At 36.7% G+C, this 72,089-nt stretch overlaps 3 protein-coding genes and 1 pseudogene across 3 annotated transcripts; 1 reads left to right on the top strand and 3 right to left on the bottom strand.

Moving 5' to 3' along the window:
* Nucleotides 1-5,001: 5,001 nt before the first annotated feature.
* On the bottom strand, nt 5,002-5,943 carry LOC136157902 (olfactory receptor 2T27). Its single transcript, XM_065919670.1, has one exon. The coding sequence runs from the start codon at nt 5,941-5,943 to the stop codon at nt 5,002-5,004; it is 942 nt and encodes a 313-aa protein (XP_065775742.1).
* A 19,041-nt stretch (nt 5,944-24,984) lies between these two features.
* On the top strand, nt 24,985-25,934 carry LOC136167517 (acidic leucine-rich nuclear phosphoprotein 32 family member B pseudogene; annotated as a pseudogene).
* Nucleotides 25,935-34,936: 9,002 nt separating this feature from the next.
* OR2T1 (olfactory receptor family 2 subfamily T member 1) lies at nt 34,937-35,893 on the bottom strand. Its single transcript, XM_065935056.1, has one exon. It carries the CDS (start codon nt 35,891-35,893, stop codon nt 34,937-34,939), a length of 957 nt encoding a protein of 318 aa, XP_065791128.1.
* A 22,745-nt stretch (nt 35,894-58,638) lies between these two features.
* On the bottom strand, nt 58,639-59,586 carry LOC136157893 (olfactory receptor 2T6). The gene has a single exon (XM_065919657.1). The coding sequence runs from the start codon at nt 59,584-59,586 to the stop codon at nt 58,639-58,641; it is 948 nt and encodes a 315-aa protein (XP_065775729.1).
* Between the last annotated feature and the right edge of the window lie 12,503 nt (nt 59,587-72,089).

The raw sequence follows: 72,089 nt of genomic DNA, 5'->3' as shown, positions 1-72,089 counted from the left end.
ACTAGAACAAATAATTTCACAATTTGTATGGAAACACAAAAAACCTTGAATAGCCAAAGCAATCTTGAGAAAGAAGAATGGAACTGGAGGAATCAACCTGCCTGACTTCAGGCTCTACTACAAAGCCACAGTCATCAAGACAGTATGGTACTGTCACAAAGACAGAAATATAGATCAATGGAACAAAATAGAAAGCCCAGAGATAAATCCACGCACCTATGGACACCTTATCTTTGACAAAGGAGGCAAGAATACACAATGGAGAAAAGACAACCTCTTTAACAAGTGGTGCTGGGAAACCTTGTCAACCAGTTGTAAAAAAATGAAACTAGAACGCTTTCTAACACCATACACGAAAATAAACTCAAAATGGATTAAAGATCTAAATGTAAGACCAGAAACTATAAAACTCCTAGAAGAAAACATAGGCAAAACACTCTCTGACATAAACCACAGCAGGATCCTCTATGGCCCACCTCCCAGAATATTGGAAATAAAAGCAAAAATATGGGGCCTAATTAAAATTAAAAGCATTTGCATAACAAAGGAAACTATAAGCAGGTGAAAAGACAGCCTTCAGAATGGGAGAAAATAATAGCAAATGAAGCAACAGACAAAGAATCAATCTCAAAAATATACAAGCAACGCCTGGGGCTCAATTCCAGGAAAATAAACCACCCAATCAAAAAGTGGGCCAAAGAACTAAACAGGCATTTCTCCAAAGAAGACATACAGATGGCTAACAAACACATGAAAAAATGCTCTACATCACTCATTATCAGAGAAATGCAAGTCAAAACCACAAAGAGGTACCATTTCATGCCAGTCAGAAAGGCTGCTATCAAAAAGTCTACTAGCAATAAATTATGGAGAAGGTGTTGAGAAAAGGAACCTTAATACACTGTTGGTGGGAATGCAAACTAGTACAGCCACTATGGAGAACATTGTGGAGATTCCTTAAAAAACTGAAAACAGAACTGCCTTATGACCCAGCAATCCCACTGCTGGGCATACACACCGAGGAAACCAGAATTGAAAGAGACACGTGTACCCCAATGTTCATCACAGCACTGTTTATAATAGCCAGGACATGGGAGCAACCTAGATGTCCATCAGCAGACAAATGGATAAGAAATCTGTGGTACATATACACAGTGGAATATTACTCAGCCATTAAAAAGAATACACTTGAATCAGTTCTAATAAGGTGATGGATGGAACTGGAGCCTATTATACAGAGTGAAGTAAGCCAGGGGGAAAAAACACCAATACAGTGTACTAATGCATATATATAGAATTTAGAAAGATGGTAACGATAACCCTGTATTCAAGACAGCAAAAGAGACACAGATGTATAGGACAGTATTTTGGACTCTGTGGGAGAGGGTGAGGGCGGGATGATTTGGGAGAATGACATTGAAACATGTAAATTATCATATGTGAAACAAATCGCAAGTTCTGGGGCTGGTGCACTGGGATGACCCAGAGGGCTGGGATGGGGAGGGAGGTGGGAGGGGGGTTGAGGAAGGGGAACACATGTACACCCATGGTGGATTCATGTCAATGTATGGCAAAACCAATACAATATTATAAAGTAAAAAAAAAAAAAAAATTAAAAGTGAAAAAAAAAAAAAAAAAGAAAGGAAAATACACCCTCAAGAAGTGAGGGCATGCTGACCCAAAGATGTGAAGAGAAGAGAGGGCCCCGACCCTTTGGCTCCTCTTTTTATATGTTTTTTCCAACCTCTGGGCCTGTCCTATGTAAATTGGGCTAGCCAGGAGTGATGTTTGTTCTACTTGAGGCCCTCACTCCGGTCCTCGGACCTTCCTTTGTTCTATTTTTGCAGGTTTTTCCCTTCCTTGTCTTTTAGCCCCACCATTCTGGACTCCTATTTCCTATTCTAACTACCTAACAAGAGAAAAGTAAATATTCTCTGGCCTCTTTTAATTCACTATGTGAAAAAAGAGAGGGATCAACCCCTACACAGGTGGCTATATAGTTCCCTTCCACGAACCTTTCTTCACATAGGGTGTTCTTGCTTGTTTTCTTCAGGTTCTGAAGTCAGGTAGAATTTAGTGTGAAGTGAGGTTAGGATATCTGTCCTCTCATGATACACTAGAGGCAATGACCATTGTTTTTGAGAGACTTAATTTAGTTGATTGATAAGGAGTCAGAGGCTCTCAAGGAGGAAGGGGTCCAGGGCCCTCCAGGAGGAGAAAGGGGCCTGGGGCTCTCAAAGAGGAGAAAAGGACAAATGGTTTTTTCCTAAATTCTTTCCTGTTAGTCACATAAAAGGCTTTTTCTTTAAATGGCAACCCACTCCAGTACTCTTGCCTGGAAAATGCCAAGGACGGAGGAGCCTGGTAGGCTACAGTCCATGGGGTCGCAAAGAGTCGGACACGACTGAGTGACTTCACTAATGGCTCAAGAGTATGTTTTTCCTTAAACTCTGTAGTGAAGGATTATATAACAATGCATCTTACTCAAGGACAAGTTTCTCGTTTTTAACACGAACCTTCTGACTAATCTTGTTATCTTAAGACATTTATTTCAAGCGTGGGTCTGTTAAGATCTTTCTATTACTAGTTCTAATCTTGTTAATTTAAGGTGTCTGTTGTGGGAGTCAGTCTGGTAAAAGAATATAAGGCCTTGATGAGACTAGCAAGGGGGGCACTCTCCATCCCCCTTCTAATGTGTATGTCAGAAGTTTTCTCTGTCCTTTTTCACTTTAATAAAACTCTGCTACACAAAAGCTCTGAGTGATCAAGCCTGGTCCCTGAACCCAAAGCTAAATCTTCTTCAGAGATCACAAATCTGAGATCATTCACTGTAAACTATCACTTTATTTCAAGTATGTGCTGTGGACAGACTAACATCAGTCATTGAAAACGTTTCTGAATGTTTTAATAAAGGTCTTATGTTAGAGTTAGAGGACATTAATCACCTCTGTAACCTCATCTCTGCAAGAGGAGATTCTATGTTAAGTGCAATGTCAAGAGACAAGATCACTTCTGGTATAGAAATAGGTGAAGAAAGCAGGTTTCACTGCCTCTTCTCTATAGTGATGTGTCAGTTATAATAATACCTCATGGCATATAGCACCTTCCAAAGCTAAAGTTGCTTTGCACCAGTTATATCAAGTTCTTTTAAAATTATTCCTCTGTGATAAGAATTAAATTAGAAAGTTCTAATTTAATACCTTGAAAAAGAGGGTTTCAAGAAATTAAATTAATTTGTTCAACTGGACATAGAGAGGTTGAAAAAATTAATTTCATATCTGTAATTAAAGTTTAATAAGGGTTATAATACCACGGTATCTTTTTAAATGTGAGTGCAATTTTTCTAATCTATTTCTTTTCTATCCAGAAGCTATTTGTAAAGCATATTCACTATTCTTATATCATAAAAAGCCAAAATTTCCAATCTTGGCATGAATCATGCTCTCCATGACACAAGTGTTAGAAAATAAATTCCAAGGACTAAGTTAAAGGTTTCTAGGAAATTTGGACAAAATGGTGGAGTCTTTAAAAGTTGACTCCAACTTTTGGTTATAATACAGGTGTTATTGAGAGAAAATAGGACAGATTTTTACATTTAGGAATACTAAAAAATATTATTTTTCACTCATATGGAAATGCAACATAGAAAAGTGAGCATTAGAAGGTTCTCTAATGATATGTTCCTCCTTTTTTTCCCAAGATGTAGAAGCATTGGATTTTCTGAAACATATATCAATTCCCATCTGACTTATACATCTTCAGATCACTCTGATATTAATAAAATTTTAAATGAGCTTACACATAATTACATTGCCACTTTTGTAATGCAAAATGTTTTCTTTTTAGAAAATTAAGTCTAATATAAGCAAACTTGAAGATATAAAGGTAGAAAGACTGAGGGTTGAAAACAGGAGTTTGGTCAAGTAGGGAAAAGCATAGAAAAGAAAAAAATGATGAAAAATAAATTTCTCTACTTCAGAAGAATATTGGTTAACTACAATTATTCAAATAATTAAATTATTAAATAAAATAATTATAACTAAATTAAAATATTATAAAATAGAAAATAAGGAGTAGCATATATTAATTTTTAAAAGAATAAATCAACATTTAATTCTCAAAGGAGTTCCATTCTTTTGCATGAAAATCTTTCAAAATGAAATATATTAGGTCATCAGGCAATTTAAATACAGTGAAAAAGATATGATTTCAAACTGCCCTGGATGTCCATATTAAATTATATCATTAGGAAGGGTAGAAAATGTAGAAGCCATCCATGTTTACCAGTCTCGAAACCACATTGGTCCATTATTCTGAGATGATTTTAGCAAAATTTCATGGGATAAAAAGTAAAGGTGTTGGTCTCCTCCAGAAATTGATGTCTACTATTGTGTCCACTAGCCATATTAATGGAATTCAGTTGAAAAATTAATTACATAAAGTCAAACCAATTTTTAAAATAATGATACTGCCAATACTGACTTGATTGAATTAAATGTCTTGGGAGGCCAAAACCATCATTTGTAAAAAATTCAATTAGTTATTAAATAGCATTTGAATACAATCAAAATAATATTAGACATATTGATGTCTTTGAAGTAGTCAATTTGTATGATGTCTAAAAAGAAACTGTGATGAGAAGCTAGAGGAATAACAGATTAGCATTTCTTTTGCCATGACTGACCATGGCAAGAAACAAACATCTGTTCAGTGGGATGCAAAATTTGTTGAAAGTAGATGGGTGAAACCATCTACTGAAACCCCTATTTTATTCCAATTTCACTCAACACTATTTTGTAGAATCCTCTTATCTTTCAAAAGATGATGAAATCTTCAAAATGCTACTGTAGACTTTCTAAATCCCAGGATGCCTCACAGTTGCTGGCATGTGGATGACCTGCTATTTCCAGGCAGACAATGTTTAAATTCAAAGATGACAATTAAGTCCTATATCCTCTTCTTCAAACCTCTAGCAGCAAATGCAGTTTCTTTGGAAGGTAGTTACCTTCCTGAGGATAAGCACCTTCCCAGAGCTTTCTGTAGGGCCCCTGTGACGTCTTTGTTCCTGAGGCTGTAAATAAGTGGGTTGAGCAGGGGAGTAAGGATAGTGTAGAAGGCAGACACAGCCTTGTCCTGCTCAGGAGTATGGTAAGAGTGAGGTAGCACATAGGTGTACATGGCAGCCCCATAAAAGAGACTGACAACTACCATGTGTGAGGAGCAAGTGGCCACTGCCTTTTGCCTCCCTTCTGCCTCTTTCATTCTGTAAACAGTAATGAGAATCCTTGTGTAAGAGGCTGAGATGACAGAGAAAGGAATGAGGAGCATCATGATGCAGCAGACATACATGGCTGTCTCATAGGCTGATGTATCCATACAGGAGAGCTTCAGAAGAGCAGGTACCTCACAGAAGAAGTGATTTATTTCCCGAGAAGCACAGAAAGGGAACTGCATGGTGACTGGTGTAAGTAAGAAGCCATCAATGGACCCTCCCAGCCAGGCTGCCACCACAATCAACAAGCAGACTTTGCGGTTCATAAGGACAGGATAGCGCAGAGGATGGCAGATGGCAACATAGCGGTCATAGGACATGAGTCCTAGAAGGAAGAACTCAGCTCCTGCCAAGGTCAAATAGAGAAAGTGCTGGGCAGTGCATCCTGCAAAGGAAATGGCCCTTTGGTCTACCATTTGGTCAACCAGCATCTTGGGCACAATGGTGGAAATGTACAAGATATCCATGATCGAAAGCTGGCTGAGCAGGAAGTACATGGGAGTGTGGAGGCGGGAGTCCAGGTGGATGAGAATGATCATCATGGTGTTGCTGGCTACTGAGATGACAAATACCAGGACGATAAAAGCAAAGAGAAGCCAGGGGAAACGTGTGTTGCTGAACAAGCCCAAGAGGACAAAGTCGGCATACATGGAATAATTGCTCCACTCCATAACTCTGTGGGATACACAAATGAGAGATGGATATAATAGGTAAAGTTGGACACACAAGGTAAACGTTGGGTTGCTTAAGCCTCATGTGGCCACATAAAAATCAAGACAAATTCATCAAATCTCTTTGTGTTATAGCCCAATATTTCCAATAATTCCTGAGGCTGATTCCAATTATAGATTGCCTTGAGAAATTAGCTTTTACCTTTGGGACCTAGGTAGACCCACCTTCATTCAAGAAGTTGAAAACTTTCAATCTCTTGGAAGACCAGCCACAGAAAGCTTATGTCACACTATACCATCATTCATTCAAGGATGATGTTCTTAATTTACTATTACTTTTTGACTCTGAGGTCACAAGAAAACCATTTTATGTCTATTGGCTCAAGAATATTTATTTATTTACTTGTGCTCAAGCACAAACTTGCATTGAGATGGATATAAATAAAACAGATAAAAATGAGATTTCTGACAGTATAGTTCCTCCCATGGACACAGCAAATCTACAGTCACATGTGGAATAAGTCCCCAGGAAAGGAACCTAAAAATTAAAGGAACAATCACCAGAGCAAAGGGTAAAAATATAGCATCAAGATGGATAGTAGACACAGACACATGATCATACCAAAGGAAGAAACCATCGCCCAGCAGTGGCAGTCAACAATTGAGAAGAATAACAAAGGTGTGTTTATAGGACCCTATATAGGACAGAAAAGCCCCCAAAACACTTGATTTTAAAATAACAATGGGGAATACATCAAAGAAAGCTGTAAAATTACAGCAAATGGAAAATCTCTTAAAGGGCTTGCATGAAGACTTGACCTAAAAGCAGTGCAAAAACACCAGATTGAAATGTGCATAAACTTTATTACTAATCTCAAAGCATGTACTAGAGAGACAGGAACTATTTGGGATTCTACTGGGGAACTAAAACATCAGTAGGAGTCTTTTTTGTGATCTCAGACTACCTTGCTAATACTGCTTTTGGCAAGCATTATTTTAGACATTTCCATCTAACCTGCTGTTGGTAATACACCTACCATACTGAGAGCCCCACCTACCTGTGACTCCCATTTGGACCTCACAGCCAACTGAGCAATAGACAAAACTTCAGTAAAAGACCTAATAAAACAGAGATAAGAAGTCTGTGGTGAAGAATTAAAAGTATTGGTGATAAAAAAGTTCACCAAACTGAGGAGAAGAATGGATGAACAGAAAGCAGATTTCAACAAAGAGAAAGAGAATACTAAGTATAAGTTATAACAGAATTAAAAAAAATTAGATTAGTCTAACAGGAGTTGGACTGTGTATAAGAACAAATCAGGAAGATGGAAGACAAAGTTATGGGATTCACCTAGAAGAAGCAGCAAAACTGAAAAATAAATAAAAAGTGAAGATACCTTAAGAGAACTTTGGGACAACATCAAACAGAATGATATTTGCATATAAAACCTCTAAAAGATAAGAGAAAGAACCAGAAAAAAATATTTGAAGAAGTAATGGCTGAAAATTTCCCTCATATGGGAAGGAAACAGACATTAAGGTCCAGGGAGACCAGAGACCTTGAAATAAATAAATCCAAAAAGACACACATCAAAACATACTAGAATTAAAATAGTAGACTTAAGGATAAAGAGAAAATCCTAAAAGCAGCAAGAGAAAAACAGCTTATTATGTACAAGCGAAAACTCATAAAGCTATCAGCAGATTTTTCAGCAGAAATATTACATGTCAGAAGGGAGTGGATGACATATTCAAAGTGCTGAAAATAAAAACACTTCAAACCAAAAATTATTTTTCAGCAAGTTCATCCTTTAGAACTGAAGGAGATATTAAGAGTTTCCCAGAGAAGCAAAGGGCTTCCCTAGTGGCTTAGACAATAAAGAATCTGCTTGCAATGTGGAAGACCTGGGTTCAGTCCCTGGGTTGGGAAGATCCCCTGGAGAAGGAAGTGGAATCCACTCAGCAGTTTTGCCTGGAGAATCCCCATGGACAAAGAAGCCTGAAAGGCTACAGTCTATGGGGTTGCAAAGAGTTGGACACAACTGAGTGCCTAAGCATACCACAGAGAAGCAAAAGCTGTAATTCACCACCACTAAAATGGCCTCACAAGAAATGTTGAAAGGGACTTATTGAAACTGAAAGAATGGCACTCATTAATAATATGAAAACACATAAAGTAAAATTTTTACTGAAAATGTAAATATACAGTAAAGATAGTGGACCAAATGTATAAGGCAAGCTTAAAAGCAAAAAAAAAAAAAAAAAAAACACAAAAACCCCAAAAAACCAAAAGTAGTAAAACATAGAGGGGATAGATAGAAAGCTTTGGAATGTATTTAAAGTTAAGTTGCTACCAACTTAAAACACTCTGCTGTTTACTTAGGATCTTATATTAATATATAAAACTAAAGACAAATGCAAGGAATATACTTATAGACAATACACAAAAGGGACTGAGAAAAGGATCAAAACATAACACTAAAGAAAACCACCAAATGTAAAAGAAGAGAGGAAGAGAAGAAAAGATAGGAACCACAAACATGGCCAGAAAATAGTTAGCAAAATGGAAATAAGTACATCTTATAAAAAAAGAAAGAAAGAAAGGTCATTTGTATGCTGCCTTGAAGAGGCTGACTCCAGAAATAAGGACACACATAGACTGAAGGTTAAATGATGGAAAAATACAGTTTATGCAAATGGAAATTACATGAAGGTTGGCCTACTTATACTCATATTACAAAACAGATTTTAAAACAAAGACTATTAGAAGATGAGTAAAGGCATTACATAATGGCAATGGGATAAATCCAGTAAGAAAATATATTTACAAACATATATTCACAGAACATGGGGCACCAAGATATATAAAGCAAATATTAATGGACTTAAAAGGGAAGATTAAAAGCAATACAATAAAAAATAGTAGATTTTAACATCTCACTTACATCAGTGCAAAAATCGAGACCAAAAAAGATCAATAAGGAAACAGTGAACTTAAAATACACATTAGTCCATATAGACTTGACAGATACATAGAACATTTCATCCATAAGCATCAAAATACATGTCATTCTCAAGTATACTTGGAGTATTCTCCAGGATAGATCACATGTAAAGTCACAAAACAAGTCTCAGTAAATGTTAAAAGACTGAAATCATATCACATATCAATATTCATTTATAATAAAAAGTTTCATCAAAATAAGTATAGAGGAAACATGCTTCAACATGATAAAGACCATATATGAGGAACTCAAAGCTAATATGATATTCAATGGTGAAAAGCTGAAAACTTTTCCCCTAAGATTGAGAGGACAAGGATGCTGTCTCTCACCACTTTTATTCAACGTAGTATTGGAAGGACTAGCCACAACAACTAAGCAAGAAAAATAAAAAAAATGCATCCAAGTTGGAAAGGAAGAGAAAAACTGTCACTATTTAAAGATTATGTGATGCCATGAATGAAAAACTCTAAAGATTCCACCAAAAGTTTGTTAGGACTAATAAATAAATTTAATAAAGTCTCAGTATACACTAATAATACATTACCAAACCAATCTCACTTGTGATCAAAATAAAATCAATAAAATACATAGGAATAAGTTTAACCTAAGCAGTAAAAATCTTATGTATTAGAAATGATAAGACACTGATAATAGAAACTGAAAAAGAAAAAAAAAGATATTGTGCAATCTGAATTGGAAAAATTAATACTGTCAAATTGTTGATACTACTCAAAGCAATCTATAGACTTAATGTAATTCCTATCAAAATGCCAAGTCATATTTCATATAATAGAACAATATAATTCTAAAAATTGTCTGAAAGTAAAAAAGACCTCCCAAATAGCTAAAATAATCTTGAGGAAGAAGGACCAAGCTGGGGGAATCACACTCCCTGATTTCAGAGTATACTACAAAGTAACTAAAATAGTATGATCCTGCTGCAGAAACAGACATATTCATATGAATGAATGTAACAGAATGGAAACCCCAGAAGAAAAAAAAAATCACACATACACACAGACATACTTAGACAATTAATCTATGACAAAGTAGCAAAGAACATGCAATAGAGAAATCAGAGCCTTTTCAATAACCAGGGCTAAGAAAACTGTACAGTTACATGCAAACAAATGAGACTAGACCACTATCTTATACCATATACAGAAATTAACTCAAAATGGATTAAAAACTTTAATGCAAAATCTGAAATCATAAAATTACTAGAAGAAAACAAGCAATAATGTTACTGACTCTACTTTTAGCACTATTTTGTGGAAAATAAACAAATGGGACTACATTAAGCGAAAAAGTTTCTGCACATTGAAGAAAATCATCTTCAGAATGAAAAGGAAACCCACTGAATGGGAGAATACATTTTCAAATCAAGATTCCATTAAGGGGCTAATATTCACAGTATATAAAGAGCTCATATGACTCAACACAAACAACAACAACAACAAAAAATAACAATTTAATAAGAAACAAAAGATCTGAATAGACATTTTTCCAAAGAAGACATACAGATGGTCAACAAACATCAACAGTTGCTCAACACCACTAATTATTAGGGAAACGAAAAACAAAATCAAAATGAAGTATTATCTCATACTTTTTAGAATGAATATTGTGGAAAAGACAAGGAGTAACAAATATTGGAGACATTGTTGAAAAAGAGGAATCTTTCTAGTTCCTTGTTAGTAGGACTGTAAATTGATGCATGCACTATAGAAAAGATTATGGAGATTTTGCAAACAATAAGAACAGAACTACTATATGACCTATCTATTACAGTTCTGGGTATTTATCAAAGAACACAAAAACACTAATTTGTAAAAATACATGCACTCTTATGTTCACTGCAGCATTGTTTGCATTTGCCTGGATATAGAAACAACCTAATAATCCATTGATAAATGAATGAAAAAAGATGTGTGTGTGTGTGTAGAAACAGGGAATCTTCCCAACTCTGGATTGAGCCCAAGTCTCCCACATTGCAGGCATATTCATTACCATCTGAGCCATCAGGGAAGCCTAATCAAGCACTACTCAATCATAAAAATAATGAATCTTGACATTTGTGACAAGGATGGAATTTGAGGTAATTATGCAAAGTGAAATAAGTCACACAGGAAGAAAATACTGTATAATTTCACTCATATATGAAATCTAAAACACACACACACAGTGAATAAACAAAGCAGAAATAAACTCATAGATAAAGCAGATAGATTATTGTTTACTACAGGGGAGGGAGACTGGGGAGAGTGAAATGAGTGAAGGATCTCATCTGTATGATGATGGATTATAACTAGATTTATGGCAATGATTACTCTGCAGTGTATACAGCTACTTAACTATAATGCTGTACTCCTGAAACTTACATAATGATTTAAAACAAAACAAACAAACAAACAAAAAACAGAAATGAAAGCTGTATAACTAAATATGTAGTGCTATGTAAGTAGTGGAAAATCCCCATCATATACTTCTCCTGTATACTAGACTCTAGTTCTCACAATTAGAATGCAGTTTGAAAACCATTGATCAAGAATATACACTTTGACTATGCAAGGATAATAACTGTAACTGATTTTACCTAACTTAACCCTATTCTTGACATTTTTCTATGTTGCAAACTTGAGTATTTAGTTTATATTTGTTAGGTCTTGGATATCTGAAAATAATGACTCCATTTTGAAGGAAAAAAGCACAAGAGCTCTGAAACAATTATAAACCATTAGAAGAAAGGCAATCAGGCAGAAATATTTAGAGTCAAGTTGTGTTAAGTTTTCTTTTTTCAGCAGAAATTAATAATTAATAGCATAAACAGCTTATATAGCAATTAAATGAAATTAATAACTAATACACAAATTTTAATAGAAAAAAGTGAAAAAAAAAGATTTAAATGTACTAGAGGGTATGATCTTTCAAAAGAGGGGTTTTTCTGTTTAAGCCTAATGTTTAGTTATGCATGTATAGCTATTTTACTTAAATAATATTTATTTAATAAATATTAAATAAATGAGGCTGTTGAAGACCTGAAACATAGCTTTTCTGAACTAAGTTGTGCTGAAAGTACAAATAACATTAAGAATCAAACATTAAGTAAGACAACAGATATGCAACATATCACATTCAATTTTTTATATTGACTAAATGCTGAAATGACAATTTTTTGCATATACTTGGTTAAATAACATAGATTAAATTTGTTTAGCTTGTTTATTTTTATGTTTTTAATGTTGCTACTAGAAAATTTAAAATCACCTCTGTGACTCCCAACAGATTTCTAATGGAAAGCAATGTTCTAGAAGCTTCCTTTTCCCAAAATATGATTTTTCCAAATAACTCTGTCCAAGCAAGTTTGTCAGAATTGATTAAAATCCATATTAGACAGAACTGAGCACAAACTTAGGTTTAATAGCAAATTAGAAAGTAGTCAGAGCACATTGATAACAGAGTGCTTAGTGCTTTTTAGTTATTCATAAATTTTAATTTGCTTTCCTCAACAACCCAATGAAACACTGCTTTATCTATTCTACATATTTTTTTTCCATTTATTTTTATTAGTTGGAGGTTAATTACTTTACAATATTGTAGTGGTTTTTGTCATACATTGACATGAACCAGCCATGGGCTTACATGTATTTCCCATCCCGATCACCCCTCCCATATTCTACATTTTTTTTTTTTTTTTAAATTATGTTTCAGAATATATTTTCTTTTCTTTTTTTTTTTTTTAATTTTTCAGTGGGTTTTGTCATACATTGGTATTTCTCAGAGGCATAAGATCAGTGGAAGTATAGTAGCTTTCTGCTATTTTCCAGTAATCCAAAATAGATATCATTTCATTCTTTTCATAAATATTTCCTGAGGCACACTGTGTGAGTCATGGTTTACACTGTGAAAAGACCTAAAAGAATATATAAGACATGGTTCCTGCCTTTCACGAGTGTTGAATTGAGACAAATAAAAATTCCTAAAATAAACGTGGCCACAGGGGCACTTTAAGAATGGTTTTGATTATAACCTTTGTGGTTTTGACTGCTCCCCAACTTGTGTGTAAATGTAGAACATGAAAAGGGCAGAACCTTGTGATAAGAATTTGATGGAAGTGGTGGAAGTTGAATTCCAGGGACAGCTTCATGAGGAAACTCATACCACGGACCCTCTGCCCTTTTCACCAAAACTAAGTTATGACAGATTAGATCTGTTAACTATGGAAAGCACGTTTTCAGCTAGGTTCTTATTTGTTTGGCCCACATTATATTCTTACAGATTTTCAGCTTTTCATTCTTTAAATGTTATAAGCTTTACATCAGGACCTTCATACACTGTTTTTCTGACATGTGTGCTTCTGGTTCACTCTTCCCCTCACTCCTCACTGTGTTAAACCACTAGGGAAATTAAAAGCAAGCACTCCACAATTCACATGATGAAGAGAGTTGGAAATGCCCACTCAGAGCCCTTTAGAAACTTAATAAGAACAAGCTCCTTAGAGGACGTGGCTCCTTATTTCACTATAAATTCAGAGGATGGTAGATGGTTAGTAGAGATCAAGTACAGTGCTTGTTATTGGTCCATGGAAAATGTTAAAGCTCAAGAGAGACAAATGGGCCTCCAACTCTCTCTTTACAGGCAAAGAGGTCCCTAGCCCTGACCACGATGATTTCTAGCCCTGCAACTCAATGATGAGTCCCTAGAAATCTCAGCATTCTTCAAAAAGGGAAAGGGATTTCAGCATCTCCACAATTCTTCCAATTTTAAAAACATGTTTGTCATACTCTATTAGTGGTAAATCACGTCCAGCATTTAGAGAATTACAAAGCATGTATTAAAGATGTGAAAATAAGAAAATAGTAAGGAATCAACTGGAACTCTTGATGCCCCATATAATAGCTATTTCTATGCTTATGTATAGTTTCTTTTATCTTAGTATATTTTCTATTTGATTATATGTATATATTTAATATCAATATATTAATACTATTAAAATAGTATATTAATATCAGTATATATACTATATACTATATATATATATATTTTATACTGTTAAGTATACCTTTCTATGTAGAAGTGTAGTTCTTACACAGTATATCATCATGGTGAATAAAGTAATATGCAACTACCTGTTTCTTAATTGGTTGACATTCACTGTTCATAAGTTTGATTACAATGTACAACATTGTGGGATTAATTTTATGAAAATAGGCCATGAAGAATGTATTATTAGACTCTTGAAGTCTATCACCAAATTGTTATACAAAGCCAATGACTAGTGATGCTAAAAGAACAATGGAGCACACAAATAGTATGATACTGCAACATTTATTACTAGTACCTAAACTTACTTTAGTGTGACTTTCTTTGATAATAAAAAATGAACATATTATTGTATGTATATTTTGTCTTTCTATTATTTATTTTGGGGTTTCATTGTTCATGACCCTTGCCCTTTTTATATTGGTGATTTCTTAAAAAATTAGCATTTGTATATACTTCAAAGCTATATAAGTAAATATACTTTTTTGACAATAGGAACATTCTTGAAACCTTACATCAAAACAAATCTGTATAGTATTTTCCAAAGCAGAGGAATTACCTACATCCTAATGTATACAAGAAAGAATTGAGAGAAAAGCTGGGAGAAGAAATCAGATGAAAAGATATAAAATTTATATGAGTGGTACTGATTCATGAGTACCTATAATTAGGACATTGAGGTATATTAACCTCAAGATTCCCTAGTATGCCCTTAGTTTAAAACAGCTTCCCAATAAGTCCAGAATAGGATACTATTTCAAATACCACATAATTAATTGAAAAAAAGTCCTCAGAGTTACTTACCTCACACAGTAGCTCCCCCCAATTCTGATGGTCTGAAATGAAGATCAAGTACCTACTGTACAGAGAAAAATCTTACAGAACTAAAGGAGTAACATGGAATTGCCCAGCAATTTTTAAGTAACTTTGGGTAACTTGGAGGCATGAATAGGCTTTTCAAACTGAGAGCTGGTATTCTAGGTGAAGGTAAAGCAAAGAGAAGAAAAGCAAAGAGAAGGGAGTATATTAAGGTGGAGTGACCATGGATTCAAATAATAAAATGGTACATTGTCTTGAGCATAGAATTATTAACACATCTTGTTGGCTTAAGGGTCGGCCCCAACCAAAGTGAGATACTTCCAAATAGGCAAGTATAGGCAAATAGATTGAGAACCTATAGATGGACAGGCTGAGTCCTTAAATGCCTAATAAATATGGTGCAAGGATAACTGGCACCAGCTACATTATGTAAGCTGGTACAAACAAAGAGAGCAAGCAATTTAAATAAGAGAGCCTGAATTATCAGAGTAGAACAGTACCCTCATTTAGAAGAATAATTGACATCAGCACATCAGTCCCTGGGGCATTTTGTCCCTAACCTACAATTACACAGTTTATATAGGTGCAATTTGTTCATTCGCCTTTTTTAAAAAATAAATTCATAAATATGTATGATTTTTAAAAAAATCATAAAGCTGTCAATTTTCAAAGAATTGTAATAATTAAGCTGCCTTCAAATAAATTAGGCTGTGGGATTCTATACTCAAACTACTTTTTTTAGAAAAGAATTTTTCATTGCATTATTTTGAATCACTCTTTCTTTTTTACATTTCTAACCGTTATGCATTCCTCTTCTCAAGGGTTAAAAAGGAAAATCCTATCCTCCTAATAAAGTATTGTCTGCTAAAGACACTACATTTTAAGCCTATCCTGTCACTAAAGCATTCACTTGGTATGTAACTACCTTATATCTTTTATAACTTTTTACTAGTTATAAGTAAAAATTTCAGCATTGAAAAGCATTTAGAATATATAGAAAAACATCGAAAATATATAAGAAAATAAAATCTTTGAGTTACTTAAAGAATAAGGTTGCCTTTCCTCTCATTTCTAATATTCTCACAAGTGCCAATCCTCTACTCTTGGGGAAAAGACAAAATATAAACAACAAAAACAACCAAAGAAACAATCCTTTGACCAGGGCCTTTGCTATGTTGTTATCTCACTCTGTATCCTCTGTTGAACTCTTTATCATGCAATTCACATTTAATTATGCCTTCCACGTATGTAAATGAAGACAGGATTTCAGGTGTTTTGAGCTTAAACTTTAAGTAATACAGGAAGTCTTACTCAAGATTGCATAGCTATGTACAAACATATTGTCTTTGGATGAGGAAAGAAATCCTTTCAAATTACAAACTGAAAAACTTAATAAATGCTAAGAAAAATTTATAAAAAAAAGAAACCTAACATAATATGGTTGTCATTTAACTGCTTGACACTTAAATTGTGTTTCCAGCAATTTGGGGCTGCATATTCTGTGACTGCACTTCATAAGACAGTCACATTTTTCTACAAAGAGAAAGATAATTTTAATCTAGTGTGGTTGACTGAGAATTTTTTTCTTTCATTTTCATAACTTTAGAAAAGCTCATTTCTGTGTCTTCTGCATTTTTAAGATTGTGATCCAATTTGAGATAACTGTCATTAAATTACTTTTCTATATGGCCTGCCTTGGCCTGAACTTCCCAGAAATTTGATCTTTGAAAATTGAATATTGAATTGTAAGTTTTTCTAAAGAAATGTGGTCCAGGTGGTCAAAGGGAAGGACAAAGGGAGGTGGGGGTTAAAACAGGAAAAAAGAGACAGCCAGTGTTAAGATAACCTGATGTGATGGCAACCACAAAAACTGCTATCTGGAAGTTCCCAGAGACCCTGGAAAGTCCAGGTCAGATGCATCTTAGCACTGCCCTTTATAAGGAAGAAATGGATCAACATCCATTACCAGCCCACCAGGTCTTTATTAAGGTTTCCCTCCAGACTGTACCTGCACAAACTCAAAATTTATCTTCCCTGGAAGCTACTTCTTGATAAAGAGCAGGAAGAGGTGTCTGGCAAAGATGAGTTCCCATCTGGCTTACCAACATAACTGTTGGTTCAGAACATAACTGATTTTTTGGGTGGTTCTTCTTGCTGAGTTATAAGAGTTCTTTTTGTTACTCTGTATATTAATCTCTATTCAGTTATACCATTTCTAGTATTTTCTCCCATTATGTGCTCAGTTCTTTACTCTCTTGATAAATCATTTGATACTCACATGTTTAAAAGTATGATTTAGCTTAATTTACTTATTTTTTCCCAGTGATTTTGGTTTTACATCCAGAAATCACTGCCAGATCAAATCTCAGAAAGATTTTCCCTTGTGTTTTCTTATAAGAGTTTCATAGCTTTAGGTCTTACTTTTAGGCCTTTGATTCATTTTGAATTAAATTGGAAAGTGCGTGTTCTCCAACTTTGCTCTTAATTTTCAAAATGTTTTGGATATTTGGGTTCCCTTGGGATTGCAAATAAATTATAAAGCACTTAGAGCCAGAAGCAAGTCTGTGGATATCAGATATAAAGATGTAAATAGAGTTAGCCTATAGTTAAAATTTATTCCTTTTGCAAATTTTCAAAAGGATAATGGCTTATGACACAAAAATATATGTCACTTGATCACATTGCTAGGGGCACACCAATGGTCTGGAAATGATAATGACTGCTAATTTTTCAGAACTGTTAAAAAACACCAACATATCTATAATTCCTAATGAATGATGAGTAACAGGATGAGTAACAGGATGAGTAACAGAGAGACCCATGACTAGACAATCATAGCACAATTACAAAACACAACAGACAAAGACGATTACAAAATGATCTAAAAAAAGAGAGGTTACTTAAAGTACAGGCAGTGAACCTGAAAGTTGACTTTTTAACTGCAAACAAAGGAAGTCAAAAGAGAGAAAAATGCTATCTTCAATGAACTGTGAGGTATCTACCACAAATTTGTATATCACAAATAAATTTGTGATGTACAAGGAAACCAGATCTGAAAGAGACACATGTACCCCACTGTTCATCACAGCACTGTTTATGATAGCCAGGACATGGAAGCAACCTAGATGCCCATCAGCAGACGAATGGATAAGGAAGCTATGGTACATATACACCATGGAATATTACTCAGCCATTAAAAAGAATTCATTTGAATCAGTTCTAATGAGATGGATGAAACTGGAGCCCATTATACAGAGTGAAGTAAGCCAGAAAGATAAAGACCAATACAGTATATTAACGCATATATGTGGAATTTAAAAAGATTGTAATAATAACCCTATATGCAAAACAGAAAAAGAGACACAGATGTACAGAACAGACTTTTGGACTCTGTGGGAGAAGGCGAGGGTGGGATGTTCAGAGAGAACAGCATTGAAACACGTATACTATCAAGGGTGAAACAGACCACCAGCCCAGGTTGGATACATGAGACGGGTGCTCAGGGCTGGTGCACTGGGAAGACCCAGAGAGATGGGATGGAGAGGGAGGTGGGAGGGGGGATCGGGAGGGGGAATACATGTAAATCCATGGCTGATTCATGTCAATGTATGGCAAAAACCACTACAATGTTGTAAAGTAATTAGCCTCCAACGAATAAAAATAAATGGAAAAAAAATAAATTTATGGTGTAAGTCATTGAGATTTTGGGGGTTGTATGTAATTCCTACAACAGCGTTTAGTGTTTGCAGACTGGTGTATTATTACATTTTATAGATGTATAATAATATATGTAGGGCTCAGCACCAAGGAATTAGCAATGTATCTTGAATGTTCTGATATACAAATAGAATGACATAAAAACAAAATTGGTTTACTGAGATATTGGATACAGATAGATACATAGAGATAGATGTAAAGATAGAATAGAGATTTAGATTCAATGTAATCTCAATAAAATTTACATATATAAATATAATTTGAAAAGCTGATTCTTTTCAAGAAGAGTGAAAGTGAAAGTCACTCAGTCGTGTCTAACTCTTTGCGAACCTATGGGTGATACAGCCCAAGGAATTCACCAGTGCAGAATACTGGAGTGGGAAGCCTCTCCCTTCTCCAGGGGATCTTCAAAACTAAGGGATTAAACTCAGGCTCCCACATTGCAGGTGGATTCTTTACCAGCTGAGCCACACAATAAAGGGCCAAAAAAGCAGCCAAGACAATGTTCAGTTCAGTCAGTTCAGTCCCTCAGTCGTGTTCGACTCTTTGCGACCCCATAGACTGAAGCACGCCAGGTCTCCCTATCTGTCACCAACTCCCAGAGTTTACTCAGACTCAGGTCCATTGAGTTGGTGATGCCATCCAACTATCTCATCCTCTGTCATTCCCTTCTCCTCCTGCCTTCAATCTTCCCCAGCATCAGGGTCTTTACAAATAAGTCAGTTCTTCACATCAGGTGGCCAAAGAATTGGAGTTTCGGCTTTAGCATCAGTCCTTCCAATGAATATTCAGGACTGATTTCCTTTAGGATGGACTGATTGGATCTCCTTGCAGTCCAAGGGACTCTCAAGACTCTTCTCCAACCCCACAGATTAAAAGTATCAAGTCTTCGGTGCTCAGCTTCCTTTATAGTTCAATTCTCACATCGATCCGTGACTACTGGAAAAACCATTACTTTGGCTAGATGGACTTTTGTTGGCAAAGTAATGTCTCTGTTTTTTAATATGCTGTCTAGGTTGGTGATGACTTTTATTCCAAAACGCAAGTGTCTTTTAATTTCAAGGTTACAGTCATTATCTGCAGTGATTTGGAGCCCCCCAAAATAAAGTCAGCCACTGCTTCCACTGTTTCCCTATCTGTTTGCCATGAAGTGATGGGGCCAGATCCCATGATCTTAGTTTTCCGTATGTTGAGTTTTAAGCCAACGTTTTCACTCTCCTCTTTCACTTTCATCAAGAGGCTTTTTAGTTCTTCTTCACTTTCTGCCATAAGGGTGCTGTCATCTGCATATCTGAGGTTATTGATATTTCTCCTGACAATCTTGATTCCAGCTTGTGCTTCATCCAGGCCCATGTATTTTGTGATGTACTCTGCATATAAGTTTAATTAGCAGGGTGACAATATACAGCCTTAATGTACTCCTTTCCTTATTTGGAAACAGTCTGTTGTTCTATGTCCAGTTCTAATTGTTGATTCCTGACCTGCATACAAACTTCTCAAGAGGCAGGTCAGGTGGTCTGGTATTCCCATCTCTTTCAGAATTTTCCATAGTTTGTTGTGATCCACACAGTCAAAGGCTTTGGCATAGTCAATAAAGCAGAAGTAGATGTTTTCCTAGAAAACTCTTGCTTTTTTGATGATCCAACAGATGCTGTCAATTTGATCTCTGCTTCCTCTGCATTTTCTAAATTCAGCTTGAACACCTGGCAAGTTCAGGTTCATGTATTGGTGAAGCCTGGCTTGGAGAATTTTGAGCATTACTCTGCAACCTTGTGAGATGAGTGCAATTGTGCAGTAGTTTGAGCATTATTTGACATTACCTTTCTTTGGGATTGGAATGAAAACTGACCTTTTCCAGTGCTGTGGCCACTGATAAACTTCCCAAATTTGCTGGTATATTGAGTGCAGTACTTTGACATCATCATCTTTTAGGATTTGAAATAACTCAACTGGAATTTCATCACCTCCACTAGCTTCATTTGTAGTGATGCTTCCTAAGGTCCACTTAACTGTTATTCCAGGTATTTCTTGACATCCTACTTTTGCATTCAAGTCCCCTATAATTAAAAGGACATCTTTTTTGAGTGTTAGTTCTAGAAGGTCTTTTACGTCTTCATAGAACCATTCAACTCCAGCTTCTTCAGCATTACTGACCGGGGCATAGACTTGTATTACTGTGATATAGAATGACTTGCTTTGGAAATGAACAGAAATCGTTCTGTCATTTTTGAGATTGCGTTTAAGTACTGCATTTCAGACTCTTTTAATGACTATAATGGCTACTCCATTTTTTCTAAGGGATTCTTGTCCACAGTAGTAGATATAATGGTCATCTGAGTTATGTTCACCCATTCCAGTCCATTTTAGTTTGCTGATTCCTAAAATGTTGATGGTCACTCTTGCCATCTTGCTATTTGTAAGTTTTTCTCAGACAGCAATTTTGCTTTTTTGCAAATTTTCTTTTTCTTGGGGATGGTCTTAATCCCTGTCTCCTGTACAATGTCATGAACCTCCATCCATAGTTCATCAGGCACTCTATCAGATCTAGTCCCTTAAATCTATTTCTCACTTCCACTGTATAGTCATAAGGAATTTGATTTAGGTCATACGTGAATGGTATAGTGGCTTTCCCCTCTTTCTTCAATTTAAGTCTGAATTTGGCAATAAGGGGTTCATGAACTGAGCCACAGTCCACTCCCGGTCTTGTTTTTGCTGACTTTATAGAGCTTCTCCATCTTTGGCTAGAAAGGATATAATTAATCTGATTATGGTGTTGACCATCTGGTGATGTCCATGTGTAGAGTCTTCTCTTGTGTTGTTGGAAGAGGATGTTTGCTGTGACCAGTGCTTTCTCTTGGCACAACTCTGTTAGCCTCTGCCCTGCTTCATTCTGTACTCCAAGGCCAAATTTGCCTAATACTCCAGGTGTTTCTTGACTTCCTACTTTTGCATTCCAGTACCCTATTATGAAAAGGACATCTCATTTGGGTGTTAGTTCTAGAAGGTCTTGTAGATCTTCATAGAAGTGTTCAACTTCAGCTTCTTTAGCGTTACTGATCGGGGCATAGACTTGGATTACCGTGATGTTGAATGGTTTGCTTAGGAAAAGAACAGAAAACATTCTGTCGTTTTGGAGATTGCATCCAAGTACTGCATTTCAGACTCTTTAGTTGACTATGATGGCTACTCCATTTCTTCTAAGGGATTCCTGCCCACAGTATATAGATATACTGCCCACTGATATATTGGTCATCTGAGTTAAATTCAGCCATTCCAGTTCATCTTAGTTCAATGATTTCTAGAATGTCGATGTTCACTCGTTCCATCTCCTGTTTGGCCACTTCCAATTTGCCTTAATTCATGGACCTAACATTCCAGGTTCCTATGCAATATTGCTCTTTACAGCATTGGACCTTTCTTCTATCACCAGTCCCATCCACAACTGGGTATTGTGTTTGCTTTGGCGCCATCCCTTCATTCTTTCTGGAGTTATTTCTCCACTGATCTCCAGTAGTATTTTGGGCACCTACTGACCTGAGGAGTTCAACTTTCAATGTCCTATTTTTTTGCCTTTTCATACTGTTCATGGGGTTCTCAAGGCAGGAATACTGAAGTGGTTTGTCATTCCCTTCACCAGTGGACCAGCAAAGGAGAAAAGAAAAGTTATACCCATTTCAATGCAGAGTTCCAAAGAATAGCAAGGAGAGATAAGAAAGCCTTCCTCAGTGATCAATGCAAAGAAATAGAGGAAAATAACAGAATGGGAAAGACTAGAGATCTCTTCAATAAAATTAGAGATACCAAGGGAGCATTTCATGCAAAGATGGGCTTGATAAAGAACAAAAATGGTATGGACTTAACAGAAGCAGAAGATATTAAGAAGAGGTGGCAAGAATACACAAAGAACTGTACAAAAAAGATCTTCAAGACCCAGATCATCATGATGGTGTGATCACTCACACTCACCTAGAGCTGGACATCCTGGAATGTGAAGTCAGGTGGGCCTTAGGTAGCATCACTACGAGCAGAGCTAGTGGTAGTGATGGAATTCCAGTTGAGCTATTTCAAATACTAAAAGATGATGCTGTGAAAGTGCTGCACTCAATATGTCAGCAAGTTTGGAAAACTCAGCAGTGGCCACAGGACTGGAAAAGATCAGTTTTCATTCCAATCCCAAAGAAAGGTAATGTCATATAATGCACAAAGTACCACACAATTGCACTCGTCTCACGCGCTAGCAAAGTAATACTTAAAATTCTCCAAGCCAGACTTTAGCAATATGTGAACCATGAACTTACAGATGTTCAAGCTGGTTTTAGAAAGGGCAGAGTAATCAGAGATCAAATTGCCAACATCTGCTGGATCATCGAAAAAGCAAGAGAGTTCCAGAAAAACATCTACTTCTGCTTTATTGACTATGCCAAAGCCTTTGACTGTGTGGATCATGATAACCTGTGGAAAATTCTGAAAGAGATGGAAATACCAGACCACCTGACCTTCCTCTTGAGAAACCTGTATTCAGGTCAGGAAGCAATAGTTAGAACTGGGCATAAAACAACAGACTAATTCCAAATAGGAAAAGGAGTACATCAAGGCTGTATATTGTCACCCTGCTTATTTAACTTATATGCAGAGAACATCATGAGAAACGCTGGGCTGGAAGAAGCACATGCTGGAATCAAGGTTGCCTGGAGAAATATCGATAACCTTAGATATGCAGATGACACCACCCTTATGGCAGAAAGTGGAGAGGAACTAAAAAGCTTCTTGATGAAAGTGAAAGAGGAGAGCGAAAAAGTTGGCTTAAAGCTCAACATTCAGAAAACTAAGATCATGGCATCCCGTCCCATCACTTCATGGCAAATAGATGGGGAAACAGTGGCTGAGTTTATGTTTTTGGTCTCCAAAATCACTGCATATGGTGATTGCAGTCATGAAATTAAAAGACGCTTACTCCTTTGAAGGAAAGTTATAACCTACCTAGACAGCATATTAAAAGGCAGAGACATTACTTTGCCAACAATGGTCTGTCTGGTCAAGGCTATAGTTTTTCCAGTGGTCATGTATGGATGTGAGAGTTGGACTGTGAAGAAAGCTGAGTGGCAAAAACTTGATGCTTTTGAACTATGGTGTTGGAGAAGACTCTTGAGAGTCCCTTGGACTGCAAGGATATCCAATCAGTCCATTCTAAAGGAGATCAGTTCATTGGAAGGACTGATGCTTAAGCTGAAACTCCAGTACTTTGGGCATCTCATGGGAAGAGTTGACTCATTGGAAAAGACCCTGATGCTGGGAGGGATTGCGGGCAGGAGGAGAAGGGGACGACAGAGGATGAGATGGCTGGATAGCATCACTGACTGGATGGACATGAATTTGAGTAAACTTTGAGAGTTGGTGATGATAGGGAGGCCTGGCGTGCTGTGATTCATGGGGCTGCAAAGTGCTAGACACGACTGAATGACTGGAATGAGCTGTGGTTCCTGTGATCAGTTTGCTTAGTTTTCTGTGATTGTGGTTTTCATTTTGTCTGCCCTCTGATGGAGAAGGATAAGATGCTATGGAAACTTCCTGATGGGGCAGACTGACTGAGGGGGAAGCTGGGTCTTGTTCTGATGGGCAGGGCCATGCTCAGTAAATCTTTAATCTAATTTTCTGTTGACAGTTGGAGCTGTGTCCTTCCCAGTTATTTACCTGGGGCCAAATTATGGTGGAGGTAATAAAGATAATGGCAACCTCCTTCAAAAGGTCCCATGCACATGTTGCTATACTCAGTGCCTCCAACCCTGCAGCTGGCCACTGCTGACCATACCTCCACTGGAGACACTCCCGGGCAAGTCTGGGTCGGTCTCTTGTGGGGTCACTGCTCCTTTCTCCTGGGTCCTGGTGTGTACAAGGTTCTGTTTGTGCCCTCTAAGAGTCTATTTTCCCAGTTTGGCGTAAGTTCTGCAGCTCTATGGTGGGGTTAATGGCGACCTCCTCTGAGAGGCCTTATGCCATATCCAAGTCTGCTGCTCCCAGATGCCCTGCCTCTGTGGCAGTCCATTGCTGACCCATCCCTCCACAGGAGACACTCAGATACCTCAGTCTCTGTGGGGTCTCTGGTTCTGGTGTGCACAAGGTTTGTTTGAGCCCTCTGAGCGTCTCTGGTGAGTATGGGTTTTGATTCTAAGCACAATATTGGAGTGTGGGGGCCACGGCTGGGGGTGGTGGTAGTGAGACCAGAGCTGCGCTCCAGCCCCCTTTTCCCTCTATGGTTTCTCTCTGCTCCTGCGAGTAACTTGGCTCCGGAGGACGCCCCTAGCCTGCCCCCACGCTGCCCGCCACCCAGGACGCGCCATTGGCCTCTGCCTCGAGCAGACCCCTTGCGAAGGCCCTCGCTGAGCAGGTTGGGATGCCTCTCCCCACTCCGCCCCTGCCGTGGAAAGTTAAGTTTGAAGAGGGGGGAAGAGAGAGAAACATGGACATGAAGAGGAAGATCCACCTGGAGCTGAGGAACCGGACCCCGGCAGCTGTTTGAGAACTTGTCCTGGGCAATTGAAAATCAAGTGATGGGAAAATTGAGGGATTAAGAGCTGAATTTGTGAACTTAGAGTTCCTCAGTTTAATAAATGTAGGCTTACATTTATAAATTTCAGTTTCAAATCTTCCCAAACAACCTAAATTGAAAAAGTTTGAGCTCAGTGACAATAGAATCTGTGGAGGTCTGGATATGTTAGCAGAAAAACTTCCAAATCTTACACATCCAAACTTAAGTGGAAGTAAACTGATAGATATCAAACCGGATAGGTTTCAAACCTTTGAAACCTTTGAAAAAGTTGGAATGTCTAAAGAGCCTGGATCTGTTTAACTGTGAGGTTACTAACCTGAATGACTACCGAGAGAGTGTCTTCAAGCTCCTGCCCCAGCTGACCTATCTGGATGGCTATGACCAGGAGGATCGTGAAGCCCCAGATTCAGATGCTGAGGTGGATGGTGTGGATGAAGAAGAGGATGAAGAGGAAGGAGAGGATGAGGATAAGGAGGAGGATGAAGACGGCAAGGAAGAAGAGTTTGATGATGAAGAGGATGATGATGAAGATGAAGACGTAGAAGGGGAGGAGGATGAAGATAAAGTCAGTGGGGAGGAAGAAGAATTTGGACATGATGGAGAAGTTGATGAAGATGATGAGGATGAGGATGAAGATGAAGATGAAGAAGAGGAAGAAATCGGGAAAGGTGAAAAGAGGAAGAGAGAAACAGATGATGAAGGAGAAGATGATTAGTAAGACCTCAATAACCTACAAAAAAAAGAACTGTTCAGTATTGGTTGGACTGCTGACATGGATTTGGTAGCTGTTTTTATTTATTTTTGAAAAAAAAAAAAAAAAAGGTAGCTGTGATACAAACCCCAGGACACCCAGCCACACAAAGAGCCAAAGAATAGTTCCTGTGACATTCCAGCTTCCTCCATTTAGTCCCTCTTGGAAATCCACCACCAAACTTGGGGACTTCACCCCAACAAAATTGTAAGCATTGTTAGGTTTTTGTGTAAGATTTGCTGTAGCGTGGATAGCTGTGATTGGTGAGTCAACTGTCCATAGCTACCAGTTACACCAAGATTGTAACAGCATTTTTACTTTCTGTACAACAAAGAAGTTTTGTAAATAAAATCTTAACATTTTGAAAAACACACACACAATTTTGCCCCTCCTACCATCTTTTTGGGGCTTCTCCTTTTCCCTTGGAAGTGAGGTATCTCCTCAATGTCGCTCCAGCACTGTGCAGCCACCGCTCCAGTGCTGCAATTTTAAATAAGAACAATTCAGGTAAAATTGCTATTTCAGAAATCAAGCTTTATTTTAAAGCTATCCTAACTAAAACAATGCAAAGGTGACACATTGTGAGACAATTAAATCAAAGGAACAGAATAAAGAGTTCATAAACAGATCCATGTATATATGAGCATTTTTATGAAGCGTTAATTCATCAGATAAATATTTACTGAGTTTCTACTCTGTGCTGTCTTTCTCTAGACCATTGGAATATTAGTGTTCAAAATAGTCAAAGGCTTCTGATCTCATGGAGCTTTCATTTTAGCAGGGACACAAATATTGAAATTAAATAGAATTAGTTAACAATATAACATGATAAACAATTTCAAATGCTGGAGAAAAAATAGCAAAGTGAGGGAAGAAAGGAATTGTTGAGGATGAGGTAATGTTTGTTGCTTTTAAAAATAACACTGACCACTGTACATCATTTTAGGAGAATAACAGTTGAGCTAAATCATAAAGAGATGTAGAATTTAGCCATAAAGATAGTTTTGGGGAAGAGAATTCCAGAGGGAAAATCCACTGGAAGGGTCCTGAGGTAGGAGTGTGCTTAGCCTGTTAAAAAAGGATGGGACACCCAGGGTAGCTGGAATACAGTAAGGAGCTGGGAATAGTAGGAACAGACATCAAGAGGTAATAAGAGGGAGCATATTGGAGGGGTCCTTGAGGCTTATTGCAAAGATTTTAGATTTCACTAAGACTTAAACTGTGAAACAGCAAGCTATAGCAGGGTTTTAACCACAGAAGTGTCATGATTTGATGGGTCTTCACTTTAGCTCCTGCTTTGGAAATATCTGTTAGGGGACTAAGATAAACCTGGAGCCTATTTCAGAAGTGGCTAGAGACTAGAAGTAATCTGAAGATAGAACCAACTAGAATTGCTCACTGACTGTATATGGTTATCAAAAGAAAGAAAAGTTTCAGAGATTAACTCAAGTGTTCACATAGAGCTGCAGGAAGGGATTAACTGCTATTGGTGGGCCTAGAAATGTCTACATGTTTGATGAAAGGTGTATTTGTAAAAACAATTATATATCTAAGTGACCGTATCAAGTAAGCAGTTGAATGGGTGGGTCTGGAAATCAGGAAAGAGGTCTGAACTGGAGTCATCATTATATAGATATTATAGGAATAAACCAATAAGCTAGAAGAGCTGATCAGGAAATACATATAGAAAGACAAATAACTGAGCTGGAGGCACTGCAATGTTAAGAAGTGAGCCAGAATAAAGGAAACAATGAAAAAATAAAGATTTTAGAAGGAAAAGCAAACAAAAATCAATAAGGATGAAATAAAACCATAACAATATAGTACACCTGAAGCCAAGCTAAAGACAAGTAAACAAGCAACAAAACACATATCCTCAGTTGATGACAAAATGCTCCTGATGGGTCAAATACAATTAAGCCTGAGAATTAATTATTGGATTTACCCATGTGGAGGTCACTAAAGTGATTAGGTGTAAATCCTGAATAGAGAGGCCATATGAAAAAATGAGGGGACCGAAATTGCAGACATCAAGAACAGAAAACACTTTATATATATAAAGTGTGTGATTTGAAAACAACAGAGATGTCATTGCAGATTAGAAAAAATGGAAACTTTATCAATTCACTGTGCTGGAAAAATTATCCATATGGAAAATGAAAAATTTGCTTTGCTTCTTATACTATATAAATCATTCTAGTTGGTTAGAAATAAAAATGTGAAGAACTTTTTTAAATGAGTCTTTAGAAGACAAAACAGAAGAATATCTTCATGACTTTATTGTTATGTGTGCTAAGTCGCTTCAGTCATGTCTGACTTTGGTGACCCTATGGACTGTAGCCAGCCAAGCTCCTCTGTTCATGGAATTCTCCAGGTGAGAATACTAGAGTGGGTTGCCATGCCCTCCTCCAGGGAATCTTCCTGACCCAGGGATCGCGTCCACCTCTTACATTTCCTGCATTGGCAGGTAGGTTCTTTACCATTAGAGCCACCTGGGAAGCCCCTTTATTGTTGTAGAATAATTAATTAAATAAGACATAAACACACTGACATTAAAAAATATTGATAATTCTATTTACATATAGATGAGAATCAAAAATGCAAATGTCACCAGCTGTACATTATGTAACAAACTAAAAATACAGAGCATATTCATTTTTTTTTTAAAATTGTGTGCATCTTTTAAAAAAAGCAGAAATCTAATTAAAAATGGGTAAAAAGTAGGCACTTTACAAAAGAAATCTAAGTGACTGGAAAACAAATGAATTATTCAAATACATTAGAAATCAAATAAGTAGATACTAAAACCATGTTGGGTAGCATTATATAATCAACAGATAATAGAAAATTCAGTCAATACCAAATATTAATCAAATAAAGAGCTACACTGCTAGGTGGATTATAAATTGGCATAGTTATTTTGAAATACAAATTGTAGTAGATTTTAAGGTGTGCAAACTTTACTTTCCATAAATTTCACTCTTAGGTATACACCCTATTTTGGGGCCATTTGTGTGTGAGAACACAGGTACAAAAATATCAAAAGCAAAATTATTTCAGATAGACAAAACTGGAAATAAAAAATGTGCCTAAAAACCATAGAATGGATATAGATCAACTGGAATATATTCATTCAATGGAATGCCAAACACTAAGGAAAAGTGAGTAAACTGCATCTATACCAATAAAGAAAAAAAGATTAATGTCATAAAGGCAATATTCAGTGAAATAACCAAACATGAAAACAATAAATGTGGCATAGCAATATTTTTAAGTTCAAAAATAGGCAAAAATAAACTATGATTTTTAGGGATGCATACCTAAGTGATAAAGCTATGAAGAAAAAAAGAAAGGAGAACTAGTTGGTCATGTGCTAACCAGATATCTGATCTATTGAATACTCAGGACAAAGCACAGAAGCAGTTTGTATAAGTTAACACAATTTAGTCACCCATCACATTCTTCTGTAATGACATTAAATCCAGGTAGCCACAAATTCAGAAATTCCAAGCAAATAACACTGTAAATGGACTGCAGACTGTGAGCTTTGCTATCAATTCTCAGTAAATGAGACAGGTCAAGACTGAAGGGCAAAATGTCAAAAATTTGTGAAGTTTCTAACTGTGGGATTTAGAATTTTTTACATTCTTCTGCTTAAATCATTCAAACTAATAGTTTAAAAGAACTCAAATAATAATTTCAACCAAAAATTTGGCTGTCATAGATAGTGTCTCCAAGACCATAGAAATTCATCTATTAGGTGTGTGTTAAAAGAAAAAAATAAATAAGCAGGTAGCTGCATAATAGTGATGGATTAGGGAGTAGAAATAATGGAAGTAAGGGAACAAGTTAAAAATATTTAATTTTCCTTTTCCTCATTTTATGTAATCTAACCTTGTTTTTTATGAGGAAGTGTTTCTGTTCCCATTCAAAATTAAACCTTCCAACTGGACTCTGTATTCCGATCTCTTTCCCAATTAACAAACCTTCATCCTGAAATACTCCTCTCTGGAATCACTTGATTTTTCCTTCAACACCAGACATTTCTTGTCAAAATCTAAATTGTTGCTGTTTTTCCTGAGTCACTAAGTCATGTCGGACTATTTGTGACCTCATGGACTGTAGCATACCAGCCTTCTCTGTCTTTCATTATCTCCCACAGCTTGCTCATATTCATGTCCATTGAGCCACTGGGGCTAACCATTCATCCTCTGACACCCACTTCTCGTTTTGCCTTCATCTTTCCCAGCATCAGGGTCTCTTCCCATGAGTTGGCCCTTTGCATCAGGTGGCCAAAGTATTGGAGCTTCAGCTTCAGCATCAGTCCTTGCAATAAATATTCAGAGTTGATTTCCTTTAGGATTGACTGACAAAACCCAAATAGTATTAATATTATTCATACCCAAAAGAATTGCTAAACCTTACCTTAACCCCACATAACTCTCAAGATATAACTTCACCTTTGTTCTGATAGGGTGTTTGTAGGGTGTTTATAAACACACTTTATAGGGTGTTCTCAATCATGCCATGGAAATATCTCTAGAGAGAATAAATGTGTCTATGAACTTGGTTACTCAGGTGTTCAACTTTCTGTTTCACATTAGTCTACTACACCCAGTATTTCAGATGGTGGACTCTTCCCTTTCACATCTTTTCTAACAACTATTGCCACCTATTCCATGGCCTGACATCAATACATTGAAATTTCCTTGACCAAGTTCTTCAGTTTTCATTTCTTCTCTATCTATACAATGCCTCTCTAGGTATATCTTTTAACCTAATTTCTAACTGCCGAGAAACAAAGACTCCACCTGCCAATGCAGGAGACACAGGAGATGCGAATTCAGTCTCTGGGTTGGTAAAATCATCTGGAGGAAGAAATGGCAACCCATTTCAGTATTCCTGCCTGAAAAATCCATGGACAGAGGAGCCTGGCGGGCTACAATCCAAAGGACTGCAAAGAGTTGGACATGACTGAGCAACTAAACCTGAGCAGGAGGATAAGCATGTCTTTGCATTCATCTGCATGAAATGACTCCTACAGCCTACCTTTACCCTTAGTAACTCAAATTATATACAGATTAAAATATCCAGCTTTTTATATTGTATCTCCACTTAGATACTCAGCAGACATTTGAAATTTAACATTCTTAAAAAAGAACTCTTAATTCTATGCACAAACCCTGCTTCACTCTGTTTCAACAAAGATGTTCACCATCTACTTTATTGCTCAGGCCTGCTATGTAGAAGTTCTTCTTGGTTCTATTTCCTTCACACCCCAAACTCAATATCTGCTTCTATTATACATGCCTTCAAAATATGTTACAGTACATCTTAACATATTTAGTTCTGAAACTCTAAGCTGCAAGAGGAGCATCTTTCTTCAGAACATATGAAAGACAGCCAAAAAGGTCTTTCTGCTTTAATGTGTTTTTTTCTCCTACCATTCACTCTCTATGAAGCAGTCATTGTAATAGTCTCAGAATTTTAGTCATAATCTGACTTTCCATTAACTGAAATCATAGGTACTTGGTATCAGATTTTTAATGTAAAATATGTTATTATTTATTGACCAGATCAATTGAGGGACTAATGAGTAGATATCCTATTAGCCAAGGTGAAATGTGATACAATGCACTTAAATGTCTTCAGAATTTAGGCAAATAAAGGTGTTAATCCAAGTCACAAGGTACAGATGATATCCAAACAAAGGGTATTGAGTTATTATACATAAATAAAGCAGATGTGTTGGAAGGTCACACACTCAATTCTTTGGAATTTGAGAATCCCATTTCCTTAGCTTTTGAATCTTTCAAAGCCAACCTAATACCTAAGCAGTTATACCACTAGGTTGGGTATTGTGTGATGTTTTCTAGTGTACATCAATGCACAGGAATTTTCTTGAGGTGGCAGGTGACTTTGTGTCAACCTAAACCATTCCATGAAAAATTTATTGTTACATGGAGTCTGAGTAATAGGCAGCACTCACTGTAACAGTTTTATTTGAGGTTAAAATTTAACAGACCAGTAGAAACCAAAGAGATGTTACCATGAACTGGCCTGTAGTAGGCCTGTGTGTACCACCAGCAATGCCCAGTGTGGAACTGGGGACAGAGAAAAGAACTGAATCTACAGACTAGGGCCTGTGGACTGGGATTCCAATCAAACCTAGGACTGCTGATGGAACCACCAGCAATTCCTAAAGTGGAGTCTGAGGACAGAACTGAGGTCTGAGGATGCCAACCAGAAGGGTAACTGCATACTGAATAGAGGTTTAGGGGCTTGGGTTCAGTGTGGAAGCTTCTGTTAGCTCAAGATGACCTGCTCTGGGGTTAAAAAGTCAATTAAATCAGTGGCTCAACAGAAAGAGGGTGGTGCTCAACACAAGAGAAATGGCAACCTAAGAAATGGCAAACCCTAAGAAATGGCAAAAATGTCAGAGAACTCAAAGTGTTTGTGGGTGCCCGTGTGCATGTTGTCCTTGAAGTTATCAGAAGTTGCCTTCAGATTACTACACTCCCACCAACATTCTAAAAAAAAAAAAAAAAAAAAGAATTCAACTGAGTAAATTTTCAAGATCTTATAAATAAAGACAATATGATATCAATATATAAACTTTTTTATTAAAGTATTATAAATGTAAAAATTTTTAAACATACAAAAATTTGGACTTGATCAATTCTTTTTCAAAATAAACACTGAGCATATCATGTATCCACATCTAGAAACAGAAAACCACCAGCACAGGAAGTCTTCTCATGCACCATACCAACCACTAACCTTCCTAAAGCATGGGTTAGTCTTGCTGGATCTGTATTTTATATAAATACACGCTTTTGTAACAACTTGTTTCATGTCCAACATTACATTTTTGAGATAAATCCATGTTGTTACTAGTGGTGCTGCAACACTTGTTATATTGGATATGTCACAATTGAAGTCTCATTTCACCATCAGTGAGCTTTTGGGTAGCTTCTGATTTTTTGTTTGTTGCCACATGACATCTGGTGAAGCTTATGTATATATATCTGTTAGAAATTTACCCAGGTATGTACCTCCTAGGGCATAAGTTATGGATATGTTCAGTCTTGGCAACTGCAGTTACATACAATGTGATGGAAATATAAATTGTTTGCTGGTTTTCTTGCTTGTACTTTCTTTTCATTGTATTGGCCCAACTGAAATATAACGCTTTGAGTGAGAGCGCTTTGTCTATTGTATTAACATCTACGCCGAATGAACGAATGAGGGACCTGTATCTGAAAGATACATATTCCATTAATCACATTCCTGAAATCCTGCAATTTAGGGCATTAATTGAAATGTTACCCTACTCTGTACCTTCAACTTAATTTTTCTGTTAAACTAATACTGTTCTTAAAAATAAGTCTACTTTTAAAACAGAAAAAAAAATATTACTCCAAAGAATTCCTTGACCCCAATTTTTCTCATCAGTAAATTAGAACTCACAATGAGTTCTTCATTTATTATGAGGTCTATGAATCTGACAAGATGTTTAAGTTGCTAAGTTTTGGACAGATTTACCAATATGAAAATAAACGTAAGGAATTTAGTAAAGTTGCCCCTTTTATCCTTGAATGAATACTTTATAGAGTCTTATAGTATGTGAACATGATTTGTCACATCCTTTCTGTTCTCAATTCTTGGTTCAGTGGGGCTATGGATGTGAACTATGACCTAACTTCTATTATATGACTGACATGCTTAATCTTGATAAGGTAAGATGCCACATGTCTTAATTTGTGACATATTTGAAAAATTCTTTTAGTATCTTTCTAAATTGTACCTCTGTATGTTTCTCATGGGAAATAGATGGGGAAACAGTGGAAACAGTGTCAGACTTTATTTTTTGGGGCTCCAAAATCACTGCAGATGGTGATTGCAGCCTTGAAATTAAAAGTCGCTTACTCCTTGGAAGGAAAGTTATGACCAACCTAGATAGCATATATTACCAATGGTCATGTATGGATGTGAGAGTTGGACTGTGAAGAAAGCTGAGTGCCGAAAAATTGATGCTTTTGAACTGTGGTGTTGGAGAAGACTTTTGAGAGTCCCTTGAACTGCAAGGAGATCCAACCAGTCCATCCTAAAGGAGATCAGTCCTGGGTGTTCATTGGAAGGACTGATGCATTAGCTGAGACTCCAATACTTTGGCCACCTCATGTGAAGAGTTGACTCATTGGAAAGACCCTGATGCTGGGAGGGATTGGGGGCAGGAGGAGAAGGGGACGACAGAGGATGAGATGGCTGAATGGCATCACCGACTCGATGGACATGATGAGTTTGACTAAACTTCGGGAGTTTGTGATGCACAGGGAGGCCTGACGTGCTGCGATTCATGGGGCTGCAAAGAGTCAGATACGACTGAGCAACTGAACTGAACTGAACTGATGTTTCTCCAACATCTTAGAAATGCTTTCAGGGAAAGAGTTCTGTCATGTTGTCTTCTCTGGACAATGTCATTTGCTCTCTTCCACAAATTTTAGCTTCTCTCACAAATAGTTATTGACAATGTGTTGCAAACAAGTTAAATACTTTTTTCTACATAAAATAAAAAAAAAAAATCACCTAATGATTTTAGTAAATATAATGGCTTCTTGAGAAAATAGGCTCAGTGAATTTTCCTACCATCTGACATCTGTGATGTATAGTTAGCTATCCATCCGCCTTCCTAAATGGCTGGATCAGAGTATTAATATAAACCTAGAGAAAAAAAAGATTTCTCTCATCCTTAGATGGTGAGCTCTATTTATACACTAGAATCATGCATGTTTGTAGTGCCATCTTCTCTCTTGCACTCCTTAACATACTTCATGCTATCTAAAATCTCATGCAATTTATTTTACCTCTGAAAGGTAAAATTGCAGTTTTAGTTTGTGTTTCTGGAAATCATGGAGCATTTATTTTGAATACATATGAATAGGGCAGGAGGAAAGGAAGATGAAGGAAAGGAGACCAAGAAGACACATTTTTTTGTAAGGATTTTTTTCTGCACATTTGAACCTATCCTCCAGTTTAATCTTTCACTGAGCATGGCCACATTGGTCAAAGAGGCTCCCATTCACCATTTGTATAGGAAGGAGTCAAGTGTCAAAAAGCATCCCCTGACACTCTCTGTGTACCCTTGAACCTGCCCAGCACCCTCTTCATAGCTCCAGTCACATCTTTGTTTCTCAAACTGTAGATGAGTGGATTCAGCATGGGTGTGAGGATGGTGTAGAACACAGAGAAGACTTTGTCTTGTTCTGGCCTGTGGTAAGAGTGTGGCAGCATGTACGTGTACATGGCAGCCCCATAGAACAAGGTCACCACGGTCATGTGAGATGAACAGGTGGCAAATGCCTTCTTTCTCCCTTCCACTGAGCTCATGCGGTGGACTGTGGTCAGGATTTGAGCATAGGAGGCAATCACCACAGAGAAAGGAATCAGCAGCATCAAGACACAACACACATACATCACTGTCTCATAGAGAGCTGTGTCTGCACAAGCCAATTTCAGGACTGCAGGTGCCTCACAGAAGAAGTGGTTAATCTCCCGAGAGTTGCAGAAGGGGAAACTCATGGTTATGGGAGTTAGAAGAAAGCCATCTAAAGAGCCCCCAAACCAGGAACCTGCTATAATCATCCAGCAAACACGGCGGCTCATTAGGGTTGGATAGCGGAGCGGGTTGCAGATGGCCACGTAGCGGTCATAGGCCATGAGACCCAACAGGAAGAACTCAGCTCCCACAAGAGTGAGGTAGAGGAAGTGTTGAGCTGTGCATCCCACAAAGGTGATGGTCCTCTGATCCAGTAGGTAATCTACCAACATTTTGGGCACAATGGTAGAGATGTACATCATGTCAATGAAGGAGAGGTGGCTAAGTAGGAAGTACATGGGAGTGTGGAGGTGCGAGTCAGTACGGATCAGAAATATCATGACCCCGTTGGCCATCAGTGCAGTAAAAAATATAATAGAGATGATGGCAAAAAGCAGGCCTGATGTTTCCTTTCTATTGAACAACCCCATGAAGGTAAAGTCTGTAGAGGATGTGTTGTACTCTTCCATTGATTCCATGAGGGCACTGCTGTGACCTAGACTCTTTCAAATAAAACCATGATATTTGCAAGGAATTAATACAGCATATAGATTGTTTGTTAAGAAGTAAGTTTCTAAAAGTTTATTACTTTGCTATATTTCTAAAAGTTGGAAGAAAACATTTAACATATTTTTCTTCATATTACTTTGCTATTTTGATACTTAGCAACTAGTCTATTCTAGAAGGGTTTTAAGCAAAATTATTTTAAATCAATAGTTCTTTAAATCATTGGACAAGATGACATCAGCAGATACTATCATACAGCAGTGATACATATAACACTTAAGGATGCACACCATGATATATAGTAGTTAAACATAACCTGGTCTCTTGCATATGTGTGTGCATCTCTGTGTGTGAAAATACTACCTTGGATGCTATCCTTATTCAGTGTATCTTTATTGTTACAATTATCAGCACTATCTTCAAAACATCTCGGGACTGGCTGTGCACAGTGTGTGTCTGACTTTTACCCACAAATATAAGTAATTTACCATTTGGGCTGCAAGTCAATGTCTATAAGTGTTTTCTTGGTGTCAATTCATCTATATTGCAGACAAAATTGAATAGAGGAAGTAAAGTGGGTAATGGAAATTACTCTCTCAAATCCAGATGTGAAAAGATCATCTCATACAAGAGGCATTCACTGTTACAGAATTATTTTTTATTTTTTGAAAATTAACTTTCATTTAAGATGATGAATAATTAGCATTAGGATTATGATTAGTATTAGCATGGAGCATTAGCAGTTAGGATTCAGGACTGACACAAAGACTTATATATTGAACAACTGACCTATTGTTTTTGGAAACTGGAATATCTTTCCTAGTAATTCATAACTAAGAAGAATTCATTGACTGTGTCCTATATAACTTCTGGTGATGATAAAGGAAAAATTCCACAACAAAAGTTTTGAAAGTTAAGGACAAGTTTTCATGTGCTTGGAGTTAAAAATGTCAAGGTGAGATACAGTTTATCAACGTGTTTGAAAGTTAAATTGATCGAATTAGTCTATGTTCCTTCTAAATATACCAAAAATATGAGAATTTGAGTCAAGTTCACAGAAAAATAACACTATTGACATAATTATAATGGTATTCTGAACAGTTTGTGCCTTGTGCTTCATATCTATTGACTCATCAAGCTTCACAGTAAACCTTAGATGTGAGAAACTATAAAACCCCCTTTCACTAATGGCAGATTTAAAAGTAATATTCCCATAGTCATACATGATGTTGGTGGCAGGGGTTTATGAAGCAAGCAGTCTCAATTCATTCTGTGTTCTTATAGCCCAGAACAACAAATAGACGTTTATGCTAGCCATCAAGTAAAGTGTGCCCAAAATGTGAATTGTTAAATGTGTATAGTTAAATTTTCAACTATAGGTAATCATTAATGGATGGCATCACCGACTCAATGGACATGAGTTAGAGCAGGCTCCAGAAGTTGGTGATGGACAAGGAGGCCTGGTGTGCTGCAGTCCATGGGGTCGCAAAGACACGACTGAGCAACTGAACTGAACTGAATCATTAGTGTGACCAGTGAAGATTACTCATAATCAAGAGAATATTGTCTTAATTATTATAACTTAGACTGCTGATTTTTAAGAAGGTAAACTCTGTTCTTCTCCTTTTTTACTTTATTTTCTTGCTAATTTTAAAATCTTTGGTGCCAGATATCATATATTTTCGTGACACTGTGTATGATTTTATTATCATTTCAACTGGCCCTATTTTCCTTTGGCTGTTAAATTTCCAATTAATGAATACTATTAGACTATGCATCTAAAGGAAAAATTCTGTCTAGTTTATGGAAAAGCTTAAACATTAATAATGTTTTAACTGCTTTCACAACTCCCATATTTCTGTTTTTTCTTTTTTTTTTTTCTTTTCTCTTGTACTAAGGCACTACAAACAGAGAGGAAGTTATATTTGCTTTACAGAATCAAATATCTCTCTTTGTTCTCCATTCACATTCATTTCTAAATCTTTTAAACATTCTCTGCTGCCATATATATATATATATATATATATTTTCCTACCTGGCCTTATATTTCAAGCAATAACATAGGCAACTCCAAAGACTTCTTCCTATGTCAGGAAACTGGCATTACCTTCTTAACTGCACATTAAAAAGTCTAAGTTGTTAGAGAACAACCCCATTTGATTACATTTATTATCTACAATCTCATTATGGGGTAAAGTAATGAGGCTATATGTGAATTTCTTCTGCGCACAGGTTATATTACTTCGTTTTGATTTAATAAAAATGAGAATAATTAGAAAATGCCTGAAATGATTCTGTTACTTTATATAGGATCTTTTTTTTTTATGAAAGGATGTGATAGACATACAGTAAAACAAAATTTGGAATCAAATGAATTGATTTCTCCTAACCATGATGTTTTCTTCATGGATCACAGCCTTGTAGTGGTGAAGAGGCTTGCATAACTCAATGAAGCTATGAGCTATGCCATGCAGGGCCACCTAAGAAAGATGCGTCATAGAGGAGAGTTCTGACAAACAAGTGGTCCACTGGGGTAGGAAATGCAAAAAATTCCAATAGTCGTGTCACAAGAACCTCATCAACAGTAAGAAAGGTGAAAAGATATGACATCAGAAGATGAGCCTCAAGGTGGAAGGATCACTGAAGAAGAGAGGAAGGCAATTACTAACAGCTCCAGAAAAAATGAAAAGGCTAGGCCAAAGCAGAAAGGGTGCTCAGTTATGAATGCATCTAGTGGTGAGAGCAAAGTTCAATGATATAAAAAACAATATTGCATAGGAAATTGGAATGTCAAATCCATGAATCAAGGTAAATTTGAAGTGGTCAAACAGGAGATGGCAAGAGTAAACATTGATATCTTAGGTATCAGTGAACTAAAATGAGCTGGGAGAATTTAATTCACATGACCAATATATCTACTGCTGTGGGCAAGCATCCCTTATAAGAAATGGAGTAGTCATCATAATCAACAAAAGAGTTTAAAATGCAGTAGTTGGGGGCAATCTCAAAAATGACAGAGTGATCTTGGTTTGTTTCCAAGGCAAACCAGTCAACGTCACAGTAATCTAAGTCTTTGCCCCAACCACTGATGTTGAAGAAGCTGAAGCTTAACAGTTCTATGAAGGCCTACAAGATCTTTTAGAACTAACACAAAAAAGATGTCATTTCACCATAGGGGACTGGAAGGCAAAAAGGAAGTCAAAAGATACCTGGAGTAACAGGCAAGTTTGGCCTTGGAGTACAAAATGAAGCAGAACAAAGGCTAACAGTTTTGTCAAGAGCAAATTTGACAAAATAAAGCACACATATCAAACATCATTTTCCAAGAGCACAAGAGATGTTCCAACAGCACAAAAGATGATTCTACACATGGACATCACCAGTTGGTCAATATCAAAATGAGATTGATTATATTCTTTGCAGCCAGTGATGGAGAAGCTCTACATAGTCAGCAAAAACAAGACCTTGAGCTGACTGTTGCTCAGGTCATGAGCTCCTTATTGCAAATTTCAGGCTTACACTGAAGAAAGTAGGGAAAATCACTAGGCCTTTCAAGTATGACCTAAATCAAATCCCTAATGATTATGCAGTAGATGTGACAAAAGGATTCAGGGATTAGATCTGGTAGACAGTGTGTCAGAAGAACCATGGATATGGAGGTTTATAACATTACACAGGAGGCAGTAACCAAAATCATCCTACAGAGAAAGAAATGTAAGAAGGCACAGTGGTTGTCTGAGGAGCTCTTACAAAAATAGCTGAGTAAAGAAGAGATTTGAAAGTCAAAGGAGAAAGGGAGAGATATACACAACTGAATACAGAATTCCAGAGAAAAGGAAGGGGAGATAAGAAGACTTTCTTCAATGAACAGTACAAAGGAGTAGAGGAAAACAATAGAATGGGAATGACTAGAGATCTCTTCAAGAAAATTGGAGATATCAAGGGACATCTCATGCAAGGATGGGCATGATAAAGGACAGAAATTATAAGGACCTAATAGAGGTAGAAGAGATTAGGAAGTGGTGACCAGATAGAAGAACTAAACAAACAAACAAAAAAAAGGACTTAAAGACTGGAATAACCACGATGGTGTGGTCACTTACCTAGAGCCGGATATCCTGGAGTTTGAAGTCAAGAAGAACTTAAGAAGCATTACTACCAACAAAGCTATTGGAGGTGATGGAATTCCAGCAAAGCTATTTCAAATCCTAAAAGATGATACAATTAAAGGGCTGCACTCAATATGCCAGTAAATTTGGGCAACTCAGAAGTGGCCAGAGGACTGTAAAAGGTCAGTTTTCATTCCAAATCTAAAGAACGGCAATGCCAAAGAATGTTCAAGCTACTGCACAATTGCACCCATTTCACATGCTAGCGAGTTAATTCTCAAAATCCTTCAAGCTAAAAGGAAAGGATTTTGTTCAAGCAAAATCCTTCAATTGATTCAGTAGCATGTGAACCAAGAACTACCAGATGTGCAAGGTGGATTGAAAAGACAGAGAAATCAGAGATCAAATGGCAGAAAGGGAAGAGGAACTAAAGAGCCTTTTGATTAAGGTGAAAGAGGGAAATGAAAAAGCTGGCTTAAAATTCAACATTCAAATAACTAAGATCATGGCATCTGTTTCCATCACTTCAGGGAAAATAGATGGGGAAACCATGGAAACAGTGACACACTTTATTTTCTTGGGCTCCAAAATCACTAGCGGTGCTGACTGCAGTCATGAAGTTAAAAAGACATTTGCTCCTTGGAAGGAAAGCTATGACAAACCTAGACAGTGTATTAAAAAACAGAGACATCACTTTGCTGACAAACATCTGTATAGTCAAAGCTATGGTTTTTCCAGTAGTCATGTACAGATGTGAGAGTTGAACCATAAAGAAAACAGAGCACTGAAGAATTGATGCTTTTGAACCATAGTGTTGGAGAAGACTCTTGAGAGTCCCTTGGACTGCAAGAGATCAAATCAATAAATCCTAAAGGAAATCAGCCCTGAATATTCATTGGAAGGACTGATGCTGAAGCTGAAACCCCAATACTTTGGGCAACTTATGAGAAGAACTGACTCATTGGAAAAGACCCTGATGCTGAGAAAGGTTGAAGGCAGGAGGAGAAGGGGACAACAGAGGATGAGATGATTGTACAGCATCATCAACTCAATGGACATGGGTCTGAGCAAACTCTGGAAGATAGGGAAGGACAGGGAAGCCTGAGTGCTATAGTTCATGAGGTTATGAAGAGTCAGACATGCCTGAACAACTGAACAACAACAAGGGTTATGCTCAAAATTCTTCAAGCTAGGCCTTGATAGTATGTGACTCAAAAACTTGCAGATGTACAAGTTGGGTTTAGAAAGGTAGAGGAACCAGAGATTGAATTGCCAACATCCATTGAATCATAGGAAAAAGCAAGGGAATTCCAGGAAAACATTCACTTTTGCTTCATTGACTATGCTAAAGTCTTTGACTGTGTGGATTACAACAAACTGGAAAATTCTTAAGGAGATGGGGATATCAGACCACCTTATCTTCTCCTGAGAAGCCTGAATGCAGGTCAAAAAGCAACAGTTCCTTACACGGAACATTTAACTGGTTCAAAATTGAGAAGGGAGTACATCAAGGCTATACATCGTCACCCTGTTTATTTAACTTTTATGCATAGCATATCATGTGAAATGCAGGACTGGATGGGTCACAGCTGGAATCAAGATTGCTGTGAGAAATATCAACAATCTCAGATATACAACTGATACCACTCTAATGGCAGAAAACAAAGAGGAATTAAAAAGCTTCTAGATAAGGTTGAAAGAAGAGAGTGGAAAAAAGTGGGCTAAAACTGAACATTTGAAATACTAAGATCATGTCTTCCAGTCCATTACTCCATGGCAAATAAAAGGGGAAAAGTTAGAGTTAGTGTCAAAGTTTATTTTCTTGGTTTCCAAAATCACTGCAGATTGACTGCAGCCATAAAACTAAAAGATGCTTGTTCCTTGAAAGGAAAGCTATGACAAATCTAGAAAGCATTTTTAAAAGCACAGACCTCACTTTGCAGATGAAAGTTCATGTAGTCAAAGCTATGGTTTTTCCAGGAGTCATGTACATATATGAGAGTTGGACCATAAAGAAGGCTAAGTGCCAATGAATTGATGCTTTCCAAATGTGGTGCTGAAGAAGACTCTTGAGAGTCCCTTAAACTGCAAGGAGAGCAAACCAATCAATACTAAAGGAAATCAACCCTGAATATTCATTGGAAGGATTTATGCTACTTTCCTAACCTTATGGGAAAAGCTGACTCATTGCAAAAGACCCGGATGCTGGGAAAGATTGAAAGCAAAAAAAAAAAAAAAAAAAAAAAAAAAGGTGGGTAGAGAGGATGAGATGGTTAGACAATATGAGTGAGTCAGAGGACGTGAATTTGAGTAAACTCTTGGAGATAGTGAAGTACAGGGAAGCTTGAAATGCTGCAGTCCATGGGGTTCCAAAGAGTTAGAGAGGACTTAGCAACTGGACAACAGCATCAACCCATGACAAAAATTAATTTTGTGTATCTGGTTCTGTTCCTACATTGTCTAATCTTCACTTTTCATTTGTAGTAAATTTAGATGACAACACTTAAGATTACCCTATAGATAAAATAAGAAATCCACTGTTCAGTTCTTAAGTCGTGTCCCACTCTTTGTGACACCATGGATGGCAGCATGCCAGGCTCCCCTGACCTTCACTATCTCCCAGAATTTGCTCAAACTCATGTCTATTGAATTGATGATGCTATCCAACCATCTCATCCTCTGTCGCACTCTTCTCCTCCTACTCTCAATTATGGGTGAAAATATTTATACAACTGCAAAGTAAAAAATTAATGCTATACACATATGTCTTATTTTAAAGTAATTAGTAAATGTGTAAAAACGCCCTACTTTTCTTTAAGCAATCTATGCATAGATCTAAACTCTATGAATTTGAATTGTAAATACCTTCTGAATGTCAAATCTAAGAACTCTGGTGCTCCGGGTGAGAATAATTCAGCATATAGATTCTGTATTTTTTCCTCAGATATCTCTTAGGTTGAAGGAAATACTCTGTTGTATATTCTCAGAAAAGTGTGTGCATCACACTAATGAGAACTTAATAATTTTGAGAAGCATATTTATGCTCAACCTGCAAATTATGATATCATAACAAAGAAGAGTTATTGAGCAAAACTGGCAAGTTAAACTATCTTTAAGACTTACTTAAATTCTTTTTTATTATACTATACCACCCATCAAGTGAAAGTGATGCATTTATTACATCCAGAGACAATTGCTACTAGTAGCTCCTATTTTTGGGGGGTGTAGACATTTGGTTGAATCAGGATGGTTGCAAATGACTTTTTGCTACCCAGTTTAAGTTAGGATGCAATTCCATCCTAGGACTGGAATGATCACCAAGCCTGTCCTTTAAATCAAGTGACATTGGTATCTCAATGTTGTAAATTACAGCCCTCCTCTGCTTACATGTGACCACTGATGAACTTTCTGCCAAATTAGAGAGCATACTCCACGGTCCTTCAGGACAACAGCCCCTTTGCTAGGAAATTCTGTGTTCACTTAAATTAAAAGCTGCTCATAAATCCTCCTTCTCTGTCCTCTAGATCCACTCAGAGGCAGTTTCTTTACTTTGTAACATTCAGCCATTCATAACATGAACAAGACTTTAGAGTCAGAAAAGATAAACTGAAAAAGAACGTGATTAGAAAGTGGAAAAACACCATTCTTTGTGTCAGCTTATGCTTTCCAATACTTATGTGCATTAATCTATACATTTCTTGCAAAAGTACTCCTCTCCTGTATTCATTTGGGATGATCTTTGGCAATATCTGTTTTAAAATTCAGTATCTCAATTTCAAGACATACTCTAGGAACTATATGTAATCTTATTCTGTATTTTCCAAGTCTCCTGTAAATGTGTTATCATACTCTAGAAATATAAAACAATTAATTTCCTTAAATGGTAAGAAAAAAAAAAAAAAAAAGAAGACATTATTCTAGGATTGAATTTTCCAGAACCAAATACCCTGGAAACATTTTTACTTGTTTGTTTTTATATCTGGTTTATATATGTGTTCTGTAAACTATGATTCAGTGCAAGTTTTTCATTTAGTCCTTCAAATAGTTCTTTCCCTGTCTCATCTAATTCATAAGGCTAAATTTTACTTTAACTATTAAATTTACTTAAAAAGGAGAGTAAAGATTTTGCTAAGGTTAAACACAGAGATAGATAAATAGTTTATATAAAAAAAAAATTCTTTGCACAGTTTCATTTAATAGCACTTCCAAACCTAAGATTTGTAATGCATGTTCTAGATCACTCCCAGAAAGAAAGTGAAATAAGTATCTGCTTCTCAATGTACTTGCAGTTGGGTTGGAGGGCCCCCATTGAGCTTGTAACCTGAGATTTGCAGTTCCTGAGTTGTAGACAACCCTGCCTTTATATCTCAAGATTTAGCTTGCACAAATTTTGTTTATATCATGCAATGAGAATCTGTTCAGTCAAACTCCTAAGATATGCTATGGAAACTCAGCCATTTCCTTATTCACCAGATATTTAATGTGCCATTGAGAAAAAACTAGGCTACATGCTCATCAGAGTTTGATTTATCATCTGTTATCTTACTGCACAATTTCAAAAGACCTGGATTTTCGTTAAGATAACAGGTGGAGAGGAATGTACAAAGTTGTTTTAAATATTGCAGAAGCTTCTAGATGATTCACTGAATTACTCAATTTAATCAAGGATTTCTTGTTGTTTAGATAAAACTTCAAACCTCTAAATCCAATTATTTACTTTTAAAAAAGTCATAAAGTGATTCATTTTTCCTTGATTCATCCCTCCTTGTTTAACCTCATCAACTCATAGTTCTCAAATCTTTTTCTCAAGAATTTAATCTGAATGCTACCTATTAAAAGCAGCATGTTACATGTCTCTTGGTATGCTTAAAGGATGAAATACATGTCATTGATATAAAAAGACCAAAAAATGTTTAATATTATTATAAACTTTGTTGTAACTGTAGAAAAATATCTGTCACTTACGTAGAGCTGGATCCTCTCCAGACAGTCATTCAGGGTAGGGTAGGTCCTTCAAAGGTGGAGAGTATGAGTGAGTTCTTGGTCACTACGCCATCAAATGTGGAAATACTCATACAAAATTTATTAAAATCAAAATTCAGCAAGGTACAAGAACTTTAAATAACCAAAAGAGAAAAGGAACAAAGAGATTTTTCATATAATAGAAGATGATATGTTACTAGAAAAGAAGATAATTATATCTAGTGAATTTAATTTTTCTCCAGCTTATATTGTGAAGGGAAAAAAAAAAAAAAAAAAAAAACCACTAAGAGATTCATAGTCATGAGTATCCATGACAGGAAAGATTTCAAGTTCTGACTTATGTGCCCAGGTTTCCTCTGCATATTACCCATAATGATCCAAAACACAGAGATTTAGGTTTATGAGCTTGAATTTACTGAATTGTAAACTAGAGGTATCCTTAGCAACTGATGATGGAGTTAGCTCAAAAAGAGACATGCAGCAAATTATTAAGAGAAATTTTGTAATATAAATTGGCAAAAGGAATTTAAAAAAAAATGCCACCTTAAAAATCTTTGAAATATTTTTTCATTGCCACAACAGATTGCACAAATCCTCCAGCTTTCTAGAAAAGTGTGTTAATGCTTAACCTATTTTAATAAGAAATTTTAGAAACCTATGAGGGACAATTGTGAAAAACTGAAAAGGCAGAAAGAAAGTTGCAAACCATTAAGAATGCTGAACTGTCTCTTGATTTTCCATGTTTAGGTTTCTTGGAGCAACAGGAAGTGCTCAGAAGTGAGAAGAGGCAGGAGTTTATATAGTTTTCTGAGAAGGCAATGAAGTGAAGTTTTCTTGTAAAGATCAAGTCTCTTCCCTGTGGACTTTGCAGACTGTAGTGAGACAGATTTGGCACAGCTAATGAGTAGTGTATTTTGGGGATGAATGTCACATGAACTTTGAGAAAACAGTTTCCACTGCTGGGCTCCAAAGTGTGAGACTGTGAGTTCTCTAGCATTTCATCAGAAATTTCCTTTGGCAGCTATTCCTCCCAGTGGAATGTGGGAACTAATTTGAAGAGACATAAAAATGATAGAAGGTAGCTCAACTGTTATTTGTTTTAGTACTTTATTTGTAGTCCAATCAGTCAGTTAGTGCAGTCACTCAGTCTTGTCCTACTCTTTGTGACCCCATGGACTGCAGCATGCCAGGCTTCCCTGTCCTTCACCATCTCCTGGAGCATGCTCAAACTCATGTCCATTGAGTTGGTGATGCCATCCAGCCATCTCATTCTCTTTCATCCCCTTCTCTTCCTGCAGCAGAGTCTTTTCCAATGAGTCAGTTCTTCACATCAGGTGGCCAAAGTATTGGCGCTTCAGCTTCAGCATAAGTCCTTCCAATGAATATTCAGGACTGATTTCCTATAAGATAGACTGGTTTGATCTCCTTGCAGTCCCAGGGGCTCTCTAGAGTCTTGTCCAAAGCCACAGTTGAAAAGCATCAATTCTTTGGTGCTCAGCTTTCTTTATGGTCCAACTCTCACATCCATACATGACTACTGGAAGAATGATACCTTTAATTATATGGACCTTTGTTGGTAGTCTAACAATAATTATTTTTTTCTGAGTATTGAGTACTGGGTACATATACTTGAGGAAATGTGAAAAATTTCTGGAAATTAAAAATGCCCATAATATTCAATGATAGTCACCAAAGCATATCATATAAATAGCTATCCATATAAAATTAAATTTACATTTTACATACACACACACACTGGCATAGGAAATGGCAACCCACTCCAGTATTCTTGTCTGGAAAATTCCATGGATAGAGGAGCCTGGCAGGCTACAGTCAATGAGTTCTCAAAGAGTCGGACATGACTAAGCAGCACCAGCAGCATAAACAACATATACATATGTGGAAAGTATATATATATTTATACATATATATATATATATATATACATTATATATATATACATATATATCATTTACACACATAAAGAAGTGTGTGTTTACATATGATTTGATAATTTTCATTATTCAAAACAACTTCTTAAAAAGAGTTTCTAGTGAGAAATATTCTTCCAAATATATCATTCATTATCTGCATTGTGTCCTACCTCATCTGAAAGTGTCTGAAAGTGAAGTTGCTCAGTCGTGTCTGACTCTTTGTGACCCCATGGACTGCAGCCTACCAGGCTCCTCTGTCCATGGGATTTTCCAGGCAAGAATACTGGAGTGGGTTGCCATTTCCTTCTCCAGGGAATCTTCCCAACCTAGGGATCGAACCCAGGTCTCCTGCATTGTAGGCAGACGCTTTTACTATCTGAGCCACCAGGGAAGTCTAGTCCTACCTCATAAATATTCTCAATTTTATTTAACCAGTACTTCATTTTCATGCATATATTTAATTGTAGTGTTAATAACTCATGTGATGATAAACAGTGTCTTTTAAAATAAATCTTGTTTTAAGTTTTATTGAAACTTTTGAAGGCTTCATATCCACATTTTAACATTTAAATATATATATATATTTATTTTTATTAATTTTATACAATTGCTAGAAGTCATAGTCCATTTACAGTTATTAGAAAATATTGGCTATATTCTCCATGTTGTGCAATATATCCCTGTAGTTTCCCATACATCCAACAGTTTTCATCTCCTTCTCCCCCACTCATATGGGTTTGCCCCTCTCCCAGCACTGGTACTCACTAGTTAATCCTCTGTTTCTGTAGGTCCGGTTTTGTTTCATTATATTTAATACTTTGCTACATTTTTTTTAGATTCCAGGTATAAGTGATATAGTATTTGTCTTTTTTTGTCTTATTTCACTTAGCATACTGTCCTCAAGTTTCATCCACATTGCTGCAAGTGGCAAATTTGCTTTCTTATGCTTCAGTAGTATTTCAATGTATATACATACCACCTCTTTTTATCCATTCATCTCTTCATGGACACATAGGGTAATTTCGTATCTTGCCAATTGTAAATATTATGGCGATGAACATTGGGGTGCATGTATCTTTTCAAATTAGTGTTTTTGTTTTTTTTCAAATATGAACCCAAAAGCGGGATTGTTGAATGATAGTTCTTACTATTTTTAGTTTTTGAGAAATCTCCATACTGTTTTCCACAGTGGCTACACAAATTTACATTTCTGCCAACAGTGTACACTTAATTTTGTGCACTTAATGTTTCCTTCTTAAATTTGTCTTTAGGGAGAGTTATTCAGTCAATTTGCATATTATTTTTAACTTTTAATTTTATTTTTAAGTTGCACTTCTGAAGTAGTATCAGTTTACTTTCTTATTATCTGTTAGTTTCCATTTCACTGATGTATCTTCACAGCTTTCTTTCTAAATATATAAGTATAAACATGTAAACATATGTGCCCATTAATAACTTTAACTCTGTCCTAAGATAACTTAAATAATTTTTTTAGTGAGGTTGAAACTTCTTAATTGTGCTAACAAGTTTTTTTCTAGATTGCCTATCCATTTAATTTGCTCTTATTAGTTTAAGATGTTACTTTTTAAACTTCCTTTTGAGTAGTAGATAGGTGGCTCCAGGTTGGAAATTTACAATCAACCAACCTCCTCTTTGCATTTCTTGAGATAATAGATAGGTGGGCTCCAGTTGAAGAATTTACAGCCAACAAAAACAGGGTAAGTAGCCTGTCTTTGTCTATTTCCTCAAGGGAATGAAGGCTTCCCTGGTGTCTCAGCTGGTAAAAAATCCACCTGCAATATGGAAGACCTGGGTTTGATCCTTGGATTGTGAAGAACCTCTGGAGAAGGGCATGCCAACCCACTCCTGAAGGAGAAGGGGATAACAGAGGACGAGATGGTTAGATGGCTTCACTGACTCAATGGTCATGAGTTTTAGCAAGCTTCAGGAGTTGGTAATAGACAGGGAAGCCTGGTATGCTGCAGTCCATGGGGTCACAAAGAGTCAGACAAGACTGAACAACTTTCACTTTCAAGGGAATTATCATAGTAAGGATAAAGAAAATAAAAAACCTTGTCTGATAAGGAAGATACTATATGTGCACAAAAAGTTTCCTTGGAGTCAAAAGTCAGAGGATAACTTCAAGCCCTAATGAGTCTTGCTTCTCCCAGAAGCCTTCACTTCGAGATTACTCTTGGCTAGGGTGTGCATTCGCACCCTAGGGGAGGGTACTGAGACACGTTAACTTGGGAGGGACAAAGCAAGGTGATTGTCCTGAAGGAAGATGAAGACTCGGAAAATTGCTCCTTTATAAAGGATTTAAACTTCCCACAGGCATGAATCTGTCTCTGAGCCCACCCATGCAAATTTCTGCAAGTACATTTCAGTAAATTTTTTGCTTTCCTCTTTACCTTCTGGACATAACCAGATGGTCAACACTGAAATCAGATTGACTATATTCTTTGCAGCCAAAGATGGAGAAGCTCTATTCAGTCAGCAAAAATAAGACTGGGAGCTGACTGTGGCTCAGATCATGAACTCCTTATTGCCAAATTCAGACTGAAACTGAAGAATGGGGAAAGCCACTAGACCATTCAAGTATGACTGAAATCAAATCCCTTATGACTATACAATGGAAATGAGAAATACATTTAAGGAACTAGATCTGATAGACAGAGTGCCTGATGAACTATGGACGGAGGTTCGTGGCATTGTACAGGAGACAGGAATCAAGACCATCCCCAAGAAAAGAAATGCAAAAAAGCAAAATGACTGTCTGAGGAGGCCTTACAAATAGCTGTGAAAAGAAAAGAAGTGAAAATCAAGGGAGAAAAGGAATGATATATCCACTGAATAGCATAGCTCCAAAAATAGCAAGGAGAGATAGAAAGCCTTCCTTAGCGATCAATGCAAAGAGATAGAGGAAAGCAACAGAATGGGAAAGACTAGAGATCTCTTCAAGAAAATTAGAGATACCAAGGGAATATTTCACACAAAGATGGACTCAATAAATTACAGAAATGGTAGGGATCTAACAGAACCAGAAGATATTAAGAAGAGGTGGCAAGAGTACACAGAAGAACTATACAAAAACTATCTTCATGACCCAGATAATCATGATGGCATGATCACTCACCTAGAGCCAGACATCCTGGAATGTGAAGTCAAGTAGGCCTTAGAAAGCAACACTATGGACAGAGCTAGTGGAGGTGATGGAATTCCAGTTGAGCTATTTCAAATCCTGAAAGATGATGCTGTGAAAGTGCTGCACTCAATATGTCAGCAAATTTGGAAAATGCAACAATGGCCACAGGACTGGAAAAGCTCAGTTTTCATTCCAATCTCTAAGAAAGGCAATGCCAAAAATGCTCAAACTACTGCACAATTACACTCATCTCACATGCTAGTAAAGTAATGCTCAAAATTCTCCAAGCCAGGCTTCAGCAGTATGTGAACTGTCAACTTCCAGATGTTCAAGCTAATTTTAGAAAAGGTAGAGGAACCAGAGATCAAATTGCCAACAACTGCTGGATCATTGAAAATGCAAGAGAGTTCCAGAAAAACCTCTATTTCTGCTTTATTGACTATGCCAAAGCCTTTGACTGTGTGGATCACAATAAAGTGTGGAAAATTCTGAAAGAGATGGGAATACCAGACCACCTGACTCACCTCTTGAGAAACCTGTATGCAGGTCAGGAAGCAACAGTTAGAACTGGACATGGATCAAAAGACTGGTTCCAAATAGGAAAAGGAGTATGTCAAGGTTGTATGTTGTCACCCTGCTTATTTAGCTTATATGCAGAGTACATCATGAAAAATGCTGGGCTGGAAGAAGCACAAGCTAGAATCAAGATTGCTGGGAGAGATATCAATAACCTCAGATATGCAGATGACACCACCCTTATGGCAGAAGGTGAAGAAGAACTAAAGAGCCTCTTGATGAAAGTGAAAGAGGAGAGTGAAAAAGTTGGCTTAAAGCTCAACATTCAGAAAACTAAGATCATGGCATCCCGACCCATCACTTCATGGCAAATAGATGGGGAGACAGTGGAAACAGTGGCTGACTTTATTTTCTTGGCCTCCAAAATCACTGCAGATGGTGATTGCAGTCATGAAATTAAAAGACACTCCTTGGTAGGAAAGTTATAACCAACCTAGACAGCATATTAAAAAGCAGAGACATCACTTTGTCAACAAATGTGCATCTAGTCAAGGCTATGATTTTTCCAGTGGTCATGTATGGATATGAGAGTTGAACTATAAAGAAAGTTGAGCACCAAAGAATTGATGGTTTTGAACTGTGGTGTTGGAGAAGACTCTTGAGAGTCCCTTGGACTGCAAGGAGATCCAACCAGTACATACTAAAGGAGATCAGTCCTGGGTGTTCATTGGAAGGATGATGTTGAAGCTGAAACTCCAATACTTTGGCCACCTGATGCAAAGAGTTGACTCATTTGAAAAGACCCTGATGCTGGGAACGATTGAGGGCAGGAGAACGGGATGACAGAGGATAAGATGGTTGGATGGCCTCACTGACTCAATGGACATGGGTTTGGGTGGATTCCAGGAGTTGATGATGGACAGGGAGGCCTGAGTGCAGAATTTCATGAGGTCGCAAAGAGTCGGACATGACTGAGCAACTGAGCTGAACTGAACTGAACTTAGCTTCTACCTCCTTGCCTGAATCCATTCGTGACTAGGGAGGCAAGACTAGGGACCTTAGTCCTAACTGCTGGCCCCTGTGGTCCAGTGGTTAAAACTCCCTGTCTAGAACACTAAGTAAGACCTTGCTTCAGCTACCGCTCACTGCTGCTTGTTGGAAACTGCCACTTACTGCTGGTGTGTCCAAAATCACTATTAGCTTTTTGAAGTATGACTATGTGTCTGTCACGTATACCTCAAGTACATTTTCATTTCCTTGTTTTCTTAAATTTCATTCATTTTTTATTATCCATGTTATTTTTTTAGTTATTGTAGCAAAGCATATCAACATTGCTTATTTAACTCACCCAACCCCCCTGTTTTATGCTTAGAAATGATTGCAATAGTTTAAAATAGAAAAATTTAACTTACTTTATTTTTCACTTGTGTATTTTGTTGAAGTATAGTTTACTAAAAATACTTCAGGTGCACAGCAAGGTGATTCAGTTATACAGATCACATATATTAGAAATTATTTTGCATCAGAGATTATTACAAGACATTGACTATAGCTCACTATGCTGTACAGTAAAGCTTTGTTGCTTGTTGCATATCTATTTTTTAATTAGAAATCTATCATTCTATTCATACTAAGTCAAACAAGTGGAATCAAAATGTCATAATTTTTTAGTTAAGCAAAATTTATAAATTTTCCAAAATACATATAATACACACACACACACACACATATCCAAAAGCTTTTCTATTACATCTGATAAAGGCTTGAGAAAGAACATCAAAACAAAAAGAAGAGATGGAGTAATTGGAGAATATAAACTAAATGAAATGGTACCACTGAATATGAAATAAGAAAATTGAAACAAATCAGATAAAAGTAAAAGATCATCATATAGTTCCATTTTTTTTTTTTTTAAACATGACTGCTGGTTACAAACATGTCTGGAAATCTGGAGAAAAAAAGCAATACCTGAGTATGTGTATGTTTCAAAAAAATTTCAAGATAATCCTGATATGTATCTGGATTTTAAAAAGTGATTATAGGTGTTTCTATTCAGTTCAGTTCAGTTCAGTTCATTCAGCCAGTCATGTCTGACTTTTCGCAACCCCGTGGGCTGCAGCACGCTAGGCTTCCCTGTCCATCACCAACTCCTGGAGCTTGCTAAAACTCATGTCCATTGAACTGGTGATGCTGTCCAATCTTATCCACTATTGTCCCCTTCTCCTCTTGTCTTCAATCTTTCCCAGCATCAGGGTCTTTTCCAATGAGTCAGTTCTTCCCATCAGGTGGCCAAAGTATTGGGGCTTCAGCTTCAGCATCAGTCCTTCCAATGAATATTCAGGACTGATTTCCTTTAGGATTGACTGGTTTGATCTTTTTGCAGTTCAAGGGACTCTCAAGAGTCTTCTCCAACACCACAGTCCACAAGCATCAATTCCTCGGCACTCAGAATTCTTTATGGCCCAACTCACATCCATACATGACTACTGGAAAAAACCATAGCTTTGACTAGATGGATCCTAGGTTGGTAAAGTAATGTTTCTCCTTTTTTTAATATGCTGTCTAGATGTGTCATAGTTTTTATTTCAAGGAGCAAGCATCTTTTAATTTCATGGCTACAGTCACCATCTGCAGTGATTTTGGAGCCCAAGAAAGTAAAGTCTGTCACTATTTCCATTGTTTCTCCATTTATTTGCCTTGAAGAGATGGAACCAGATGCCGCAATCTTCAATTTTTGAACATTAAGCTTTAAGCCAATTTTTTCACTCTCTTTTTTCACTATCATCAAGAGGTGTTTTAGTTAAACACCTCTTGATGATAGTGAAAGAAGGGTAGCGTCATCTGCATATCTGAGGTTATTCATATTTCTCCATGCAGTCTTGATTGCAGCTTGCGCTTCATACAATCGGGCATTTCACATGATGTGCTCTGCATATAAGTTAAATAAGCAAGGTGACAACATAAAGCCTTAATGTTTTCATTTCCCAATTTGGAAGTAACAAATAGATTCAAGGGGTTAGATCTGATATACAGAGTACCTGAAGAACTATGGTTCATAGCATTGTACAGGAGGAGGTGATATAAATCATCCCCAAGAAAAAGAATGAAAAAAGGTAAAATGGTTGTCTGAAGAGGCCTTAAATATGGCTGAGAAAAGAAGAGAAATAAAAGGCAAAGGAGGAAAGGAAAGATATACCCATCTGAATGCAGAATTCCAAAGAATAGGAAGGAGGGATAAGAAAGCCTTCCTAAGTGATCAATGCAAAGAAACAAAAGAATGGGAAAGACCTCTTCAAGATATCTTCGAGAAAATTAGAGCTATACAGGGAGCATTTCATGCAAAGACGGGCATAAAAAAGGACAGAAATGGTGTGGACCTGAGACACAGAAAATATTAAGAAGAGTTGGCAAGAATACACAGAACTATACAAAAAAAAGATCTTAATCACCTAGGTAACCATGATGATGTGATCACTAACCTTGAGTCAGACATCCTGGAGTGGAAGTCAAGTGGGCTTTAGGAAGCATTACTGCAAACAAAGCTAGTGGAGGTGATGAAATTCCAGCTGACCTTTCAGATACTAAACGATGATGCTGTGAAAATGCTGCCCTCAATATGCCAGCAAATTTGGAAAACACAATAGTGAACCATAGGACTGAAAAATGTCAGTTTTCATTTCAATCCCAAAGAAGGGCAATGCCAAAGAATGTTCAAAGTACTGCACAATTGCACTCCTTTTGCAGGCTAGCAAAGTAATTTTCAAAATTCTCCAAGCTAGGCTTCAATTGTACATGAACCAAGAACTTCCAGTAGAGCTGGATTCAGAAAAAGAAGAGGAACCAGAGATCAAATTGCCAACACCCGTTGGATCATAGAAAAAGAAAGAGAATTCCAGAAAAACATATACTTCTGTTTCATTGACTACACTGAACCTTTTTCCTGTGTGGATCACAACAAACTATGGAAAATTCTTTAAGAGATGGGAATACCAGACCACCTTACCTTCCTCGTGAGAAACCTGTATGCAGGTCAGGAAGCAACAGTTAGAACCAGATATTGAACAATGGACTGGTTCAAAATTGGGAAAGGAGTATGTCAAGGCTGCATATTGTCCTCCTGTTTATTTAATATATGCAGAGTATGTCATGGGAAATACCAGGCTGAATGAAGCACAAGCTGGAATCAATATTGCAGGGAGAAATGCCAATAAACTCAGATATGGAGATACCACTCTTATGGCAAAAAAGCAAAGAGGAGCTAAAAAGCCTCTTGTTGAAAGTATAAGAGGAGAGTGAAAAAGCTGGCTTAAAACTTGACATTCAAAAAACGAAGAGCATGGCGTCTGGTCCCATCCCTTCATGGCAAATAGATGGGGAAACAATGAAAACAGTAACATATTTTATTTTCTTGGGCTCCAAAATTACTGTGGATGATTACTGCAGTCTTGAAACTAAAAGATGCTTGCTCCTTGGAAGAAAGGCTGTGACACACCTAGACAGCATATTAAAAAGCAGAGACATTACTTTGCCAACAAAGGTCCGTCTAGTGAAAGGCATGGTTTTTCCACTAGTCATGGATAGATATGACAGTTGGACCATAAAGAAGGCTGAGTGCAAAGAATTGATGCTTTGAACTGTGGTACTGCAGAAGACTCTTGAGAATCCCTTGGTCTGCAAGGAGATCAAATCAGTCAACCCTATAGGAGATCAGTCCCAAATATTCATTGGAAGGACTGATGCTGAAGCTGAAGCTCCAAAACTTTGACCACCTGATGTGAAGAGCCAATTCATTAGAAAAGACTCTGATGCTAAGAAAGATTAAAGGCAGGAGGAGAAGGCAATGACAGAGTATGAGACAGTTGGATGGCATCACCAACTCAATGGACATAAATTTGAGCAAGCTCTGGCAGATGGTATAGGACAGGGAAGCCTGGCATGATGCAGTCTATGGGGTCATGAAGAGTCAGACATGACTGAGCTACTGAACAATAACAACAACAAATTTTTCCATTTTTCCAGAATGTTATATAGTTGGAGTCATATACCACATAAGATTTTCAGACTGTTTTTTTTTTTTTTTTCCAGTGAGTAATATACCTTGAAGATTCTTCCTTTATTTCATGGCTTATTGGATCATTTCTTTTCATTGTTGAATAATATTCAAGTGTATTGATATATCACACTTTATCTGTTTATCTACTAAAAGACATCTTGGTTAATTATTGATGATTATGAAAAAAAATTGCTCTAAATATTCCCATGCAGTGTTTTGTTTATTTATTTATTTTTTTATGTCAGTAGGATAAATCCTGGGAAGCATTATTGCCAGATTATGTGGTAAAACTAGACTTTATTTTGGAGGAAACTGTCAAATTCTCTTCCACAGTGATTTGTTTTTACATTCCCACCAGCAATGAATAAAGCTTCCTGTATTTTACAGTAATTTCAATTTTAACCACTCTAAGTATAAGGTACTATCACATTGTTGTTTTAATTACTGCATTTTAAAAGTATGCATTATTCTTTCCCTAATTTCCTCACAAATTTATTTTTAATCCTTACAGTTGGATTTTTTTTTAATCCATTATCAATCTTTCTTAGTATAGTTGATAAAGCAGCATGCTTATATGTGTGAAGGATAAAAAGGTTAAAGATAAATGGGGTGATTTTTTTTTTTTCTAAATCACAAACATTAGGAGCATGAAAGGCAATCACCCTCATTAAGAAAAGCAAAAATAATGATCAGTGTTTATTGCATTTATCAAATTTGCTCTTCCAAACCTTATAAGAAAAGCCATTATACTACCTCACTTTTCACAAAAGAGGAAATTGGGCCTTAGTTACATAGAGAATGGACAGAAGTTCATATGATCTTTAAAAATGGACCCCAAATTGATCCTCAGTTCTCAGGATCATTACCCACCTCTTCTGCCTTATTGTTTTCTTGTACCTCACTATCTTCCGTGTTGGAAATTCTTCCTCCTAATGCCTAGCATGTGGTACTTTCCAAGCCCAGTTGGACAAGATTGAAGGAGATGAATCTTCCAGAAAGAGAGTTTCAAAAAGACTGTCTTTGGTAACAACTAGAACTCCCACTAAAATAAATGGAAACAAGTTCACTTTCTTGATTAGTTAATCAGTCCAATCTACAGGGTCCAGCATAAATTTTTCCATTTGGTTAAAAATTTTGTTTACCACTCAGTTCCTTTCTCCAGTGCAATAGGAGGTGTGATTATGTTTACAATCATCAGTGTCTGTCAGAAGTAGAATATTACTGAACCCAGTTAGGGTTTTGAGAGCACAGAATCTGGCATAGCCTATTACAGAGAAGGTTTGAGGGGCTTGGGATTTGGTCCAGGTTTTTAAAACTGAGTCTATAATTTAGTCTAAACACATTCTCTTTAGGGACCAAACATCCTAAAAAGAAATGATCTAAGTCATTTCCCAAGGAAATATTTTTTGTTCCAACTTTCAAATGGAAAGCTAATTATTTTCTTCCCAATTTGTAATGGTATACAATGTAAAACTTAGTACCATAGATGAGGAAAAATAGGCTGTCCACACCTATTGGGAATAAAAATATTCATACCACTATAATATCTAGAGCAGGATTCCAGAAATTTAATAATTCTGATGGATTGGAGAAAAAACTGAAAAGTGATTACAGAATTTACAAACTCAAAAGGCACTCTTTTCTCTCTTACCTATTACTGTGGCTTCTGATATAATTATTATTTACCATATAATATATATAACATTATAGAATCCTTGCCCAGAAGAATATTAGTCTCTATTTCTGCAAAAACATGTGATTCATTTTTTTTCCAACCCCAAATTTAAATAAAGGAAGAATGTTTTCAGTTGCTACTCAAAGAAAGGATATTTAACTTTTCTAAATCCTGGTGTGAGTTTATGTATATATTTCCTTTGAAGTTTTATGATGCTATAGCTTCTTTTAAATGTCTGCACCTCTAACCTTTTCATAAACTCTGTCTATGACTCATTTAAATAATGTAATCAAAGTTGGCATTCTTATGAGGTTCCTGAGAGTGGATAGAAATTGTAATATTAATCAGACATTTTGGGGCCCTTATATACATAAATTGTACTCATAGAATTGATATTAGGGAAGAATTAGAATGGGTGGCCACAAGGAAGAAATACTATTGCTTATGAAACCAAGCAGGACTCTGTGGGGACTTCCTTGGTACAAATGCCCCTCTTTGTGCTTTTTTTTCATTTGTAGAAAAAAGCTCTAGTCTTCCAGGCTTTCCCTGAGTTTCAAGAGCAGACTCAGTTACTAATTAGAGAAGTGAGGGAATTCAGAAACAAATGAAAGACAGACAAGAAAGAAAATTAAAGACAGTTTAAACACTAGTTCAACAACAAAACAAAATCACAGAACCACCAGTTCTTTCTCAAGTATTTAACCAAAACTTTGAGTGATTCTGTAGAAACAAAGAGCCCTGCTAAGGTAAAGAATGGTGATTGCATGCTAACCTTGTGTGTGTGTTCTAGACTGGTTATAACCAGAGGGCTGGTGATCAAGATTCCTGAAAGATTACCCTGTTCCCTCACCATCAACAAATCGGAAGAATGTCCACGAGCTAATCAGGTTCCCTGTAATCATCAACCCTAATGTTGCCTTTAAAAACCCTTGCCTACAAGCCATCAGGGAGTTGTTTTTTTCTTTTCCTTTTCCTTTTTTTTTTTTTTTTTGAGCACTAGCTGTCCACTCTTCTTACCTGAGGCCCTTCAGTAAATGCTGTACTTCACCACAACCTGGTGTCAGTAGATTGGCTTGTTGCACAGTGGGCAAGTAGATATGAGTTAGTTTGGTAACATTTATAACACTCTGGAATTATTCATACATGGATGTTTCAGCAGTTTCACCTTTTTGATAAAAGTATGGCTGACATACTTTTTGACATAACTGTCACTGATAGTTGCTGCAAGCATTATCTATATTATCCGTGGCAAAACCCCATACACTCCTGAGCAGACATGGAGGATTTAGACTGTCAGAATTCTTCCCTTGTCCCTCGACATCTTGCCAAAACCCTCTTAAAGGCCTCAGCCACATCCCTGTTTCTTAAACTGTAAATGAGAGGGTTTAACAAGGGGGTGATGATAGTGTAAAAGACAGAAAAGACCTTGTCTTTAGTTGGAGTGTGGTATGATTGGGGAAGCATATATGTGTACAGGGCAGCCCCATAGAATAAGATCACCACCATCATGTGTGAGGAGCAGGTGGCAAAAGCCTTCTTCTTCCCTTCTGCTGACTTCATCTGGTGCACTGTGATGAGCACTCCAGTGTAGGAAGCAATCACTACAGAGAAGGGGATCAGCAGCATCATGACACAGCAAATATACATCACCATTTCATAGACAGCTTTGTCACCACAGGCCAGCCTCAGCATGGTGGGTGCCTCACAGAAGAAGTGATTGATCTTGTGTGAAGCACAGAATGGTAGACTCATGGTGATAGGGGTGAGGAGGAAGCTATCCAAAGCACCACCAAACCAAGAGCTGGCCAAGATCATCCAACAGACCCGATGGCTCATGAGGACAGGATAGCGGAGAGGGTTGCAGATGGCCACATAGCGGTCATATGCCATGAGTCCCAGCAGGAAAAATTCGGCCCCTACAAAGCCCATATAGAGAAAGTACTGGGCTGTACAGGCAATAAAGGATATGGTCCCCTCACCCTCAAGGTAATCGGCCAGCATCTTGGGCACAATGGTGGAGATGTACATAATGTCAATGAAGGAGAGATGGCTGAGCAGGAAGTACATGGGGGTATGGAGGTGAGGGTCTATGTAGATCAGAAAGATCATGACCCCATTAGCTATCATGGCCATGAAGAAGATGGCACAAATGATGCTGAAAAGGAAACCAGAGGCTTTGTTGTTAGTGAAGAGACCTGTAAGGGTGAAGTCACTGGGAAAGGTCTTATTATTTCCATTCATGGTTTTGGGTTGGACCTGGAGGCATAAGAAGAGAAACATGCGGTTGATGAAAATTGCAGTAGATAAGATGAACCATTAAATATGTCTATGTAAGTATGATTAAATTAAAATTATTTATACACTAATGTCAATTGTTTTATGTGGGGCAGATTCGGGGTTTCTTCTGTTTTGGAAATTTCTTCTTGTTGAAGAGCAATTCTAATGTTAGGTCCCATGGCATGAAGACAAATGATCATTTGGAAATTAATCCTTGACTTAAGGGAGTTTGTTATTTTAGAATATGGGCTATAGATAAGATCTTCTCCTGGAGTTGACTCCACTTGTTTGAAATATGGATACAACTAAAAAACGATTGAGTCAATTGATTCAGTTCAAATAAACATACAGTTCAGTAAGAGGTTTCGTTTATATGAGAATTTTTGTGACAACTTTAAAGCCAATCAGTGTCATCAAAAAAAAAAAAAACCATTAAGTTGTAGCTATGACAGTAGATTTTGAAGTATTGAGTTGGATCACAGCATTGTTCATGTTATCATTGAATGATAGTCTTTTGTTTTTCATTCATTTGTTGATTCCTCAGCCATTCATTCACCAACTTTTATTCATGGAGAATAACTTTTGCAGTGTTCTAAGCTCTAGGGAAATTGTTGTAAACAAAAGAGGAATGTCTCCTATGACTTATGGCTCTAATTGTGACAGAAAGACAATAAACCAAAGGAAAATGATGGTGCTAGATAATGAGAAATGCTTCTTTAACATGGATAAAATAGGATAACAAATGAGAGACATGTGAAGATTTGAGGGAAAGTTTTTCCTGCAGAATAAATAGCAAATTTAAGAGTCTTAAAGCAGAAAGGATTTTGTTATGTTTAGGGCAGTTCATGCAGAGCATTGCACCATGCATGAGTCAGGTAGTAAGGCGTTTGAAGTAAAGTTCTTGAGATGTTTGGACCGAGGTAAAGAGGTCAAAAGCGTTTTCTAAATACCTGTAGAACTGAAGTGCAGTTTCCATTTGTAATCATTTGTATAACATTTAAACATATGTTCATTCTGATTATTTTTGTTTGTTTCCCTTTTGTGTAGTTGAGCCTGTTATTTTTTTCCCCCTTGATTCTGCAATTTTGTGGGCCTTGAAGGCTTTACTAGAGGAGAATCTCCATCCAAGTTAGTTTGGGGCAGTCCAGGTTATGTCTTCTGTGTCTGGGTCCCCTCTAGTTGAGCATGTGTCCTGACTCCTTTCACTATCAAGAGCATTCTGATTCGGTCAGGCATACTCCTTAGAGAAAGAAGTGAAAGAAGTGTCTGAAGAACCATGCAGAGTAGAGGAAATCCCAAACAAAAGGAAATCCACACTCTGGGTGGTACATTTACATTCTGTATATATAATGAAAAGAAGGAAATTCTTTAAAAAAAAATTCCTCATTAGTTTTACCATTCTTCAAACATCAAATATAATTTTTGAAATATTTGGAATAATATTAAGCCCTGTGCAATGTTATACTACAAAAAAGGACAAATGATGTGACCATAAATGGACAGGATTAGCAGTCAGTTTCCTAACCTAGGAATGATATTTTGGAGTAAGAGGTCTCTATGATTCCTTAATCTATGATTAAAGGTGATCCTTTCTTAAGCATACAAGGTGCTTTCCTCTGTCTCTTCATCTACTCTGTAGTGAAAGAAACAAGACAGTTTTCAAGGACTACATCACTTGGTACAATCAGTTTCTTAGTTTGGTAACTAGAATGTGTTATGTGCTTAAGAAAAGCTATTGTCAATACTATTAGGTACATACATACTGTCAATAATGTATAAATCCAAAAGGAAGATATTCTGAAATATGTTAATAGAAATATACACTAATATATATCTCAATATTATATAGATGACAGAAAGTTGCAAAATAAGAATAGAAACGAAACTACAAACTATTACTTATAGTGAAGACTGAATTCACCTTAAATAAACATGCTTAAAAAGAATGTAAATATGATTGAAAACTTGAATAGAATTCAAAATAATGTTTGACATCAAAGTAAGATTACAAAGTCTGAAAGTATTATGCAAAAAATGTATATAAAACATACTTAATTTACATAGAATAAAATTATGAAATACCCAAAAGTAGCTTGCATTCATTCATTCATTCAAATACTTATTGTGAACTACTGATCTAAGAGCTGATGATCATCAGCAGTGCTCCCTCTCCTTGGGAACATATATTCAAGTTGAAGGAGCCATTGATAAATAGATGAATATAAAATTATCAAGAGTCCTGCACTTTCTCCCTCAGTAAATGAGCCAGAGATGATAGATTTTCACTCATGATTGGCACAAAAAAGAGAGCTTTAAGGATAAGAACATTTCTGAAAAGCACTAGCAGAATCAGTACTAGTATTAAAAGAAAGGAATATGTGTGTGTTCTAAAACACTGAAAGTTATGAAATAAAAACACCTAATATAAAAGTGCAAGAGGCAAAGGCATATACCACTATAGGATAGAAAACGGTTACTTTAATAACAACATCATGGGGGATAAACTCTTTTAAAAAGGAGTTTCACTCTTTAAGAAAACAAATCAGAAAAAGTTAAAAACAAAAGAATGATAGACTTAATAGATGCAAAAAAGAAGTGACAAGTATATAGAGACATCGTACTTAATGAAATAAATCAGACACATAAAGATGGATATCACATGATACTGCTTATATGTGGAACCTTATGGCTATCAGGGGGTACGTAGGAGGGATAAACTGGGAGATTTGGATTGACATATATTTACTACTACATATAAATAGACAGCTATTAAGAACATACTGAATAGCACCGGGAACTCTATCCAACACTCTCCAATAGTCTATGTGGGGAAAAAATCTGGGGAAAAAAAAGTGGATACATGTATTTTTATAATTGATTCACTTTGCTGACACCTGAAACTAACATGTTGCTGACCTTGTAAATCAACTATACACCAATAAAATTTTTAAAAAGACATAGAGTGACTTAGATGGAGAATATACTAAAGACAAGTTTAGTAAGTACAATTGGCCATCACGTGGTTAATTATTCTTAAGTAAAAATAAAAGGACAAAACCTCTAAAAAGAATGTAAGTTATATCAGTATTATAAATAGAAAAAAGATAATTCCTCCATTCATTTTAAATAGAGGTGCTTTATCAGAAAGTAAGCTATTTTACATACATTGGATAAACAAAAAGTCCTATTGTATAGTACAGGGAACTATATTCAATATCCTATGATAAAACATAATGGAAAAGAATATTGACCAAAGAATGTATTTGGTCAATACATTCATCAATGTATTGAATGAATCAAAATCAATACATCATCTTGATGCATAGCAGAAATTAAAACAACTTTGTAAATCAACTATACTTCAACAAAAAAGAGGAAAGAAAAATCAGGTGCTTTATATGCTCAATTTGTTTTCAAGGGACTATGTCAAGGTAAAGTATGTTAGAACTTTAAAATAATAACAGGTTTATATATAATTTAAAATATTTGAATATACGGCTAAAAAACTATTCAGGGCAAAAAGTTCAGAGCTCAAAGATGTACTTAAATGAAACATAATACACATGGAAGCCTTTAGGACATAGCCAAAGAGACAATATTTTATAGTACTTAACGCATATTTTATAAAAAAAATATGTGGGGTAAACAAAGATTTAAACCAATTAGTTAGAAATAAATCCACAAAATAAATTTAAATAAGAGGAGAGAAATTAAAACTTCAAAGTAGGTATTAATGGATTCTAAAATATGTACACTGATTATATAAAGAACTGATTCTTTGAAATTGAAACAAAATTAACCAACTTCTGGCTATACTAATGTGAGTTGAAAGGAAAAAGCACAAAATTTTATTAAGAATAAGAAAAATAATCTAACCACACATATGAGAAAAGTGAAATATGTAATTGAAGAAAGTAGGGAAAACCACTAGACCATTCATGTACTACCTAAATCAAATTCTTTATGATTATACAGTGGAAGTGAGAAAAAGATTTAAGGGACTAGATCTGATAGACAGAGTGCCTGATGAACTATGGATGGAAGTTCATGACATTGTACAGGAGACAGGGACAAAGACCATACCCAAGAAAAAGAAATCCAAAAAAGCAAAATGACTGTCTGAGGAGGCCTTACAAATAGTTGTGAAAAGAAGAGAAGTGAAAAGCAAAGGAGAAAAGGAAAGATATACCCATTTGAAAACAGAGATCCAAAGCCTAGCAAGGAGAGATAAGAAAGCTTTCTTCAGTGATCAATGCAAAGAAAGAGAGGAAAACGACAGAATGGGAAAGACTAGAGATCTCTTCAATAAAATTAGAGATACCAAGGGAACATTTCATGCAAAGATGGGCTCAATAAAGGACAAAAATTGTAGGGACCTAAAGGAGCAGAAGATATTAAGAAGAGATGGCAAGAATACACAGAACTATACAGAAAAGATTTTCAAGACCCAGATAATCACAATGGCATGATCACTCACCTAGAGCCAGACATCCTGGAATGTGAAGTCAAGTGGGCCTCAGGAAGTATTACTATGAACAGAGCTAGTGGAGGTGATGGAATTCCAGTTGAGCTATTTCAAATCCAGAAAGATGATGCTGTGATAGTGCTACATTCAATATGTCAGCAAATTTGGAAAACGCAGCAGTGGCCACGGGACTGGAAAAGATCAGTTTTCATTTCAATCCTAAAGAAAGGTAATGCCAAAGAAGGCTCAAACTACCACACAATTACACTTCACACGCTAGTAAAGTAATGCTGAAAATTCTCTGAGTCAGGCTTCAGCAATGCATGAACCATGAACTTACAGATGTTGAAGCTGGTTTTAGAAAAGGCAGAGGAACCAGAGATCAAATTGCCAACATCTGATGGATCATCAAAAAAGCAAGACAGTTCCAGAAAAACATATATTTCTGCTTCATTGACTACACCAAAGCCTTCGGCTGTGTGGATCACAATAAACTGTGTAAAATTCTGAGAGATGGAAATACCAGATCACCTGACCTACCTCTTGAGAAACCTGTATGTAGGTCAGGAAGCAACAGTGAGAACTGGACATGGAGCAACAGACTGGTTCCAAATAGGAAAAGGAGTATATCAAGGCTGTATATTGTCACCCTGCTTATTTAACTTATGTGCAGAGTACATCATGAGAAACGCTGGGCTGGAGGAAGCACAAGCTGGAATCAATATTGCCGGGAGAAATATCAATAACCTCAGATATACAGATGACACCACTCTTATGGCAGAAGGTGAAGAAGAACTAAAGAGCCTCTTGATGAAATTGAAAGAGGAGAGTGAAAAAACTGGCTTAAAACTCAATATTCAGAGAACTAAGATCATGGCATCTGGTCCCATCACTTCATGGTGAATACATGGGGAAACAGTGGAAACAGTGGCTGACTTTATTTTTTTGGTCTCCAAAATCACTGCAGATGTCAGTGATTGCAGTCATGAAATTAAAAGACAGTTACTCCTTGGTAGGAAAGTTATGAGTAACTTAGACAGCATATTAGAAAGTAGAGACATCACTTTGCCAACAAAGGTCCATTTAGTCAAGGCTATTTTTCCAGTAGTATTGTATGGATGTGAGATTTGAACTGTAAAGAACCTGAGCACTGAAGAACTGATGGTTTTGAACTGTGGTGTTGGAGAAGACTTGAGAGTTCCTTGGACTGCAAGGAGATCCAACCAATCCATCCTAAAGGAGATCTGTCCTGGGTGTTCATTGTAAGGACTGATACTGAAGCTGAAACTCTGATATTTTGGCCATCTGATGTGAATAGTTGACTCATTTGAAAAGACCCTGATGCTGGGAAAGATTGAGGGCAGGAGGAGAAGGGGATGACAGAGGATGAGATGGTTGGATGGTATCACCGACTCAATGGACATGAGTTTGGGTGAACTCTGGGAGTTGGTGATGGACAGGGAGGCCTGGCATGCTGTGGTTCATGAGGTCACAAATATTCAGACATCACTGAGTAACTGAACTGAACTGAAGTAAAATATATATAGCATAAGATGTTATTCAACATTATAGTAATACAGTGGAAATTTTAATGGAGATTATTTAAAATAAATATTGCATCTTTTTACATAACATGTGTGTTTAACTGTCAATATCTGTGTCAGGAAGATCCCTTGGAGGAGGAAATCACAACCCACTCCAGTATTCATACCTCAAAAATGCCATGGACAGATGAGTCTGGTGGGTTACAGTCTATGGGGTCGAAAAGAGTCAGACATGCCTGAGCAACTGAACAAAAACAAACAGTAGCTTCCAAAACATACCCCTTGTAATTATAAACCAATTTCACTTATAGATATAGATTAAAACATTTCCTAAATTAATATTAGTTATTAAATTCAGCAGTACATTAAGACATACTTGCCAGCCTGTTCATATAAACCCACTCCTACTTAAAAACCTTCAAGCATCTGCATTGTTTGTGAGCTAAAGATAAAAGTCCCTCAGCTGTGTCTGATTCTTTGTGACCCCATGAACTGTAGCGCCACGCTTCCCTGTCCTTCACCATCTCCCGGAGCTTGCTCAAGATTCATGTATATTGAGTCATGAGAGATGGTTAAGCTCATGTCCATTTATGTGGTTTATCTGGCTCTCAGTGGATGGAATCCTCAGCCTGTTGCTCTTAGAGCTCTGCCAATTCCTGGCACTTGCCTCCCAAAAAATAGCCTTACTCAGGAGTTCCCTCTGCTTGGAGCACAAGTCTCCCTTCTTCATCGAAAGGCTTTCAGTGTCTCTTTTGTCAGCTCATGTGTATGCTTTCTTCAGAGACAAACCTCTCTGGAGTCAGTATTAGCTAAAATGCCCTGTTTGTGTGTGCGTGCTCAGTCATATAAAACTCTTTGCAACCCCATGGACTGTAGCCTGTCTGGCTCCTCTATTTACAGGATTTTCCAGGAGTGAGTTATCATTTCTTTCTTCAGGGAATTTTTCTGATCCAAGGATCGAACCCGCATCTCTTGCATCTCCCGCATTGGCAGGCAGGAAAGGATTGGCATCCTGGGAAGCCAATAAAGTGCCCTAATGATGTTAGCATATTTGTTCATAATATAAACAAAATTTTAACAAAATATTTGTACATAGTATTAACAGAAATGAGGAAATAGCTAGCAATTTCTAAACATGAAAAAGAGTGTGAAACTAATAAAATGCAATTCTAATTAAAATTTCATTAGGAATTCTTTTCTCTAGAAACTTGAGAGAATGATTCTAAATTTGATCCAATATAATGAGCATATGTAACCTGTCCAGAGGAGAATAATGTTAAAATTGATAGTACTGTAACCTCTGTGGGACCAAAGTAAAACACAGATACCGAAAAAGTAGTTAGAAAAGTGTGCTTAGAAATAAACATTCCTAACCTCTTTCATAAATAAATAAATGAGCAAACAAATAAAACACCTCACAGCATATAAATAAATGTTGTGTGTAAGAAGTTTTAAAACAGAAAAGATGGATTTCACAATGTGTATAAGAAGATGAAAGAAAACAAAATATGTCACCCCCAAATATGTCTCTTTGACATAAACATTGTTGTGAGCTCAAGGTAATTTAAAAGCAGCAAACTCAGGAAAAGCTCTTTCTTTTCTGCCTAAAGGCTAGATATAAATTCTGTTACTGGAGACAGACTCTTATAACTCAAAGAAAACACCAAAGGAGTCTTCAAACAAGCCTTACTCTGTTATTTTCTATTATATTTCCTCTTTTTTATTTACCTTCTCCCAAGCATTAATCCTGAATATTCATTGGAAAGATTTATGTTGAAGCTGAAGCTCCAATACTTTGGCCACCTGATGTGAAGAGCTGACTCATTAAAATAGACCTGATGCTGGGAAAGATTGAAAACAGGAGAAGAGGGCAACAGAGGATGAGATGATTGGATGACATCATCCATTCAATGGACATGAACTTGGGCAAACTCTGGGAGATGGTGAAGGACAGGGAAGCCTGGCATGCTGCAGTCCGTGGGGTCGTAAAGAGTTGGACACAGCTTGACAACTGAACAAAAACAGGTTACCATTCATGAGACATCAAACTGCTTTCCTTTGTCTTATTTTCTCTACAGATGTATTTGTTCTTTGCTGCAGATGCTATATGGCACAGTTTTAAGCCATCAACTGCCTTGAGTTACTTTTTATGCTGAGTTTTCTCCCACGCAATGTAAGCTGCATGTATTAACAGCTGTTTTTCTTTTATTCATCTCTCTGTTTGCTTAAGAACCCCAGCAGAACACCTAACATTTGTAGAGGTAAAGTTTTCTCCCCTACAGAGACAACAAAACTGCAATTTAGAGATGAATAAAACTTTCCTTTTAAGCTCACAATCTTTAGCCCCCGGGTGGCCCAAAAACTTAAATAAAATAAACACTTTTATAAAATGAAACATTTTGTATAATGTTTGAAACTCTAATAAATACATTGTTTTGTAATCAGAAAAGATATATTTAAACAATAATAGCAACATTTAGTGGAGAAGGCAATGGCACCCCACTCCAGTACTCTTGCTTGGAAAATCCCATGGCAGAGGAGTCTGGTGGGCTGCAGTCTGTGGGGTCGCTAAGAGTCGGACACAACTGAATGACTTCACTTTCACTTTTCATTTTCATGCATTGGAGAAGGAAATGGCAACCCACTCCAGTGTTCTTGCCTGGAGAATCCCAGGGAAGGGAGAGCCTGGTGGGCTGCTGTCTATGGGGATGCATAGAGTTGAACACTACCGAAGAGGCTTAGCAGCAGCAGCAACAACATTTAGGACTTTCACTGGAGGAAATGAGCTCATGAGCTGCCAGTGTGAATGCAAATTAAATTATCTGGAAGTGCTTGGAAATATTTATCAGGTTTTTAAAAATTCATCTTATGTTCTTTCTATTAATTTATTCTAAGGAAAAACACAGTATGAAGATGTGAGTATATGAGAAAGTTTTAGACTAATTATTGCTTTTGATAGGGAGAAAATAAGCAGAAAACAATCTCAATGATCAAGGCTACTGGACTGACAAAATTAAACATTATGGTCCTTACTTTGAAACCATTGATAATAATGATATAGGTTAGTTGGATTGAATATTAATATTTTTTTGAGTGAAAAAAAATAATGATTACTATCCCTTTTCAGAAATTTTATATAAGCATAGAAAAAATTAGTCACCCATAGTTGATTTAGTGAGCTTTGCATTGAGTTATGAAGAATAAATCCAAGGGCAGAAATCAGATCAAGGCAGAATAGCAATCCAGAGGATGTGCTGAACTGGAGATTGAAGAATCAGGAAGACTCTTTACCAAGGCATCCTAGAATCTGATTTGTTTTACTTATAGAATACTATGAACTTTGTATTTTATGCCTCTACAAATAAGATAGACTATTGGTCAGAGTTCCATAACACCTTAAGTCTCTGATGCTCTCAAGTTTCTGACAATGGAGAGCTCTGCTCCCTACTTGCCCCCATGACATATCTTCAACTTGCTTTCAGAACTCCTGGCAGCCTGCCTGATGCTTGCATTTGTTGTGTATTTCTGTCTTCCCAACTACAATAGGAACTATTTGAAGGTAGAGTCATTGTCTAAATAGCTTTTATATTCACGGGCACTAGCACAGTCTTTCATATATTATGAGTGCATGCATGCTCAGTCGCTCAGTCGTGTCTGACTCTTTGCAACCCCATGGACTGTAGCCCGCCAGGCTCCTCGGTCCATGGGATCATCCCAGCAGGAATACTGGAGTGCTTTGCCTTTTCCTCCTCCAGAAGATCTCCTCGGTCTAGGGATCAAACCTGCTTCTCGCGCAGCTCCTTCACTGGTAGGCAGATTCTTTACCAATGAGCCACCTGGGAAGTTTCATATGTTAAGTGGTCTATATGTCAATAGATTACACCTCAAATTTTATGACTCCTATGCTTAATATTGGGGGCTTCCTAGGTGGCACAGTGGTAAAGAATCTACCTGTCAATGCAGAAGGCACAAGAGACATGGATTGGATCCCTGGGTTGGAAAGATTTCCCCTGGAGTATGTAATAGCAATCCACTCCAGTATTCTTGCCTGGAAAATTACATAGACAGTGGAGAGTGCCAAGCCATAGTCCATGGGGTTGAGAAGAGTCAGACATGACTGAGCATGCATGCAAGCATGTTTAATATTTTCCCAATTACAGGTTATACATGAGGACACAAAAGGTAGGAATATTCACTTTTATATCCTCTATGATCTCGCACTGCATCAAATAGCCTTACCTTGAAGAACTCTTATATCAAAACAAAACTAGTCTCTGGAAAAGAATGAAAGTTCAAGACACCAATCAGACAGGTGACGCTGTCAACCATTTGTTTCCTTCTAACATCAAAGAGTGCATTATATACATTCACTTTCAACACGGCCCGACTAACAACATGTAACCAACCAATATCCACAACCATTAGTGAAGAGTGCTCCCATCTTCTAGATACTGTTGCTTGATATGTCCAAACTGGTTCATAAATGCAATCAATAAAATCAGTTCACGAAATAGTGACTCACTCAGTCACAATGTTAGCAGGATGATTTACCATTTGATCACCTTTTGTTTATTCTAAACAATGTGTGGATAATTTGTAGCCAAAGCAGCAGAAAATTAGATCTTTCCCAAATGTGTCTATGATTATTTATGCCCAACTGCTGACTCTACAACATTTAACTGTATATATTTCATTTTTATCTCAAAAAAAAAAAAAAAAGTCTTTGTGCTTACTGAATATTTCGACAGTGTTAAGAAACAGTTTAACTAGTAGCCTTTTTTTCCTAGGTTTGACAACTAGATTTTTGTCCACAATTTTGGGGTTTATGTGATTCAGTCAAAGTTGTTTGCCTCTGTATTCCTTTCCTCCATTTCCAATTCAGTCTTCTTCACTTTTCACCAAAATTTCTACTTTCCAATATTATTAAATTTAATTATTTTTCACTACCTAAATCTCTATGCTTGAAACTTATAAGATAGCAAATCTGTGGAAAATGAACTTGCAGGAAACATCTAAACTGTCAGAAATCAGTAACCTTTCTTAGCAATTCTTCCTATCCCCCATATATATTATCCAAGAGAGCCAAGTGGCTTTCTTACCCTGAGCATGGAGGTGATGTCAGTATATCCCTTACAGGTATAAAATATCTAGAGAGAGGAATGTTAGTTATAGGCAAGGTTGGTTATGGACAATATCACAAAAGATAAGACCTTAGAAACTAAAAGATAAAATGAAACCTCCTTGGTTTTCTTTTCTGTCTCCATATTGGCTCCTTTTCTTCTTTGATAAGATGACAGGAAATCCAGGCTGAAAAGCTCAAAGCATCAAAAAGGAGATTGCTACTTAGAAAGATGTAAAGATGATGGTATAGCTGAAGCCATGGATTTCAGTTTAGTGCCTCCAACATGTTGGGGTACACAGCAGTAGGGACTCAGAGGGGAGACTTTAAGTAATTTAAAGAACAACACCATAACCACCCTGAGATTTCTCATGGAGAGATCTCCTTCTAAGAATCCAAAGGGGATATCAATTAAACTGGTTCTGGTTAAAACTGAAAAGTTTACTCAAAATGTCTAAATGACAAACAAATAATGTGCTCTAAAACTGAAGTGATTATGCTGAATTCTGTTTTTTTTTTTTTAATTATCAACTTGAGAACAACTGTTTTCTGAATGTTTCATCACAAGTTTCCTTATGTATTTCACTTCCCTAGAGAGCAAATTAGCAATAGTGGGAATAGTGCCAAAGGAAAGAGAAGTTTTTTATGTGTCACTCTACTAACAATCATGAACTCTAATTCTTTTGCTTTTTTTTTTCCCATGAAGCAACCTCCTGTAAAGTATCATTCATCAACTCAATGCTATCAAAACAACCTGTGCAATCATCAATAGAAGCACTGGACAAATTTGTAAAAAACAAATTGATTGGGAAGTTTTTTTGCTATATTTATTGATAGGGTAGTTGATGTAAAAATCCAAGGATGAAAATGATTGTTGTCAAATCCTCTTGAGTACCTGACCAAACATCAAGTTAACGGAAAGGGCTTCATCTTAAATTAGAACTTAAGAATTACACTTTTGTTTGAAAAAAAATAGATTTTTGCTTCATTTTTTATTTTTAATTGGAGGAAAATTGCTTTACAATGTTGAGTTGGTTTCTACCATAGCAAAATTCATGTAAAAATTTGAAAAACATATGTACTAATTCATCACTTAGGTATATAAAGCAGTGTGTGTCAGTCAGTTGGATAGTTTAGATATGCTCTTTTTTTTTTTTTTTTTTTTTCCCTGGGAACATCAGACTCTTGAGGTCTGGGATGGATACTCTGAAATGGGAAAAGTAATAAGTGTGGAAAGTTAAAAAAAAAAGTCATATATCATTCCAACAGCCAAAGAACTAGTGTTATATTTTGATCTATATGTTTAGGAATGTGGATGGAATTTAGATAGTTAGGGTAT

The sequence above is a fragment of the Muntiacus reevesi genome, chromosome 1 (assembly GCF_963930625.1).
Source record: "Muntiacus reevesi chromosome 1, mMunRee1.1, whole genome shotgun sequence".
Lineage (NCBI taxonomy): Eukaryota > Metazoa > Chordata > Mammalia > Artiodactyla > Cervidae > Muntiacus > Muntiacus reevesi.
This window is presented reverse-complemented; position numbering and strand designations above follow the sequence as displayed.

Excerpts from the sequence above, each read along its gene's own strand:
- OR2T1 (XM_065935056.1), bottom strand. The coding sequence starts at position 35,893 with ATGGAAGAGTACAACACATCCTCTACAGACTTTACCTTCATGGGGTTG.
- LOC136157893 (XM_065919657.1), bottom strand. The coding sequence starts at position 59,586 with ATGAATGGAAATAATAAGACCTTTCCCAGTGACTTCACCCTTACAGGT.
- LOC136157902 (XM_065919670.1), bottom strand. The coding sequence starts at position 5,943 with ATGGAGTGGAGCAATTATTCCATGTATGCCGACTTTGTCCTCTTGGGC.